Here is a 72,089-nt window from a genome sequence, read left to right on the forward strand (position 1 = left end):
ACATTAACATGCTAATTTTTTACCTTACATTAACATGCTAATTTTTTACCTTACATTAACATGCTAATTTTTTACCTTACATTAACATGCTATTTTTTTACCTTACATTTACATGCTAATTTTTTACCTTACATTTACATGCAATTTTTTTTTACCTTACACGCAATTTTTTTTTTACCTTACATTAACATGCTAATTTTTTTTACCTGGCAACCTTTAATTGGTGGAAACCTACCAAGAGCGCCGCCGTGGGCCGTCACTTAAATTAACATAAGCTGCCCCGCCCATGCTGCTGACGCACTTGGGCTACGCCCCATTTTAAACCTTCATCAACAGTTTTCCTTTAGAGGCTAACCCCCTTTTCCTGATGACGACCGCTTTGTGTTGCGATCGAAACTTCGTGGTTCTTTGTTATTTTTTGTTATTTTCTATTTGAACCTATCAACGTGACTTTACCGAAAGACCAAAAGAATATGAATTCGTGCAGTCACGAAAGCATTAATTCAAGATTTGGTCCTGTCGTGTTAGCGAAGAGAGTATGTGTGTATATGTAAGTACGTTGAACTTCTTTCGCACCGTACGTAGCCAACCATGCCAATCAGAGGTGCGGGGAGCGGGGGGGGGGGGAGAAGGACAACAAACTAAAGACAAACAGCTGTTACCCCCTGCATGCACCACTTCAGATATCACTCGCCACTGATGTTTGCCATGGCCCAAAATCGATATTAACCATAACGTAGGTTTTTTTTTGGGTGGGTAGATCGCGTAAATATAAAATGTGTCGTTAAACCCGCCACCACCCGACACAGCCAATTAGTGAGGTTTGTCACGTCAACAAAACGTGCCAGTTAGTGACCAGTACAGCACTCCGGTGCGCTGCAGAGTAAACCCAAGACGTTCACAAATTCGAGCGCCGCGCGTGGCTGGCGATCACAACAACCAGCCTCGGGCAGCCGATTTGCCAGAATTGGAATAAAAAAAAAATCCACGATGTTATCCGTAATAAACCCCCCACTGGTCGCGAATGCCACCTTGTAGACTCGAACCGCAGTGACCAAGTGGCTCATAGTTTCGCGGTGCGCTCACCACTGCCCTACTGCCACCACGACTCCACCCCAGTGACGTAATCGGAACGTCGTAAATCGTCCCTTGACCTTCACTATACAGTCTTCTTTTTATTCAGCCGACCAAGATAAGAGGGACGGGCGTTCATTTGCGTTTTATTGCATCTTCCTGTAAGGCCCCATTTCCGTTGACCAAACCTGGGTTTATACGGCTCCTGGCTCGTGGTGACAAGTCCACTCGGAATGCGCTCCCACGTCGTCACATCTCGCAAGCTAAGCAAGCCTGAGCCTGGACAATCCCTGGATGGGCCGCCACCACCACCACCACCATGACCACCACTACCACCACGACCACCACGCATGCCATAGGCTGCCAGAGGGCGGCCACTGAGCCACATTAGCTCAGAGGGCTTTACCCGCTAAGATGGGAAAAAAACTAAAATCGTTCAGAATTACTTTTTTGTGTAAGTCGCTGACCTTTCCAATACTTCGCACTCCTATTGTCTATTTTTTTTTTCGTCTGTTGTTGTCACGTTCTGTCCCGCCCCCCTTCTACTGGACACCTGTGAAAAGGAGCCTCCTAGCTTACGGGATTCCTCCGGCACAAATACACATCCTGAGCAATCCACCGCTCGTAAAGAGCAACACGCGGTGTGGCGCGCGCGCGCGCGTTGCCTCATGGGATTCGTAGCACGGCCTGCGAGTGGCGTGACGCCGCAGGAGACGGAGCGACACGTGGCGAGAGACGCCGCTGCCGAGCGCCCCCATTGACGTGCCGTTATTACGCCTCGGTTGCTTACAAACACAGCGCGACTGAATTGGTTCCGAACTGACACGAGCCCGCGTTGTGTCAAGGTCGGTGGCGAATAGTCTGAAAGGATTGTAATAATAATAATTATAATAGTAGGGGTTTTTTCCCCCTCTTTTTTTCTGACAACAAAACTGAATATTTTTTACGAGGATTCGCGTCTGTATTAACCACAATACCTGCACACCTGAAGACGACCGTTTGTGTTATGGTCGAAACGTCGTGATAATTTTTATTGTTTTATATATATCTTCTTTGGTTCTTTCGGTAAAGTCACGTAGAATGAGAATAAAATAATAAATTGATAAAATAAAATAACACAATAATATTCTCACGACGTTTCGGCCACAACACAAGCGGCCTTCTCCAGCGCTGTCCTACCAGACAGTCTCGCCCCTTCACCTGATGAAGGCCGCTTGTGTTGTGGCCGAAACGTCGTGAGAATATTATTGTGTTATTTTATTTTATCAATTTATTATTTTATTCTCATTCTACGTGACTTTACCGAAAGAACCAAAGAAGATGAATCATTGCAGTCACGAAAGCTTTAAATCGAAATTTATATATATATTTTATTATTTTGTTGTTTCCCTTCAACGTGACTTTACCGAAAGAACTAAGAATATAAATAAAAAAACACACTATGATAATAATATATGCATTGTCCTTGAAACTGATTCACGTCTGCCTTAACCACAATACCTGCAGTCAAAATGCAAACAAAAAAACACACTATGGTGATAATATATGTGGCATTGTCCTTGAAACTGATTGGTCCACACCCGAGGGACGGCTTTCTTTTGAGCCTCGACCCAATTGGTGCTCGACCACATGACGCCAGAAGGCCTTCAGTTTCAAGGACAATGCATATATTATAATCATAGTATGTTTTTTTAATTGCATTTTGACTGCAGGTATTGTGGTTAATGCAGACATGAATCCTTGTAAAAAGGTTTCAGTTTTGTTGCCAGAAAAAAGGGGGAAAACCCTATTATTACATTTTGGTACTGGCAAAAGAGGTCTAATGATGTAGATGCTCACCCCGAGCCCTCATTACATTGATAGTGGCATTGTCTTTGAGCTGTGTGACGCCTTCTGGCGTCATCTGGTCGAGCACCAATTGGGTCGAGGCTCAAAAGAAAGCCGTCCCTTGGTGTGGACCAATCAGTTTCAAGGACAGTGCATAAATTATCAAGTACGTTTTTTGATTGCATTTTGACTGCAGGTAATGTGGTTAATGCAGACATGAATCCTTGTAAAAGGTTTCAGTTTTGTTGCCAGAAAAAAGGGGGAAAACCATATTATTACATTTTGGTACTGGCAAAGGAGGTCTAATGATGAAAGGATCGTGTTTACATACCCTGTGTGTGTGTGTGATAATCCCTATGATGTCTTTACATACCCTGTGTGTGTGATAATCATTATGATGTGGAGAGCGCTCGTACAACGGTTAAGAACCCGGCGAACCGAGTTCGATTCCCGCTCACGGCCAACACCCAGTGACGATTATCTGAAACCCGTCGTGGGCATCCCCTAGGTTGACTCGGCCTCAAATTAGTACATTGTGCAGTGTGTAGTAAACATCGCCACTGGGGAGACAAAGGCGGCCGGGCGTGGTGCTGGCCACCCACCCCCTCGTATGCCGATCCGGCCTTCATAGGTATTATTCGGTAATATTCATGCATGATGCATGAATTTTGTTTTTAAATTAATTTAGGACTTTTTAAAGGAAGGTCCATCATCTGTGATTTGTCTCGATTCATTCGGGGTTCTTGAGTTTTTAATTTTTGAATGGCACCTTAAGAGGAAGAAAATTCGATATTAAAACGATGATTATAGTTACACTATTGACTTAAGGAATAAACACTTCAAATGTTTGATGCCAGTGTTAAAATAATTGAAATAACTCTATGTGTCCTGACTTGTGGGCCACCCTGTACAAAACATGTGCAGCGAGTGTGATGATGATGACTGCTACTACCGATGATGTTAGTTTGCTGCTGCTGATGGTGCTATTGACGGTGAAGATGCTTCTGATGATGATGCAACTGATGATTATGTTATTGATGATGATGCTACTGATGATTATGATGTTATTGATGATGCTACTGATGATGTTTCTGATGATGATGCTACTGATGATAATACTGCTGATGATGATGCTACTGATGATGCTCCTGATGATGATGCTACTAATCGATGATGTTATTGATGATGAAGTTGCTCCTAATGATGATGTTATTGATGATGATGATGATGAAGATGCTCCTGATGATGCTACTGATGATGGTGCCTCTGATGATGATGCTACTGATGATGATACCTCTGATGATGATGCGACTGATGATGCTGCTGCTACTGATGATACTAATTATGATGATGCTACTGATGATGATGCCTCTGATGATAATGCTAATGATGATGATGCTAATGATGATGATGCTATTGATGATGATGCCTCTGATGATGATGCCTCTGATGATGATGCTACTGATGATGCGAATGATGATAATACTCCTGATGATGATGATGCTTCTGATGATGATGCTACTGATGATGATGCTGCTGATGATGCTACTGATGATGACGCTACCCATGATGATGTTAATGATGATTAAGATGCTCATGATGATAATGCTACTGATGATAATGCTCCTGATGATGATGCTTCTGATGATGATTCCACTGATGATACTAATTATGATGATGCTACTGATGATGATGCCTCTGATGATAATGCTAATGATGATGATGCTAATGATGATGATGCTATTGATGATGATGCCTCTGATGATGATGCCTCTGATGATGATGCTACTGATGATGCGAATGATGATAATACTCCTGATGATGATGATGCTTCTGATGATGATGCTACTGATGATGATGCTGCTGATGATGCTACTGATGATGACGCTACTCATGATGATGTTAATGATGATTAAGATGCTCATGATGATAATGCTACTGATGATGCTCCTGATGATGATGCTACTAATCGATGATGTTATTGATGATGAAGTTGCTCCTAATGATGATGTTATTGATGATGATGATGATGATGAAGATGCTCCTGATGATGCTACTGATGATGGTGCCTCTGATGATGATGCTACTGATGATGATACCTCTGATGATGATGCGACTGATGATGCTGCTGCTACTGATGATACTAATTATGATGATGCTACTGATGATGATGCCTCTGATGATAATGCTAATGATGATGATGCTAATGATGATGATGCTATTGATGATGATGCCTCTGATGATGATGCCTCTGATGATGATGCTACTGATGATGCGAATGATGATAATACTCCTGATGATGATGATGCTTCTGATGATGATGCTACTGATGATGATGCTGCTGATGATGCTACTGATGATGACGCTACTCATGATGATGTTAATGATGATTAAGATGCTCATGATGATAATGCTACTGATGATAATGCTCCTGATGATGATGCTTCTGATGATGATTCCACTGATGATGCTATTGATGATGATGATGCTCCTGATTATGCTAATGATGATGGTGCCTCTGATAATGATGCTACTGATGATGCTGCTGCTACTGATGATGATGCCTCTGATGATAATGCTAATGATGATGATGCTAATGATGATGATGCTATTGATGATGATGCCTCTGATGATGATGCCTCTGATGATGATGCTACTGATGATGCGAATGATGATAATACTCCTGATGATGATGATGCTTCTGATGATGATGCTACTGATGATGATGCTACTGATTATGCTGCTGCTACTGATGATGATGCCTCTGATGATGATGCTACTGATGATGACGCAGTTGCTGCTGCTACTGATAACGATTCAACCCTTTTTGATATTCACACTCCCGACATCGCTCCCGTCTCCAACGCGTCACACGACACCGACTGTGCAAAAAAGCACCCCCACACACACACAGCCAGTTGGCGACAATTGCTATGCATTCATAAATAACTACATCACCACGAATACATAGCGTGCCTGGACTCAGAGATCTTTTTTTTACGAGCTCTTGGCTTCGGCATCAGCACCAGCCACAGACAAAGGCTCCTGGATAACCAAACGGAGACTGTCGTGTTAAGTGCTGTCAGCTTGATGTCCTTCCCCCAGCGCCTCGGACGAGCGCGGTTGGCTATGTACGGCGCGAAAGAAGTTCAAGAGACACACACACATACCGAGGCCCAGAACAGAGGAGATTTTCTTCATGAGGTGGTGTGGACAACACCACGCCCGGCCGCCTTTGTCTTCCAAGTACTGGTGTTTGGACATCATCACGCCAGGTAGTCATTTGAGGCTGCGTCGATCTAGGGGAGGGGGGCCGGCATTTGTTGGCCGTGGCCAGAAATGTAACTGAGGTCGCCGGGCCGGTAGAGCAATGTGCTAACGGCTACGTAGCTGAGAAACAAAGACAAAGATCCCCCGTATAGCCATTGCCGACTTTTGGGATAAGTGCTGTTAGCGAGCACCTATGAATGTCGGCATGGCACACGAGGGGTGTGGGTGGCCGCCTTTGTATCCCACAGTAGCGACGTTTTACACATCCGACCAGGTACCCATTTTAGGCTGAGTCGACCTAGCGGAGGCCCGGGACCGGTGCAGATAATCCGTCATAAACTGGTGAATGGAACTCGGGTCGCCGGGTTCGCATTGCGCAGCGCAATAACCACCCCACACACACACACACCGACATACACACACACACACCGACACACCGACACACCAACACACCGACACACACACACATCAACCCTCTGATCACCCGAGAATTCGTGGCTATTGCCAAGAGGAGCAAGGTGACACGTGGGTGTCTGTGTGTGATGTGCGACGGAGGCTCGTGAAGGACGCTGACGCTGGGCAGTCGGAGGCAGTCGCCCTCCAGCAACTACGGAGGGCGGGGAAGCGACCGCTCACAACAACGAGCCGAGCGCCGGGCAGGATAAAAGTTGGCACAGTGGGGAGTGCAGTTGGGACATCTGCCATGCCAGTCATCTGAGTCAGTCAAACTCGTGGCACCTGGGTCTGTACCGTGACCTCCTGCCAGCATCGGGCCGTCCACACCTATCGTGGCCTCAAAGTGCACCTAGCTTGGCACAAGCGCCGCGGTGACGTTATCGTGGTACGGGGTGGACGCGGTGGGCAACATTTCACGGCGTTGCCTCGCCCACGGCTTTTGACTCACCGTCAGCGTCACACTCTTCACGAGTGTTGTTGAGTGTTTGAGAGGGGGGTTTTATTTTTTTCCGATGCGATGTTAATCTTTGGATTCGGCAAGCATTAAAAAAAAAACACGATGAGACGATATTTTATTGACACAGCTTCAGCAACGGAAAGGCTTCTAGCAGAGTTTGGCTCTGGCTTTCTGCGGGAGGGGGGAGGCCATGAATTTGAAAATGTTTAGGTTTTCGGATTTAAAAAAATATATATTATTATAATAATAATAATAAGACGTCAAGTTTCAATTCAACACCATTGGAAATCTCCAGATGTAAACATTTCGTAGCATTGGGATAAAAAAAAAGAAAAATCTATAATGGAGGTGTTTAGGGTTGGATCGCGTCAATGTGTAAATGTGTCGTTAAAACCCGCCACCACCCGACACAGCCAACGAGTCAGGGATGTCACGTGAACAGAACGTGGCCAATTCGTCACTACATGAATAAAAACATCTTTGGCGGCACACAGATGACATTAAAGTTGGGGTCTTTTTTTATTAATTTAAAATCTGATGTCCCATTCCGAGCGAAACACATTTTATGTTTTTTTGCGGGGCTTCAAGTTACTCACAACGTAAGGTTGTATTCCACCCTCCACACGCTTCGTAGCTGCTCCATCTAAGTTCAATCTTGATTTGAAGCTTTCGTGACTGCAGGAATCCATGCTCTTTGGTTCTGTCGGTAAAGTCACGTGGGTAGAACAATAGAACAAAATAAAAAATAACAGATCACGACGCTTCGATCGCAACACAAGCGGTCGCCCTCAGGCGGAAAAAAAAATCCAGCTGTTCCAATCTCTCGCTGGTTTAGCAGTTCCACTCTCTCGCTGGTTCACAGTTCCACTCTCTCGCTCGTTCAGCAGTTCCACTCTCTCGCTGATTCACAGTTCCACTCTCTCGCTGGTTCACAGTTCCACTCTCTCGCTGGTTCACAGTTCCACTCTCTCGCTGGTTCACAGTTCCACTCTCTCGCTGGTTTAGCAGTTCCACTCTCTCGCTGGTTCACAGTTCCACTGTCTCGCTGGTTCACAGTTCCACTCTCTCGCTGGTTAACAGTTCCACTCTCTCGCTGGTACAACAGTTCCACTCTCTCGCTGGTTCACAGTTCCACTCTCTCGCCGGTTCACAGTTCCACTCTCTCGCTGGTTCACAGTTCCACTCTCTCGCTGGTTTATCAGTTCCACTCTCTCGCTGGTTCACAGTTCCACTGTCTCGCTGGTTCAGCAGTTCCACTCTCTCGCTGGTACAGCAGTTCCACTCTCTCGCTGGTTCACAGTTCCACTCTCTCGCTGGTTCACAGTTCCACTCTCTCGCTGGTTCACAGTTCCACTGTGTCGCTGGTTTAGTAGTTCCACTGTCTCGCTGGTTCACAGTTCCACTGTCTCGCTGGTTCACAGTTCCACTCTCTCGCTGGTTCACAGTTCCACTCTCTCGCTGGTTTAGCAGTTCCACTCTCTCGCTGGTTCACAGTTCCACTCTCTCGCTGGTTCACAGTTCCACTCTCTCGCTGGTACAACAGTTCCACTCTCTCGCTGGTTCACAGTTCCACTCTCTCGCTGGTTCACAGTTCCACTCTCTCGCTGGTTCACAGTTCCACTCTCTCGCTGGTTCACAGTTCCACTTTCTCGCTGGTACAACAGTTCCACTCTCTCGCTGGTTCACAGTTCCACTCTCTCGCTGGTTCAGCAGTTCCACTCTCTCGCTGGTTCACAGTTCCACTCTCTCGCTGGTTCACAGTTCCACTCTCTCGCTGGTTCACAGTTCCACTCTCTCGCTGGTTCACAGTTCCACTCTCTCGCTGGTTCACAGTTCCACTCTCTCGCTGGTTCACAGTTCCACTCTCTCGCTGGTTCACAGTTCCACTCTCTCGCTGGTTTATCAGTTCCACTCTCTCGCTGGTTCACAGTTCCACTGTCTCGCTGGTTCAGCAGTTCCACTCTCTCGCTGGTACAGCAGTTCCACTCTCTCGCTGGTTCACAGTTCCACTGTCTCGCTGGTTCAGCAGTTCCACTCTCTCGCTGGTACAGCAGTTCCAATCTCTCGCTGGTTCGCAGTTCCACTCTCTCGCTGGTTCACAGTTCCACTCTCTCGCTGGTTCAGAGTTCCACTCTCTCGCTGGTTTAGCAGTTCCACTGTCTCGCTGGTTTAGCAGTTCCACTCTCTCGCTGGTTCACAGTTCCACTCTCTCGCTGGTTTAGCAGATCCACTCTCTCGCTGGTTCAGCAGTTCCACTCTTTCGCTGGTTCACAGTTCCACTCTCTCGCTGGTTCACAGTTCTACTCTCTCGCCGGTTCACAGTTCCACTCTCTCGCTGGTTCACAGTTCCACTCTCTCGCTGGTTTATCAGTTCCACTCTCTCGCTGATTCACAGTTCCACTGTCTCGCTGGTTCAGCAGTTCCACTCTCTCGCTGGTACAGCAGTTCCACTCTCTCGCTGGTTCACAGTTCCACTGTCTCGCTGGTTCAGCAGTTCCACTCTCTCGCTGGTACAGCAGTTCCAATCTCTCGCTGGTTCACAGTTCCACTCTCTCGCTGGTTCACAGTTCCACTCTCTCGCTGGTTCACAGTTCCACTCTCTCGCTGGTTCACAGTTCCACTCTCTCGCTGGTTCACAGTTCCACTCTCTCGCTGGTTCACAGTTCCACTCTCTCGCTGGTTCACAGTTCCACTCTCTTGCTGGTTCACAGTTCCACTCTCTCGCTGGTTCACAGTTCCAATCTCTCGCTGGTTCACAGTTCCACTCTCTCGCTGGTTCACAGTTCCACTCTCTCGCTGGTTCACAATTCCACTCTCTCGCTGGTTCACAGTTCCACTCTCTCGCTGGTTCACAGTTCCACTCTGTCGCTGGTTCACAGTTCCACTCTCTCGCTGGTTCACAGTTCCACTCTCTCGCTGGTTCACAGTTCCACTCTGTCGCTGGTTCACAGTTCCACTCTCTCGCTGGTTCACAGTTCCACTCTCTCGCTGGTTCACAGTTCCACTCTGTCGCTGGTTCACAGTTCCACTCTCTCGCTGGTTCACAGTTCCACTCTGTCGCTGGTTCACAGTTCCACTCTGTCGCTGGTTCACAGTTCCACTCTCTCGCTGGTTCACAGTTCCACTCTCTCGCTGATTCAACAGTTCCACAGCTGTATGATTTTTTCCCGCCTGAGGACGACCGCTCGTGTTGCGATTGAAACGTCGTGATGTATATTCTTTTTTAGTTTTATTTTATTTTTCCACCCACGTGACTTCACAGAAAGAACCAAACAGTATAATCCATCTTAGCTGTTACCCCACGTGCCAGCGAGCGCTCCCAGGCCCGTCCGGCCGCGAGCCCTCGACCGTCCTGTTTTGAACGTTCGTATAACGTTGGCGACGCGACGTTGGGCAACGGCTCACGGGCACACACCCTCGATAGCACGCACGAGACAATTGAACACACGAGGCTTTCGCGCCATGAGGCTATCCGCGCGAGGCTCACGAATGACATTCGCGATGTTTATATATGTTGTTGTTTTACGTGTAAGTAAATCTGTCGTGTGAAACCCTCCTCCACCCGACGCGGCCAATTGGTAAGGATTGCCACGTCGTTAACTCGAAGTGTAAATGTCGTTGTGGTCTTCCTCTCCCCGACACACCGGTGGTGCTGAAGTACCTCGGCCTGGCACAACGGGAGGGGGTCGTGGGATCGATGCTGACCCCTGCTGCAATCGTTTGAGGGCTGAGTCGACCTAGGTGATGCCCGACACCGGTTCAAACAATCGCCACGGGTGTTGGTGGTTAGCCGTGGGCGGGAATCGAACTCATGGAGTCGCAGCCACCGCTCCCCATTGCCAAGGCCCTCACGTGGCACACTGCCGGGAACACTCCACTCTCGCCTCCGTAACCCCCACGGAGGCGCTGCTAGGGGAACGGAGTCAGCTCTGCTGCTTTGTTTGCACTCTTTGTGTGTGTGCTGTGTGTGTGTGCTGTGTGTGTGTGCTGTGTGTGTTTGTGCTGTGTGTGTGTGCTGTGTGTGTGTGTCTGCTGTGTGTGTGTGCTGTGTGTGTGTGCAGTGTGTGTGTGTGCTGTGTGTGTGCTGTGTGTGTGTGTGCTGTGTGTGTGTCTGCTGTGTGTGTCTGCTGTGTGTGTGTCTGCTGTGTGTGTGTTTGCTGTGTGTGTGTCTGCTGTGTGTGTGTGTGTGTCTGCTGTGTGTGTGTCTGCTGTGTGTGTTTCTGCTGTGTGTGTGTGCTGTGTGTGTGTGGTGTGTGTGTGCTGTGCTGTGTGTGTGTGGTGTGTGTGTGCTGTGTGTGTGTGGTGTGTGTGTGCTGTGTGTGTGTGGTGTGTGTGCTGTGTGTGTGGTGTGTGTGTGCTGTGTGTGTGTGGTGTGTGTCTGCTGTGTGTGTCTGCTGTGTGTGTGTCTGCTGTGTGTGTGTCTGCTGTGTGTGTGTGTGCTGTGTGTGTGTGCTGTGTGTGTGTGGTGTGTGGTGTGTGTGTGGTGTGTGTGGTGTGTGTGTGGTGTGTGTGTGTGGTGTGTGTGTGTGCTGTGTGCTGTGTGTGTGTGTGCTGTGTGTGTGTGCTGTGTGTGTCTGCTGTGTGTGTGTGTGTTGTGTGTGTGTGTGGTGTGTATGTGGTGTGTGTGTTTGGTGTGTGTGTGTGGTGTGTGTGGTGTGTGTGTGCTGTGTGATGTGTGTGTGTGTGTGCTGTGTGTGTGTGCTGTGTGTGTCTGCTGTGTGTGTGTGCTGTGTGTGTGTGGGTGTGTGGTGTGTGTGTGTGTGGTGTGTGTGTTTGCTGTGTGCTGTGTGTGTGTGTGTGCTGTGTGTGTGTGCTGTGTGTGTGCTGTGTGTGTGTGTGTGGTGTGTGTGGTGTGTGTGTGTGTGGTGTGTGTGTTTGCTGTGTGCTGTGTGTGTGTGTGCTGTGTGTGTGTGCTGTGTGTGTCTGCTGTGTGTGTGTGCTGTGTGTCTGCTGTGTGTGTGTGTGCTGTGTGTGTGCTGTGTGTGTGTGCTGTGTGTGTCTGCTGTGTGTGTGTGCTGTGTGTGTGTGTCTGCTGTGTGTGTGTCTGCTGTGTGTGTGTGCTGTGTGTGTGTGTGTGCTGTGTGTGTGTGCTGTGTGTGTCTGCTGTGTGTGTGTTTGCTGTGTGTGTGTCTGCTGTGTGTGTGTGTCTGCTGTGTGTGTGTGTCTGCTGTGTGTGTGTGTCTGCTGTGTGTGTGTGGTGTGTGTGTGTGCTGTGTGTGTGTTGTGTGTGTGTGTGCTGTGTGTGTCTGCTGTGTGTGTGTGCTGTGTGTGTGTCTGCTGTGTGTGTGGTGTGTGTGTGCTGTGTGTGTGTGCTGTGTGTGTGTGTGTGTCTTCTGTGTGTGTGTTTGCTGTGTGTGTGTGTCTGCTGTGTGTGTGTGTCTGCTGTGTGTGGTGTGTGTGTGCTGTGTGTGTGTGTGCTGTGTGTGTGCCTGCTGTGTGTGTGTGTGTCTGCTGTGTGTGTGTCTGTTTGCTATGTGTGTGTCTGCTGTGTGTCTGTTTGCTGTGTTGGTGTCTGCTGTGTGTGTCTGCTATGTGTGTGTGTTTCTGCTGTGTGTGTGTGTGTGCTGTGTGTGTGTGTGCTGTGTGTGTGTGCTGTGTGTGTGTGTGCTGTGTGTCTGCTGTGTGTGTGCTGCTGTATGTGTGTCTGCTGTGTGCGTGTTTGCTGTGTGTGTGTGTGTCTGCTGTGTGTGTCTGCTGTGTGTGTCTGTCTGCTGTGTGTGTCTGCTGTGTGTGTGTTTGCTGTGTGTGTGTCTGTTTGCTGTGTGTGTGTCTGGGGAGCGGTAGTGTAGCGGTTAGCGCGCTTCGCTACAAACCTATCGACCCGAGTTTGATTCCTGCTCACGGCCAGCACCCAGTGACAATTACCTGAAGCGGTACTGGGCCTCCCCTAGGTCGGCTCAGCCTCAAATGAGTACCCGTTTCGGTGTATAATAAACATCGTCACTGGGGAGACAAAGGCGGTCGGGCGTGGTGCTGGCCACCCACCCCCTCGTGTACCGTTCCGGCCTTCATAGGTGCTCGCTAACAGCACTTGCCCCTACAGTCTGTTAAGGCTACACGGGGGATCTTTGTCTTTGATCTTTTTGATGTGTGTCTGGTATGTGTGTCTCTGTGTTAGACAAGGCAAATATTATACTGGTAGGAACGAAGTTGTAAACTGAGTGTACCAGCCTGCAATAGATTAATGTGTCCGTCCGTCCGTCCGCTTTCAATACTTTAACGAAGTGAAATCTCTTGCTGTTGGGTGTATAATTTGTACGAAGAACCCTCAACGATTTTGAGGGCAAAAAGGTGGGAAGACGCTCTCAATTTGCACAATTTTATGTAACAATGTCATAAAATTGCGCAAAATTCCAATGTTCCTACCAGCCCACCCTGCAGGGACCTGTTTGACACAAGTGTTGAGTTTTAGTTAATTATGACGTGTGATTCTGCACCAAATAATGAGTTGGATTCGGGGCTGACTTAACCGATCGTTTGTTTTTGTTGTTGTTACATTGCGGTGAATGTAGCGGCCTCTAGCGGCTGCAATGATTCACACGAGCCCATTGCATACAAAGCACGCGAATCCAAACTATCCATCGATTCGTATTCGTTGTTTTAAAAAAAAAAAGTATTTAAAGCGCACTACCCACGAACGCAACCGGTTATCCCACCGCATACTGAGAGATCCGTGGCGTCGCTGCTAGGGCAAGTGCTGTTAGCGAGCACCTATTAAGGCAATGCGTCCCCCCAATACACGTGCCTCGCCAGCTGCGGTGGTGGTGGAGGTGCTGCGTGTGTGCGGTGCTTTGGTAGCCGTTCACTGGGTGAGTGTCCACCCTGCGGAGTTAAACCTTGGCTTCCAATTGAGGGCACCACGGTGGCTAGGAGATGTTCACTCTTTCGCCTGGTATGCGGGAGGTTCGTGGGTTCGATCCCGACCCTCGATGCCTGCTGTGAATTTGGAGTTTGCGGTCTCTCTCATCTCTCTCTCTCTCTCTCCCCGTGGTGGCGTCGATTTTTCTCCGGGTCCTCCGGGTTTTCCCCTTCCACATTTAGAACCGACATCAGCGCATTTTAGAGTATTTGGTTGCTGTTAATGTCCACGTGATGAGCCGCCTCGTTGAGTTATCGTCTGTGTGTGGCGAGGTCGCTTCTGAAGAGGAGCTCTATAGCTCAGTGGGCCCTTTTTCTCGGTAAAATAACAAAAACATTTTTTTTTTGAAAAATAGTTCATAGCTCTTTGGTGCACGATTTAAATCGCTGTGCTTCATTCGCAAAAGCACTCGGCAACTGCCTCGATACTTGACCGATCAATTGTGCATCTTTCATCATCGCCATCCATGGGCTACATCGTCCGTGGTAGGTGTCCACTGCACGTTGCGTTGTTTCTCTCCGTCTTGTGCCAATATGGCTCAAGTAGTGCCGCATCATAGTAGTGTATAGTGTAGTGTATAGTGTAGTGTATAGTGTAGTGTATAGTAGTGTATAGTAGTGTAGTGTATAGTAGTGTAGCGTATAGTGTAGTGTATAGTGTAGTGTATAGTGTAGTGTGTAGTGTATAGTAGTGTAGTGTATAGTGTAGTGTATAGTGTAGTGTATAGTGTAGTGTATAGTAGTGTAGTGTATAGTGTAGTGTATAGTGTAGTATATACTAGTGTAGTGTATAGTGTAGTATATACTAGTGTAGTGTATAGTGGTGTATAGTGTAGTGTATAGTGTAGTGTACTGTATAGTGTATAGTGTAGTGTATAGTAGTGTATATTGTAGTATATACTAGTGTAGTGTATAGTGTAGTATATACTAGTGTAGTGTATAGTGTAGTGTATAGTGTAGTATATGCTAGTGTAGTGTATAGTGTAGTGCAACATCTTCCTGGCACCAATCTCTTCTGATGTCGTCGTCAAGCCCATTCTCTGTGAGGTCTTCCTCTCTTTCCGGCTTCCTTACATTTTTCCGAGCAACACAATTTAAATGTTCCTGTTGGTGTCCATCCCACACATGTCTCAATATAAACTAAACAATTTAACAATTTTTATGTTACCAGGTAAGGCCCACTGAGCTATCTAGCTCTTTTGCAGAAGCGACCTGACCACAAGTGATAGCTCAACGAAGTTCAATCTTGATTTGAACGAAGTTGCTGATCATCATCACGTGGGAATTTACAGCAGCCAAAGACTCTAAACGCACGTTTCTAAACGTGGAGGGAAAAACCGGAGGACCCGGAGAAAAATCCACGCGACCACGGAGAGAGAGACACGCACAGTTCTCTATACCAGGCGAGGTAGTTAACATCACCTAGTCACCGTGATGATGATGAGAGAGAGAGACACCGCAAACTCTAAATATACAGCAGCAGGCGTTAGGGTCAGGGTCGAACCCACGACCTCCTGGATACCAGGCGAGGTAGTTAACATCTCCTAGCCACCGTGATGATGATGATGAGAGAGAGACGTGCAAACTCCAAATACACAGCAGCAGCAGCAGGCGTCAGGGTCGGGCTCGAACCCCCGACCTCCGTGCATACCAGGCGAGGTAGTTAACATCTCATAGGCACCGTGGTGCCCAATGGTGCCAGTTTCCTTCTCATCAGGTCTTCTCCCACGTGCAAACTTTTTCTCACTTTTGTGCAGCTTTAAAATCCTCCATCTGGGAGTTTGAGGTCCTCACGCGCCGTGAGTGCGCCCCTCCGTGAGCCACGCTTTCGACCACAAAAAGAAACCTTTCAGAGTTCGGGCCTTTTCAGAATCTTTTTTTTTCTTTCTTGGAGAAATCCGATGAGCTATGAGACTCTCCTTCTTCCACAGATGTCCAGGAGATTTGGAACGTTCTGCCCACAAGGAATGCGCCTGACCACTGAGATTCACCAATTTAGAAAGAAGCTAAAAGCGTAATTATTTTCGATGATATGTTCGGGAAGCTTACGTAATTATGCAATGTGCACTTAAATTTCGACTTAAAACTTTCGTGACTGCGGGAATTCACATTCTTTGGTTCTTTCAAATCAAGATTGAATAAAAAGAAATAGTAAAAACGAAAAAAAAACGAATGTGGACTGGAGCCTGGTTCTTAATCGGAGTGAGTGTACTGGCAGTCTATAATGTAGACTGTAGCAATGGCTTTTAAGCTGAGTGAGTGTACTGGCAGTCTATAATGCAGACTATAGTCTGGTTCTTAACCTCGGTGAGTGTACTGGCAGTCTATAATGTAGACTGTAGCCTGTTTTTTAAGCTGGTTAGTGTACTGGCAATCTATAATGTAGACTGTAGCAATGATTATTAAACTGAGTGAGCGTACTGGCAGTCTATAATGCAGACTGTAGCCTGAAAAAAACAGAATAAGTCTACATCATAGACTTCCAGTACACTCACCCAGCTGAATGACCATTGCTACAGTCTACATCATAGACTGCCAGTACACTCACCAAACTTAATAGCCATTGCTACAGTCTACATTATAGACTGCCAGTACACTCACCAAACTTAATAACCATGCTACAGTCCACATTGGAGATTTCCAGTACACTCACTCCAATTAAGAACCAAGCTACAGTCCACATTCGTGTGTTTTTTATCTGAATTATTTTCTTAATTTTTTCTATCTACGTGACTTTACCGAAAGAGCCAAAGAATAACAATGTGCACTTATATACTTAATTTTATTCATTTATTCTTAGTGACTTGCGTAACTTTCCTCTATTTGGAACTCCTATTGTGTTTAAAAAAAAACATATATACTGCCTGTTTGTTGTTACTTGCTGACCGGCCCGTACTGGACATCTGTGTATAGCTCATATGATTCCTCCTTGCAGCAGTCTAAAGCAATATCCTGATTCTGAAACTCGAGATGTGTTCCGAAGTTTGTGTTGTATACATTTTAAAGCACACGGTCTGCTCTGAGACACCTTTTGCTGCGTCTGCTGCGCATTTTGAATATACAGCGTGCTTCAAAAAAATCTAAACACTTGGGAGAATTTGCGACAATTACGACGGGAAATGTGCTTTATTTTTTTTTTAACCTACGTGACTTTACCGAACAGAACCAAAGAGTTGGGAAATGTGCTGTTGCCTCCTCCGGGCTCTGGAGTTGCACCTGGACAAGATTCAGGGTCACGCGTTGACAACGGTGGCGAACACGTGGGAGACTCTGACTTTTTGAAGCTACTAACATGACATTTGTTATCAAGTTACAGCGCGTTTAATTCTCCTTCAATTCTCCCATTAAAAACGACAGTCCCATATAAGTGTGAACTGTATATATATGTGTGTGTGCGTGTGTGTGTTTATAAGAGCCCGCAAATAATTATCAATACTCGTGACACACCGTCGGGATGTTTTACTCTGGATACGCGGCACTGTAACATCCACCAACGTACAGACACCTCCATTGTTCGCACGGAACAACAGAAACTCACAACGCACGCACGCACGCTGAACTTCTTTCGCACCGTACGTAGCCGTGCCGCGCTTAATCGGCGGCGCGTGCGCTCCAGGCCGCCTCCCATCGCTTGCAATAAATTCAGGCGGACACGCGCAAACACGACAGTTTATTATTCGGCGAAGACAACTCGAACGACGTCAACGACAACGTCGTCAAATTATAGATCGATGCTCTGCATAAAAAAAAAAACAGGCTTGAAATCGTTCGCACGTGGCAGCGCGGGTTTTAATGACGGGTTGACTGCGGCTGATGATCAGCGATGGTGAATCCGGATTCCACGATCTTTGTGGGCTCGCCGGCTTACATGTGCGCACGGACTCCCAGACACGTGGTCGCGCGCGCTGCGCTCCAATTGCGTGCGTAACATCGACGTTGAATCCGATCGAACGCTGAACGACGAGGATCGATTGCTGGCAACTCGCGCACATTGATTGTTGCGTGAACAGATAACCGCTTTGCGCAAAGGTGAGAGCGAGCGGTGGCGCAGCGGTTAGCGCACTATCCCCGCGAACCCGCTGAACGCGAGTTCGGTGTCCGAACACGGCCGCGTACATCGGTGTCGACCGATGATTCTGGACCGGTTCTGGCGCGGTGAAGTATGGTCAAACAGACCAACAGCGGATCGGCGAACGTTTGTCAATGACTTATGTTCGTGTGAGTGTCACCACTGCATTGTCTATGCTGTACAGGGTAGATTATATGGACAGCGATGCATGTGACCTACAGCGTTGGTGTGTATGTTGAGTGAGCGTGTGGGTTTGTGTGTGAGTGTGTTGTTGTGACCTGCGGTGGGGCGAGTGAGTGGTCGTGTGAGTGTGTAGGTGAGCGTGTGGGTGAGTGTGTGAGTGTGTGGTGAGTTTGTGGGTGAGTGTGTGGGTGTGTGAGTTTGTGGGTGAGTGTGTGAGTGTGTGGGTGAGTGTGTGGGTGCGTGGGTGAGCGTGTGGGTGCGTGAGTGTGTTGTTGTGACCTGCAGTGTGGCGATTGAGTGATTGTGTGAGTGTGTGAGCGAGTTGGTGAGTGGTTGTGTGAGTGTGTGGGTGAGTGTGTGAATGAGTGTCAAAGTGTGTGGGTGAGTCTTTGAGTGAGTGTGTGTGCGAGTGGGTGGATGAGTGTGTGAGTGTCTAAGTGTGTGGGTGAGTGTGTGAGTGAGTGTGTGAGTGTGTGGGTGGGTGAGTGTGAGTGATTGTCTAAGTGTGTGGGTGAGTGTGTATGTGAATGAGTGAGTGTGTGAGTGATTGTGTGAGTGAGTGAGTGTGTGAGTGTGTGGGTGAGTGAGTGATTGTCTAAGTGTGTGGGTGAGAAAGTCTGTGAGTGAGTGAGTCTGTGAGTCAGTGAGTGTGTGAGTGATTGTGTGAGTGTGTGGGTGGGTGAGTGTGAGTGATTGTCTAAGTGTGTGGGTGAGTGAGTCTGTGGGTGAGTGTGTGAGTGAGTGTGTGAGTGAGTGTGTGGATGGGTGAGTGTGTGGGTGGGTGAGTGTAAGTGCTTGTCTAAATGTGTGGGTGAGTGAGTCTGTGAGTGAGCGAGTGTGTGAGTGAGTATGTGAGTGAGTGTGTGAGTGTGTGTGTGGTTGTGTGAGTTTGTGGGTGAGTGAGTGAGTGATTGTCTAAGTGCGTGGGTGAGTGATTCTGTGAGTGTGTGAGTGAGTGTGTGAGTGAGCGAGTGTGTGAGTGTGTGTGTGAGTGGTTATGTGAGTTTGTGGGTGAGTGAGTGAGTGATTGTCTAAGTTTGTGGGTGAGTGATTCTGTGAGTGAGTGTGTGAGTGATTGTGTGAGTGAGCGAGTGAGTGAGCGATTGTGTGAGTGATTGTCTAAGTGTGTGGGTGAGTGAGTGAGTGTGCGAGTGAGTGTGTGAGTGAGCGAGTGTGTGAGTGTGAGTGATTGTCTAAGTGTGTGGGTAAGTGAGTGAGTGTGTGAGTGAGCGAGTGTGTGAGTGAGCGAGTGTGTGAGTGTGAGTGATTTTCTAAGTGTGTGGGTGGGTGAGTGAGTGTGTGAGTGAGTGTGTGGGTGGGTGAGTGTGAGTGATTGTCTAAGTGTGTGGGTGAGTGAGTGAGTGTGTGAGTGAGCGAGTGTGAGTGATTGCCTAAGTGTGTGGGTGAGTGAGTGTGTGAGTGAGTGTGTGTGTGAGTGAGCGAGTGTGTGAGTGTGAGTGATTGTCTAAGTGTGTGGGTGAGTGAGTGTGTGAGTGAGCGAGTGTGTGAGTGAGCGAGTGTGTGAGTGTGAGTGATTTTCTAAGTGTGTGGGTGGGTGACTGGTCAAATAAAAAATATGTTTTTATTTTAGCGAGCGCACACACACACACGCGCGCTCTGAAATTGGTGTTTGAATTGTACAAGGATATCATGACATTATTTAAAAGGCAAAACTGAAAATTGTCGATGTTTTAAAAAACAAAGTGTAGAATTGAACTCGTGATTATACTACATGCGTGCCACAACACAAAAAACACGTTTCATGAAAATCACGTTCATTCAAAGTGTCAACGACTGTACGGAATGTCCCTACAGTGTCTGCACACACACGCGCGTGCATACATACACCCCCAAGCGCTTGCTGCTTGTATATAAGCGCATATACATACACAAGTTTACATGAACGCTTATGTATACACACGTATGTACATGAACGCTTACATATACACACGTATGTACATGAACGCTTACGTATACACACGTATGTACATGGACGCTTATGTATACACACGTATGTACATGGACGCTTATGTATACACACGTATGTACATGGACGCTTATGTATACACACGTATGTACATGAACGCTTACGTATATACACGTATGTACATGAACGCTTACGTATATACACGTATGTACATGAACGCTTACGTATACACACGTATGTACATGAACGCTTATGTATACACACGTATGTACATGAACGCTTATGTATACACACGTATGTACATGGACGCTTATGTATACACACGTATGTACATGCACGCTTACGTATACACACGTATGTACATGGACGCTTATGTATACACACGTATGTACATGAACGCTTACGTATACACACGTATGTACATGAACGCTTATGTATACACACGTATGTACATGGACGCTTATGTATACACACGTATGTACTTGAACGCTTACGTATACACACGTATGTACATGGACGCTTATGTATACACACGTATGTACATTAACGCTTATGTATACACACGTATGTACATGGACGCTCATGTATACACACGTATGTACATGGACGCTTATGTATACACACGTATGTACATGGACGCCTTTGTAAATTCAGACTCGACATCCGAGTGAGACTCGACATCCGACTCAGACTTTAGGACAAGTGGCGAGGCCGACATTGGCATGCTTCTCTCGAGCAACAGGGTCCCGGTGTCTGCGTGTTGATGTCAGATGTCCGGTGGAGTGTGAGCGTGGTGGTGGGGGGGTGTGTGAAGACGTGGGTGGGTGTGTGTGTGTGTCGTGGTGGTGGGGAGGAGAGAGGTGGGGGGGTGAGCATCAGGTGAGGTGGATGCTGGTGTCAGGTTCGTGAACATTAACAGCCCAATCTCTCTCCCTCCCTCTCTCAAATCTCTCTCCCTGGGTCTCGCAGTGTCCGGTGCCCGGCAAGGTTAGCAGAACAAACATTCTCCTCTGACAGGTGTGTGCCCAGCTCCACTTTGATCTGCTCAGAGCACACGGAGGGGGCGAGGGGAGGGCGTGGGTCTAATCGCGAAGAACAAAGCTGCCGTGTATCTCTGTGTGTGTGTATATCTCGGTGTGTGCGTACGTGTGTGTCTCTGTGTGTGTGTGTATCTCTGTGTGTGTGTATCTCTGTGTGTGTGTGTATATCTCGATGTGTGCGTACGTGTGTATCTCTGTGTGTGTGTGTATCTCTGTGTGTGTGCATCTCTGTGTGTGTGTGTATATCTCGATGTGTGCGTACGTGTGTATCTCTGTGTGTGTGTATCTCTGTGTGTGTGTATCTCTGTGTGTGTGTGTACGTGTGTATCTCTGTGTGTGTGTGTATCTCTGTGTGTGTGTGTACGTGTGTATCTCTGTGCGTGTGTGTATCTCTGTGTGTGTGTGTACGTGTGTATCTCTGTGTGTGTGTGTGCGTGTGTGTATCTCTGTGTGTGTGCGTGTGTGTATCTCTGTGTGTGTGTGTATCTCTGTGTGTGTGTACGTGTGTGTATCTCTGTGTGTGTGTATCTGTGTGTGTGTGTGCGCGTGTGTATCTCTGTGTGTGTGTATCTCTGTGTGTGTGTGTGTATCTCTGTGTGTGTGTATCTGTGTGTGTGTGCGTGTGTGTGTGTGCGTGTGTGTGTCTCTGTGTGTGTGCGTGTGTGTATCTCTGTGTGTGTGAGCGTGTGTATATCTCTGTGCGTGTCTGCGTGTGCGTATCTGTGTGTGTGTGCGCGTGTATATCTCTGTGTGTGTGCGTGTGTGTATCTCTGTGTGTGTGTGCGTGTGTGTATATCTGTGTGTGTATATCTGTGTGTGCGCGTGTATATCTCTGTGTGCGTGTGTGTATCTCTGTGTGTGTGTGCGTGTGTGCATATCTGTGTGCGTGGGTGTCTCTGTGTGTGTATATCTCTCTGTGTGTGTGTGCGCGTGTGTATCTGTGTGCGTGTGTGTATCTCTGTGTGTGTGTGCGTGGGTGTATATCTCTGTTTGTGTGTGCGCGTGTGTGTATCTCTGTGTGTGTGCGTGTGTGTATATCTGTGTGCGTGTGCGTGGGTGTATATCTCTGTGTGTGCGCTTTGTCTGTGTGCGTGTCTGCGTCTCTCTCTCTCCCCACGTGGATTTTTTTCTGCAGCTCCTCCGTTTTTTTCCCCCCTACACATTTAGAATCAACATCACGCGTTTAGAATATTTGGCTCCTATAAATGCACACGTGATAAACCATTTGGTTGAGCTTTAGAATCTCGACTTAAAGCTTTCGTGACTGCAGGAATTCATATTCTTTGGGTCTTTCGCTAAAGTCACCACGTGGATAAGTTTCAAATAGAAGAACAAAAAAATGAGGAAAAACCCACGACGTTTCGATCGCAACACAATCGTTCGTCATCGCTTGTGTTGCGATCGAAACGTCGTAATTTTTTTGCTATTTTTCTTGTTATTTTATTTGAACATATCTACGTGACTATACCGAAAGGCCCAAAACATAGTTACGCTATCATTTGTGACCAGGTGGTTTCTGAAAGAAATGGCTATTTAGCTCAGTGGGGCTTTACCTGGCCAAGTAAGAGTTAAAAGAGATTCGTTCCGAAATGAAAACCTTCGCACAAAGCGAAACCGCCAAAGGAGACAACTGCCTGCTAAGTAGCGCACAGTAAACACAGTACACACAGTACACACAGAGTACACACACAGTACACACACATTACACACACAGTACACACAGTACACACACAGTACACACAGAGTATACACACAGTACACACAGTACACACACAGTACACACACAGTACACACAGAGTACACACACACACAGTACACACACAGTACACACACAGCACACACAGTACTCACACAGTACACACAATACACACACACACAGTACACACACAGTACACACACAGTACACACAGTAAACACACAGTACACACAGTACACACACAGTAAAACACAGTACACACACAGTACACACACAGTACACACACACAGTACACACATTACACACACAGTACACACACAGTACACACAGAGTAAACACAGTACACACAGTACACACACAGTACACACAGAGTAAACACAGTACACACAGTACACACACAGTACACACACAGTACACACAGAGTAAACACAGTACACACATTACACACACAGTACACACACAGTACACACAGAGTAAACACAGTACACACAGTACACACACAGTACACACAGAGTAGGCCGACACCCCCGTTGCGTATGCTGCATACACAACGCGAAATCGCATAAAGCGAGGGAAGGCTGCAGGTGTGACGGACAGATACTAGCATGGGACCTTTTGGTTGTTCCAGTATCAAAGTATAAAAAACCACGCTTTTATGAAACGTACTAGTCATGGAAGAACTCCACGACTCCAAGAAGTGGCCCCGAAGCTTGCCACAACGTAAGGGGGCCATGGCCAATTACAACCAACGTCAGCTGACCGTGGACAATTAGACCCAAGCCGAAACATAACGTATAAAAAATAATGTTAAAAAAAATATATATAAAATTTTTTTATGATAGAATATAGTGTTGTCATCTGTATGACATAAATATACCAAGTTTGCAGTCGATAGCAAATTGGGAGGTGAGTTAAAATTGAGTTACAAGATTTGAGGATACAACAACAACAATGACAACAACGACAACAACAACGACAACAACAATGACAACAACAACAGCCAGAGTGAGTGAAATGAAATCGTGTAATAAGAACAGGCGTTTAACCTTTTCCGGCATTAAAACAAACAAGGCTCTGATAATGTGACGCGCTGCCTTTGAAATTCATTGGCCTACAGCCGGAGACTGCCTTCAGTATGGGCCAGTCTCACCAGTGCCGGGCCAGAGACGAACGCCAAAAGGCGAACGATACAAAGGCAATGCCACGCGAATCCAGAGCACGTCTAGAAGCTCGGGGTGGGGGCAGCTACACCATGGGAGAGGTGGAGTTTGACCTTGCACACAGCACCCGCCGCCAGGTCCGTTGTAACTCGATGCCTTGGACATGGGAATTCGCTGCATTGAAACTTCTCCCTGCCGTTTGGAATTGACCACCCACTGCGCAATAGCCCAAAGGGGGGGGGGGCAGGGCTCAATATTTACCGACGTAAATCGCCCCCCCCCACCCCTCCCCCCCCAGTATTGTAAATCTGTCGCGACAATGTCCCCGTGGCGAGTTCTGTTCGAGGCGCGGTGCGCTAACCGCTGCGCCTCCGCTCGCCATTGACCAACTACGCAACCTACACAACAACAACAACCCCGACCTGCTAGGCACGTTGGCAGCGGTCGCACAATGCAATCGCTGTCCAGGCTCACGAGCCCGACTTAAGCTTTCCAGACCGCGGCGCCGTGATTTTGTAACCGAGATCTGTGCCGTGTGACATCTACACTAAACTTAAAAAAAAAGAACTTTTTTTAAAAAAAAGTTGTTTTTTTTTAAAACCGGGTCAGGCCTCACTGAGCGATAAAATATTTTTTTTCAGAAGCGACCTGGCCATAAATGGTAGCTCAACGAAGTGGTTTATCATCGCGTGGAATTGTATAGCAGCAAAATGATCGAGACGCGTGTTTCTTAATGTGGAGGGGGGGGGGGGGAACCAGAGGACCTGGAGACAAATCCACGCGACCACGGGGAGAAAGAGGCACGCCGACTCCAAATATACAGCAGCAGCAGGCGTAAGGGTTGGGATCGAACCCACGACCTCCTGCATACCAGGCGAGGTAGTTAACATCTCCTAGCCACCGTGATGATTATGATGATGATGAGAGAGATATAGGCCAACAGCAGCTCACTGGGTAACTTCCTGCTGACAAAAAAATAAAAAAAACTATCTAAATCCGGATGATTTTGTCACAGGCTGAAATTATTCATCCGCTTATCAGACCCGCTGGGGCTTGTGGCTGTATGGATGGGTTGAGAGAGTATACACCCTTTGACATCTCAATCCCGTAACACTTCTTTCAGTCGTATATTGAATAGCTCTATAAAGCAATTACCATCGACATATAAACATCTTGTTTAACGTTCGTATGGTCGCACTAAAAAATAAAACAAAGGCAATGACCCCCCCACCCCCCGTGTAGCCTGTAACAGACTGTAGGGGCAAGTGCTGTTAGCGAGTAGCACCAGTGAAGGCCGGCACGGCACACAACGGGGTGGGTGACCAGCACCACGCCCGGCCGCCTTTGTCTTCCCAGCGGCGATGTTTACTACACACCGCACCAGGTACTCATTTGAGGCCGAGTCGACCTAGGGGAGGCTCAGGACCGGTTCAAATAATCGTCACTGGTGTTTGCCGTGAGCGGGAATCGAACCCGGGTCGCTGGGTTCATAACGCAGCGTAGCGCTAACCGCTACACGACCGCTACCCACATACACACACATACACACATACACATATACACACATACACACACATACATATACACACATACAAACATATACACACACTGACATACATACAGGCACACTCATGCATGAGCCACATTCCCTTTCGCACACGAGCACAGCGATAGTGTCCTCTGAGCGTGTGTTTAACAAGCGACGTTTCGGGCAATGAGCCTTGTTGTTTCCTTCTCGGGCAGTGTTTGTTGACAAAAGTTTTGAGCTCGTGTGTTATTTGTGCCCGCAATGTCTCGTTAAAACAACAGCAGCAACCACAATCATTGTTAACAATCGTTTGGGTCAAACTACAGCCCACGTTTGTCTCAAATCCACCGCTGGATGATTACCTCCCAATGCCCGTAGTAGTGAGGCATGGTGGCGGTCTTTTGACCATACTTCACCACGCTGGTCAGCTCGCACTGTTGACGAAAAGTTGACGTCCCGACACACGCGTTCAGCTATCACCCGCCGAAGATATCAGCCGTGAGTCGGAATCGAACCCAGGTGGCCAGGGTTCAGAGTGCAGGAAGCTTGGCACAGCATCACCGCTCCACCCCTTGCACGCCGCTACAGCACTGTACTGTACTGACTCATCCGTCTTAGCCATCACCACCTGTGGGCGCCACGGTGGCTATGAGATGTTAACTACCTCGCCTGGTATACAGGAGGTCATGAGTGAGATCCCGACCCTGACGCCTGCTGCTGTATATTTGGAGTGTGCGTCTCTCTCTTTCTCTCTCTGATTATCATCACGGTGGCTATGAGATGTTAACTACCTCGCCTGGTACGCAGGAGGTTGTGGGTTCGATTCCGACCCTGACGCCTGCTGCTGTATATTTGGAGTCTGCGTCTCTCTTTCTCTCTCCCCGTGGTCGCGTGGATTTTTCTCCGGGTCCTCCGGTTTTCCCCTCCACGTTTAGAAATCGACATCGCCACGCGTTCAGAGCATTTGGCAGCTGTAAACTTTCCACGTGGTATGCCGCTCCGTTAAGCTGTCATTTGGGATGGCCTGGTCGCATCTGAAAAATCGCTCTGTAGTTCAGTGGGCCTTAGCTGGTAAAATAAAAACAAATAATATAGTTTAGTTCAAAGGATTCAAACTGAAACCGATTTCATTCGTGAGCGTTCCATCCGTGATGGTGACTGCGGTTTGGCGAGAGTGATCGACTCACAATCACGCGGGCGCCAACGGGCTCAGCTCAAGGTCGATAAAATAGCGGGGCACGCGGGTGGGGTATGGGGGGGGGGGGAGAGAAACACTTGGCGACGTGTTAAACTCGGCCCCGCCGCGGCAATGTGGAATTTCCACTGCTGGTTCGGATTCCGCCGACGAGGGATGAGCACTGTTTGTAATTTCAGGGGATGCCTGGATGGTGTGGACCATCCTCGCACTCCTTGAGACGTACGCCACTTACACGATCATTGTGGAAATTACTGCCCATCAAATGCGATGTTTACACGTTCATTGCGTGTCGCTTACACCCAATATCGCCCTCTCCCCTGCCTCTCTGTCGCACCCCCCCCCCTACCTCCCCGTGAATATTGATGGGTGGTGGTGGTGGTGGTTGTTGTTGTCCACAGAATGGAAATCGTTGTTTTAGTTGGCAGAAATATTTCACGACTTGTTTCACTTCCTTTGCAAGAAACATCGACACCTCCCGCCCCCCTTCTCGCTCTGCTATCTCTCCCCCTCTGTCTATCTCCTAACCATGTATTTAAAACTAAACACATCTCGTTATTTATTTATTTGCCAGGTAAAGCCCCACCGAACTGTGCAGTTATTTTTCAGAAGCTACCGGGCCACGGATGATGGCTCAACGAAAGTGGCTCATCGTCACGTTGAAATGTATCGCAGACAGAATCTCTAAACGCGTGATGTCCATTCTCAAACGTGGAGGTAAAAAAATCGGAGGACCCGGATAAAAAAATATATCCACGCGACCACGAGGAGAGAGGGAGAGAGATGCAAACTCCAAATATAGAGCGGGCGTCATGGTCAGGATCGAACCCACGACCTCCGGTATACCAGGCGAGGTCGTTAACATCTCTCCACCGAGGCGCCTTCCATCCCTATCTCTACCCAGCTCCCTCCTTCTCGTATATAATGTTAACACATGGCTTAGTGTTTCCTGGTGGAGTCGAAATGTTGTCCACTAAACATCATTCCCTTCCCCTCCACCCTCCCTTACCACAAGTTTACCTCGCCCCATCTCCCCCTTTCTCTCCCCTCTCTCCACCCCCCCCCTCTCTCTCTACCCCCCCCCCCCCCCCAGTGTCCCTCTCCTCCCCCCCCTCTCTCTCCTCCCCCGTGAACTTTGGTACCGTGGAATTGCCGTGCTGTGCCAGATAAGAGAGCTATCGGCTGCAGGGCACTTTACACTTTGCATTTGGCTCACGCCTCATGTCGATTACTCATAAACTGCAGAATCAACACGGGGAACGCGACCCGGGGGACTGATTACGGATTCCGGCTTTCCCCCCAACCCACACGAGCCCCCCCCCCACAATCCCTCCCCCCCCTCGCCCCCCCCCCCCACCCGCCATACACTTTGAGCCTTTGTCCGACACAACAAGACAGAAACGTACAACAACACTCTTAACCCTGGCATTCTTAGCAAAGTGATAGACAGCAGTACGGCCCGTGGGCTAACGGTGGCTATGAGATGTTAACTACCTCGCCTGGTATACGGGGGATCGTGGGTTCCATCCCAACTCCGAAGCCTGTTGTTTATTTGTAGTTTTCGTGTCTCTCTGTCTCATCATCATCACGGTGGCTATGAGATGTTAACTACCTCGCCTGGTATACGGGAGGCCGTGGGTTCAATCCCAACTCCGACGCCTGTTATTTATTTGTCGTTTGCGACTCTCTGTCTCATCATCATCACGGTGGCTAGGATATGCAAACTCCCTCGCCTGGTATACAGGAGGTACTGATTTCGATCCTTGACCCTGACGCCTGCTGTATATTTGGAGTTTGCGTGTGTCTCTCTCTCTCTCTCCCCCCGTGGTCACGTCGATTTTTTTTTTGTATCCGGGTCCTGCGGTTTTCCCCTCCACATTTAGAATCAACATCACGCGTTCAGAGTCTTTGGCTGCCGCTAGACATTCCCAACGTGACAATAGGGCACGTCGTTGAGCTATCGCTTGTGATGGGCCAGGTCGCAAGTTGAAGTGACGGAGGGCAGCACGGCCATGGCTGTTCAGGGGGTGACGGTGCAGGTGCGAGGCCCTGCCTGCCCTCTGAGTGGGTGGACGGGCTGACGGCAAAAACCCCCGTGGCTGCTCTACCCCTGCTGTACCCCTGCTGTACCCCTGCTCTACCCCTGCTGTACCCCTGCTGTACCCCTGCTCTACCCCTGCTGTACCCCTGCTGTACACAGGGCCGGATTAAGGCACGGGGCATTAGGGGCTCCAAGCCCAGGGTGCCTCCGCCAGCTTGAGGGCCTCCAGAGATGAAGTGAAAAGTTGATTTCGTTTGTGAATGCTGAATTAAATTTGTTGTTAGCCTTGTGTAAAAAAAAAAAAACATTTTATTTTTCTTTCACTTTGTTTTCCTTTTGAAAATAACTCTGGGGGGGAGGGGGGTGGGGGGCTCACAGTACCTATAGCTCAGGGACCTACAAAATCTGAATCCTGCCCTGGCTGTACCCCTGCTGTATCCTCTCACACGCGAAGTTGAAGCTTCGACAATGAGAAAGGGGGGGCCTCCTCGCGCGCTTTCAGATGCGCTTGTTCTCGTGCGGGCGCCCGTCTGGAACGTTCTTCCCTTCCGCTGTTAGGAAGCCAATGGGGAGCTGTGCACTTTAAAATCGGCCAGATTGAAAGCTCGTTTCTTTAGAATTGTTTTTTGTGTGTGTCTGTGTCTATGTGTGCGCGTTTAGTTTGGCGTCCTTACCGCCCGCACCTCCGATTATCGCGATTGGCTACGCACGTACGGTGCGAAAGAAGTTCAACATGCAGTACGTACGTAAAGGCGCGCTTGACTTGGAATTCTTTTTTTTGGGGGGCATTAACGACTTTAACTTTAACTCTCGTTCGACAGCGCTACAGCTGTTGCTGCTGGTGGTTGTGGTGGTGCTGGTGGTTGTGGTGGTGCTGGTGGTTGTGGAGGTGCTGGTGGTTGTGGAGGTGCTGGTGGTTGTGGTGGTGCTGGTGGTTGTGGTGGTGCTGGTGGTTGTTGCGTGCCGCGGTTGTTGCGGTTGTAGTGCCGGCTGGGGAGCGGTGGTGCAGCGGTTAGCGCTACGCTGCTGTGCTACGAACCCTGGAGACCCGAGGTCAATTCCCACTCACGGCCAACGCCCAGTGACGATTATCCGAACCCGTCTTGGGCCTCCCCTAGGTCGACTCAGCCTCAAGATGAGTACCTGGTGCTGTGTGGTAAACGTCGCCACTGGGGGAGACAAAGGCGGTCGGGAATGGTGCTGACCACTCAATCTTTTGTGTGCTGTTTCGGCCTTGATAGGTGCTACGCGCTAAAACACTTGCCCCTACAGTCTGTTAAGGTTACACGGGGGATATTTGTCTTTGATGTAACGCGTTTAGTGCTTGTGGTGTGTAGTGCGGGTGGTTGTGTGTAGCGGTAGTGGTTGTGGTGTGTAGTGGTTGTAGTGCTGTGTGTAGTGGCTGTAGTGGTGTGTAGTGGTAGTGGTTGTAGTGGTGTGTAGTGGTTGTAGTGACGTGTGTAGTGGTTGTGGCTGTAGTGGTGTGTAGTGGTGTGTAGTGGTTGTAGTGACGTGTGTAGTGGTTGTGGCTGTAGTGGTGTGTAGTGGTGTGTAGTGGTTGTGGTGACGTGTGTAGTGGTTGTGGTGGTGGTTGTAGTGGTGTGTGTAGTGGTTGTAGTAGTGTGTAGTGGTTGTAGTGACGTGTGTAGTGGTGTGTAGTGGTTGTGGCTGTAGTGGTGTGTAGTGGTTGTACTGACGTGTGTAGTGGTTGTGGCTGTAGTGGTATGTGTAGTGGTGTGTAGTGGTTGTGGTGACGTGTGTAGTGGTTGTGGTGACGTGTGTAGTGGTTGTGGCTGTAGTGGTGTGTGTAGTAGTGTGTAGTGGTTGTGGTGACGTGTGTAGTGGTTGTGGTGACGTGTGTAGTGGTTGTGGTGGTGGTTGTAGTGGTGTGTGTAGTGGTAGTGGCTGTAGTGGTGTGTAGTGGTTGTAGTGGTGTGTAGTGGTTGTAATGGTGTGTAGTGGTTGTGGCTGTAGTGGTGTGTAGTGGTGTGTAGTGGTTGTAGTGACGTGTGTAGTGGTTGTGGTGGTGGTTGTAGTGGTGTGTGTAGTGGTTGTAGTAGTGTGTAGTGGTTGTAGTGACGTGTGTAGTGGTGTGTAGTGGTTGTGGCTATAGTGGTGTGTAGTGGTTGTACTGACGTGTGTAGTGGTTGTGGCTGTAGTGGTGTGTGTAGTAGTGTGTAGTGGTTGTGGTGGCGTGTGTAGTGGTTGTGGTGACGTGTGTAGTGGTTGTGGTGGTGGTTGTAGTGGTGTGTGTAGTGGTAGTGGCTGTAGTGGTGTGTAGTGGTTGTAGTGGTGTGTAGTGGTTGTGGCTGTAGTGGTGTGTGTGGTGGTGTGTAGTGGTGTGTAGTGGTAGTGGTTGTGGTGACGTGTGTAGTGGTTGTGATGGTGTGTAGTGGTTGTGGCTGTAGTGGTGTGTGTAGTGGTGTGTTCGCTAACAGCGAGGTGCTCGCTAACAGCACTTGCCCCTACAGTCTGTTAAGGCTATATGGGGGATCTTTGTCTTTATTTTGTAGTGGTGTGTAGTGGTTGTAGTGACGTGTGTAGTGGTTGTGGTGGTGGTTGTAGTGGTGTGTGTAGTGGTAGTGGCTGTAGTGGTGTGTAGTGGTGTGTGTAGTGGTAGTGGCTGTAGTGGTGCGTGTAGTGGTAGCAGCTGTAGTGGTGTGTAGTGGTTGTAGTGGTGTGTAGTGGTGTGTGTAGTGGTGTGTAGTGGCTGTAGTGGTGTGTAGTGGCTGTAGTGGTGTGTAGTGGCTGTAGTGGTGTGTAGTGGTTGCGTGGTGTGTAGTGGTGTGTAGTGGTTGTAGTGGTGTGTAGTGGTTGTGGCTGTAGTGGTGTGTGTAGTGGTGTGTAGTGGTGTGTGTAGTGGTAGTGGTTGTGGTGACGTGTGTAGTGGTTGTAATGGTGTGTAGTGGCTGTAGTGGTGTGTGTAGTGGTGTGTAGTGGTTGTGGTGACGTGTGTAGTGGTTGTGGCTGTAGTGGTGTGTAGTGGTAGTGGTTGTGGTGACTTGTGTAGTGGTTGTGGTGGTGGTTGTAGTGGTGTGTGTAGTGGTAGTGGCTGTAGTGGTGTGTAGTGGTTGTAATGGTGTGTAGTGGTTGTAGTGGTGTGTGTAGTGTTAGTTGCTGTAGTGGTGTGTAGTGGTTGTAGTGGTGTGTAGTGGTTGTGGTGACGTGTGTAGTGGTTGTGGTGGTGGTTGTAGTGGTGTGTGTAGTGGTAGTGGCTGTAGTGGTGTGTAGTGGTTGTAATGGTGTGTAGTGGTTGTAGTGGTGTGTGTAGTGTTAGTTGCTGTAGTGGTGTGTAGTGGTTGTAGTGGTGTGTAGTGGTTGTGGTGACGTGTGTAGTGGTTGTGGTGGTGGTTGTAGTGGTGTGTGTAGTGGTTGTAGTCGTGTGTAGTGGTTGTAGTGACGTGTGTAGTGGTGTGTAGTGGTTGTGGCTGTAGTGGTGTGTAGTAGTTGTGGTGAAGTGTGTAGTGGTTGTGGTGGTGGTTGTAGTGGTGTGTGTAGTGGTTGTAGTAGTGTGTAGTGGTTGTAGTAGTGTGTAGTGGTTGTAATGGTGTGTAGTGGTTGTGGTGGTGTGCTCGCTGTAGTTCGTCTGTAGTTGTTGTTCCACTTCAGCCGAGGCAGGTGGCAGTGGTGAGTCACACCGAGGGGCGGGGGTGGAGGGGGCTGGAGGGGGGCGGGGGAGGAGGGGGGCGGGGGTGGCGGGGGGGTGGAGGGGGGTGGAAGGGGGGTGGAGGGGGGCGGGGTGGAGGGGGATGGAGGGGGGGGTGGTGAGCGGAGTAGCAGCACCGTCCTCAGGCATCCCTTGCCGACATCTCTCCGAGCCGTGAGCCCGGGAGTCCGACCCCGGCCGCTGGCTCTCACGAGCACCCCGTGCGCTCACCAACACCGCGCCACGGCTCCTCGGGCTAGTTCGCGTTCACTTCACCCCCAGCGCCTGCGTCTGCATCGGTCTCTGCCCCGCTTGTTCAAGGCGACGCCTCCTCTGGCCGATCACGGCGTTCTGTTTACCGAGGTCCTTGCAGCCGCAGCGCTGGAGGAGGATTCACGTCGCGGGCGGGCGGGCGAGACTCTCGACAATTTGAATAATAAAAATAATAATTATAATATCCACGGGACCCTCCTTTTGCCAGTACCAAAATATGATAATAGGTTTTTTTGGTCCCCCTTTTTTTCTGGCAACAAAACAGCTGTGTTGAGATGTTAAAACACCAAACTGAGACCTTTCACGAAGAATGATGTCTGCATTAACCACGCTATTTGTGGTCAGAATGCAAACAAAAAACATATTCTGATAATTTATGCATTGTCCTTGAAACTGATTGGTCCACACCAGAGACAGCTTCCTTTTGAGTCTCGTCTTATTATTATAAACTTATTTTGATGATAATAATAATAATAAGGCGATGATACAGGCGCAGCCCTGCAATTGCCTGCCGACGCCACTGCTAGCGGAAGCACCCCCCCCTCCCCCTTCCCATCCGCTAGAGAGCTCTAGAACCCCAAACCGCCCCTCGATATAATAACTTGGCCTACTCTTCCACCACTGGCCAAACGTGTTACGGTTTGGAGTACCCACCGCCCTTGACCCCACCACACGAGACCTGCCTGCCGATCGACGCGCTTTGCTGCAACCCACGTATTTATACTGCTGCTGGGCGGACAGAGGCGTCGATGGCGGGGAGATCGAGGCGTGGGTGACCTGGGCGGGACAACCACCGCTAAGCCACGGTGGCAGCCCGCACCCACGTGTGCTACAACTGCTAAGAATGCACACAGACACACGCACACGGTGCGCTCTTTGCAACGCGATACAATATTCTCGAGCGAGTTTACATATCTCCCAGAGTCAAAGGAACAAAAAAGAAAGCACTGTTAACACTATTTTTTTTATTTTATCCAAGTAAGGGCCCCCTAGAGCTGTAGAGCCCTGACAATAAATGCCATGAATGCAGTCCCGTGTTGATGCCACTGGTAGATTGGCATTAGATTGGCATTCGTTCATTAGTGGTCAGGACATTGTGGATGAGTTCAACGTACAGATGTAGCACTCACGGTTACAACCATAAACATATTTTTTGTTTTATTTCATCGGCTAAGGCCCAACTGAGCTATACGGCTCTTGATGATAAGCCACCTGGCCATCACAAATGATAGCTCAACGAAGCGGCTTATCGCGTGTAAATGTATAGCAGCCAGATAATCTAAACGCGTGATGTTGATTCTAAATGTGGAGGGAAAAACCGGAGGACCCGGAGAAAAATCAGGGTCGGGATCGAACCCACGACCTCCTGCGTACCTGGCGAGAGAGTTCACATCTCGGGTTGAGCCTGGACAGTGCGTGGATGGACGAGCAGCGCGCATAACAGGTGCTATAGGCTGCCTGTGAGATGCCCATCTCCCGTTTACAGCCCTGACGCGGGAATTCCACATTCCTATGGCCGGGAGGGGGCGGTACAGGCGGCGAGGTGACCTCTGTGTTGCAAGTCCAGTGCGCTAACCACGCACACAGCCGGCGGTCAATCAACAACAATACCTTTCGCGTGGCCCCACGTAACGCATCGGCGTGGCGTGTCGGGGGCCGCGCCACGCGCCGCCTCAGCCGAAGCTGCTGGAAGAGGATTCCTCCTTCTTCCACTTCATTCGCCTGTTCTGGAACCAGATCTTGACGTGGCGCTCCGTGAGGCCCAGCGCGCACGCCAGCTCCACGCGGCGCGCGCGCGGGATGTACCTGTCCGGGGGGTGGGGTGGGGGGTGGGGGGTGGGGTGGGGGGTGGAGATGTCAGCTCTTCCACAACATGCCAGGGGTTATATTCTTAGTTTTTTCGGTAAAGTCACGTTGAAGAGAAACAACAAAATAACAAAATATATATAAAACAATAAAAAAAAAATTCTCACGACGTAAAGTCAACGTGACTTTACCGAAAAAAACTAAGAATATGAATTACTGCAGTCACGAAAGCTTTAAATCAAAATTTAAAAATGCCAGGGTTTGTCTGAGTCTGTGGACATTTTTGACATTGCGCTAATTTATACGCTCCCGCTTATGAATTTTTGTTGTTAATTTTTTTTTTAGTAAATATGTTTTTTTTTCTAAAATGTATTCATGGTGTTATTTTGTACGCCGTGCGTCTGCAGCAGCTGCTGCAGCTGCTGTGTCATGTACAGCGTTTTTGAGATCCTTGATGAAAATCGCTACATGATTGTAATTATTATTATTATTGATCAGTCCGTCCTAGGTGGCGAGGTGAATTTTTATCATTCTGCAGCCAGCTCATTGATCAAACCGTCCGAAGTGGTGAGAGGAATTTTCCTTTTATAATGCCAGCCAAATGATCAGCCCATCCTAGGAAGTGAAGTGAATTTAAACGTTATAGTGCCAGCCCCTTGATCAGTTCATCTTAGAGAAGCGACATTTGGATTCACTTTCTAATGCCAGCTCATTGATCAGCCCGTTCGAGGAAGTGAAGTGAATTTACATTTTTAGTGCCAGCCCATTAATCAGTCCCTCCTTAGAGGGTTAGTCGATTTTTTTTTAAATACCAGCTCATTTATCAGTCTGTCCAATGGGGTGAATTGAATGTAAATTTTCTAATGCCAGCCCAATGATCAACCCGTTCTAGGGAGCAAGGCGAATTTTCACTTTGTAGTGCCAGCCTATTGATCAGACCGTATTAGGGGGCGATGTGAATTTGTACTTTCTCATGCCCAGCTCGATGATCAGTCCATCTTAGGGAACGACATGATTTTCTATTTTATAATGCCAGCTCATTGGTCAGCCCGTCCTAGGATGTGAAGTTAATTTTAATTTTATAGTTCCAGCCAATTAATCAGTCCCTCTTTAGAGGGTGAGCAGAATTTTGATTTCCTAATGCCCAGCTCATTGATCAGTCCGTGCAAGGGGGCGATGTGAATTCATATATATATTTTTTATTTTTGTCTCTTTAAAAAAAAAAAATCGTCATTAATGAAGCTGCAACATTTGGATATTGGAGCAATGCTTCATTCCAGCCGGAGGAGTCGGGAACAGCATTCCTGCAGAGTCATCAACCACGCCACTTTCATCATCTTTGCCTCACTCGAGAACCCGCGCTGGCGATACAACAATGTCAACTTGCTCATAAGCGGAGACGTGTGGATGATCTCTGTTGCGCAGTATTCATTAGTTCAAAGTTCAACGTCGTGCGTGCGGTCATGGAAAGCCACTTGGGTACCAACACAAACACACACACACGGCAGCCTGGGGTTGAACTCGTCGCATTTCCGTGATGATTGAAAGGTGAGATCCACGTATTACCGTTAACACCAATTACTCGCTCGCCCATGAGAAAAGACCCACGGTTGTGCGAGGACTCGTGTTGTTGTTGTTGTTGTTTCTTTCGGGAGGGGCTCCTGTGCAACATTGTGACGTTTGGCCAACGCCAACGTCACCGACATTGCGAGAGTTTTCGCCATGGAAGGGAATCGGCGAACGGGGAGAGATACCCGTGCAGACCAAGGGGATATATATACAGAGAGAGAGAGAGAGAGAACATACAAACTCCACGCAGGAATGGTGTAGCTACAAGACGCAAAGAACTTCTGGGCATCCGCCCCGGGCCCCGCGCTTTGGGGGGGGGCGTGGGGCGTGGGGGATATTCCCGCGCCTTCGACGGGGCCCGCACCTAAACCGTCCCTTTAAAAACCACGGCCGTGCTGCTCCATGTCACTTAAACTAGAAACGAAACTAGTTCATGTTTTTTTTTGTTGTAACCAGTGTCAAGGCCCCACTGAGCTGCCGTGGAGACCTTTAGCAGAAGTGACCTGGCCCTCACGAATGGGAGCCCAACGAGGTGGCTTATCGACACGTGGCAATGGTGCAGCAGCCAAAGACTCTGAACGCGTTACGTCGATTCTAAACGTGGAGAGAAAAAACCCGCAGGACTCGGATTAAAAAAGAATCAAACGCGACCACGGGGAGAGAGACACGCAAACTACCAATATACAGCAGCAGGCGTAGGGGTTGGGATGGAACCCACGATCTCCCGTATACCAGGCGAGGTAGTTAACATCTCATAGCCACCGTGATGATGATGATGAGAGAGAGACACGCAAACTCCACCCCCCCCCCCCCCCTTCGGGATGGACGGCCCAGGGAGTCGAACCCAGCCGCTTCTTGCTGTGAGCCTCGAGCGTTGTCGACCGCTGGCGCCAAGCGAACCGACGCAGCTTTACGTGGCACCGCTCCTCCCAACTCTCACGAATTAACAAACAGCAACAACAACAACAACAACCATCACAGCAAATGCCGCTTTCTGCAAACCTCGCGACGTCAAATTAACTACAGTGGGCAGCGGTCGTGATGATGACGCACGGTCCCCTCCGTCAATCCACCGCTGGATGAAGGCCTCACCCCACGCCGCGCGACCCCGGCTGCGATGTTTGACCATACTTCACCGGCTCGGTGAATGCCGAGGAGCACGGCATTGTTGTGTCGCTCCACTGCCCTTTGTGCTGCCCCACAACGTAGCCACGGCCAGTGCTGGATTATCCTCGTCGCAAAAGTAGCTACTACATGTAGCTACTACATGTAGCAGCTACTACACGTATGTAGTAGCTACTACTAGTAGCTAGTACTACTAGTAGCTACTACATATGTGTAGTAGCTACTACATATGTACATACATACTACTCGTAGCTACTACACATGTAGCTAGTAGCTACTACACACATATGTAGTAGCTACTACACATGTAGCTACTACATATGTAGTAGCTGCTACAAGTGTAGTAGCTACTACATGTGTAGTAGCTGCTACACATGTAGTAGCTGCTACATATGTAGTAGCTGCTACATGTGTAGTAGCTGCTACATGTGTAGTAGCTACTACATATGTTGCTACATGTGTAGTAGCTACTACATATGTAGCAGCTACTACATGTGTCGTAGCAACCACATGTGTAGTAGCTACTACATTTATAGTAGCTACTACACATGTAAAGCTGCACATGTAGTAGCTACGGGCCCCGCACTTCCAAGGGCACCACGCTAAATGCTTTCAAGCTGTCAATTCCGTTTCAGTGATTCTGCACTTGCTCTATTACTATAGTACTATACCGCCTTCGACTTTTACGAACGACTGGGTGTTTCAGGTGAGCGATTTGTCGTATTATCTGGCTGTGTAGCAAATACAAAATAAACAATTACTTTACTACGCAAGTTACACATTTGTGTTTTAATATTTATGTGTGTTTTTTAATTATTCAGGGCCACTTTATAACATATGCTAGAGGCCCCCACACTAACTTCATCCGGCACTGGGTACACCTCGCAGCCTATAACACCTGGTGTACATCGTGCTCGTCCGTGCATCTCTACATTATTCGGGCTGAAACTCTGCTAAAGCTTGCGGGATCTGACGACACTGATTCCAGATGATTTGGTCAATCGTAAACACAAAGATCCCCCGTGTAGCCTTAACAGGCTGTGGGGGCAAGTGCTGTTAGCGAGCAGCACCTATGAAGGCCGGCACTGTGGCACACACGAGGGTGGCCCGCTCCACACCCGACCGCCTTTGTCTCCCGAGCGTACGATCTTTACACATCCTAATCATTGGAAGCTGAGTCGACCTGGGTGAGGGACCAGGACCGGTTCAGATGTTCGTCACTGGAGTTTGGTGGCCGTGGGCGGGAATCGAACCCGGGTCGCCATGTTCGTAGCGCAGTGCGCTAACCGCTGCACCACCGCTCCAAGAAAACAAAGATCCCCCGCATTGCCTTAACAGACTGTAGGGGCAAGTGCTGTTAGCGAGTAGCACCTATGAAGGCCGGCACGGCACACGGCGTGGTGGGTCGCCAGCACCACGCCCGACCGCCTTCGTATCCCCAGTGGCGATGTTTGCGCACCGCACCAGCTACTTATTTAAGGCTGAGTCGACCTAGAGGAGGCCCAGGACCGCTTCGGGTAATCCTCACTGGCGTTGACCGTGAGCGGGAATCCAACTCGGGATCTCCGCTGACCGCTACAGCGCCGCTCCCCACACAAAGACGCACTTACACACGCGCACACACGCACACACACACCCATCTCGCGACTCGAAGCAATGCGTCCTCATTCTAGTTGCACATGAGCGGATGCTGCTGCTGCTGATGATGATGTTGATGATGTTGATGATGCATCTGCCTTGATGCTGCTTGTGATGATGTCGACGCCGATGCTGCTGCTGCTGCAGCCGATGATGATGTATGTTTAGCATGCTGTTGATGATTGTCTCGGTATCGATGATGATTAATTAGCACGTAGGCTTTCGCGACCAATATCATCCATAATGCAGATTTTTTTCTTTGGGTTAGATCGCGTAAATATAAAAATGTGTCGTTAAACCCGCCGCCACCCGACACAGCCAACTAGCAAGGTTTGTCACGTAAGCAAAACGTGCCAATTCGTTATTAGTACAGCGCACCGGTGTGTTGGAGAGTAAATCCACAACATTTACAATCTTGTGGATTTGCTCTTCAACACATTTACAATCTGAGTCCTCAGATTGTACTCAGATTGTAAATGTTGTGGCTTGGCTCTCCAACACACCGGCGTGCTGCACTAGTAACGAATTGGCCACGTTCTGTTTACGTGACAACCCTTGCTAGTTGGCTGTGTCGGGTGGTGGCGGGTTTAACGACACAACATTTATATATTTACGCGATCTAACCCAAAAAAACTCGTATTATGTAATGATTATGATGACAATGATGCTGCTTCTGATGATAAAGCCGCATCTGCTGCTGCTGATGATGTCTACACTGCTGATGATATCTATGCTGCTGATGATGATGATGTCTATGATGCTGATGATGTCTATGCTGTTGCTGCTGATGATGATGTTTGTGCTGCTGCTGATGATGTTTGTGCTGCTGCTGCTGCTGCTGCTGATGATGATGTTTGTGCTGTTGCTGCTGATGATGTTTGTGCTGCTGCTGATGATGATGTTTGTGCTGTTGCTGCTGATGATGTTGATGTCTGGTACCGGCTGAAGCGGAACTCCTTCTCCAGCTCGAGCAGCTGTGCCCGAGTGTAGGCGGTGCGCGTGCGCTTATTCTCGTCCACGTCCAGCATGCGCACAGAGAAGCCTGCACACGTGGCGGGGGGGGGGCAATGGGGGGGCACAGGGGTGGGGGGCACAGCAGGGGAAAAGGAGAGGAGGGTGGCGAGACGGAGGGAGACTCGGGGAGGAGTGGGGGCATCAGGGTGGGGGTGTGGGGGCACGGGGGAGGGAGAGGGCATGGGGATGAGGAGCGGAAGAGAGAGTGGGAGGTCAAGAAGAGGTGGCGAGAGGAGGGGAGAGGGACACGGAGAGACGGAGTGAACCACTGCGACGAGGGAGGCGGAATCTCGTCGAAGAGCCAAATGTCGCAGCAGCAGCAGCAGCGAATCTCCCCGGTGAGGTCGCGCTCGTTACGCACAGAGCGAGCGGCGCAAAGTGAACCACGGCACCTCGCCGGCGTCGTCAAAGGAGCATCAACCATCACGCCGACTCCGCTCATCATCATCATCATCGCAGCAGCAGCAGCAGCAGCGGAAGCAGCAGCAGCAGCGGCGGATTTTGTCTGCGAGTCGTCGGACAAAGGCGGCAGCCGCCGCACCACACGGCGCTTTCACGCGCGCTTCTGGGGCCGTCTGGAACGCTCTTCCTTCCGATAGTAGGAAGCCACCGGGAGCCGTGCACATTTAAATAATCTAAATTGACAAAATCACTTCTTTAGATATGCCGCTTGTGCGTAGTTCGCTGTTGTCCCTCCCGCGCACCTCCTATTAGCGCGGTTGGCTACGTACGGTGCGAAAGAAGTTCAACATACATCCTGCCCATAGACTAACACTGCCCATAGACTAACACTGCCCATAAACTCACATTACCCATAGACTAACACTGCCCATAGACTCAACACTGCCCATAGACTAACATTACCCATAGACTCAACACTACCCATAGACTCAACACTGCCCATAGACTCAACACTGCCCATAGACTCAACACTGCCCATAGACTCAACACTGCCCATAGACTCAACACTGCCCATAGACTCAACACTGCCCATAGACTCAACACTGCCCATAGACTCAACACTGCCCATAGACTCAACACTGCCCAGAGACTAACACTGCCCATAGACTCAACACTACCTATAGACTCAACACTGCCCATAGACCTAACACTGCCCATAGACTAACATTACCCATAGACTAACATTACCCATAGACTAACACTATCCATAGATTCAACACTGCCCATAGACTCAACACTGCCCATAGACTCAACACTGCCCATAGACTCAACACTGCCCATAGACTCAACACTGCCCATAGACTCAACACTGTCCATAGACTCAACACTGTCCATTTACTCAACACTGCCCATAGACTCAACACTGCACCTCCGATTAGCACAGTTGGCTACGTACGGTGGGAAAGAAGTTCAAAGTACAAGCATTCTGCGCTCCGAGCGTATTGATTGGCGCCAGTTTTTAATGTCCGTGAGATTTGTGAGTTTTCATTTTCGTGAGTCGCATACCTTTTTTTTGGGGGGGGGGGGGGGATAAGGACGTGAAATTTTTTTTGTTCAATCTGCAATATCAATATTCCCAGGAACTTCCATTCGACTGAGCGGCACTCCCTCGAACACACGCGCACAAGTATTGGAATCCGGACGGCTCTTGGCACAAAGACAAGGATGCCCCGTATAGCCTTAACAGACTGTCGGGGCAAGTACTGTTAGCGAGTAGCACCTATGAAGGCCGCCAAGGCGCATGAGGGAGTGGGTGGCCAGCAACACGCCCGGCCGCCTTTGTCTCCCCAGTGGCGAACTACCCACGTGATGTACAACCACCCACGTGATGTACAACCACCCACGTGATGTACAACCACCCACGTGATGTACATCCACCCACGTGATGTACAACCACCCACGTGATGTACAACTACCCACGTGATGTACAACTACCCACGCGATGTACATCTACCCACGCGATGTACAACCACCCACGTGATGTACAACTACCCACGTGATGTACATCTACCCACGCGATGTACATCTACACTAAAGCACAGCAGGTTGGCACAGTAGGGGGCACATTTGGTGCATCAGCCGGTCATCTCGGTCATCTCAGTCAGTCGACCCGAGGCACCTGGGTCTGCCCCGTGACCTCCTGCCAGCGAGCGTTCGACACTTCACGTGGCCTCAAGGTGCACATGGCCTGGCACAAGCGTTCTGGTGACGTCACTGCCACTTAGTGGCGAACGGCGGTTGTTGTTGTATGTGTGTATGTATGTCCGGCAAAACAACCCCCTACCTCCTTGTGGTGCCAGATGGCAATGCTGTGGTGAGCAGTGCAGTGGGGAGAGGGCCAATTTAAATTGGCCCTTCCCTTCATGGCGTTTGTAACCACCACAGCGGCCAAATGGGGGATCTGGATGGGTGCGAGTGGCTGGCAACCCCTGCACCTTCAAATAACTACCACTAAACTACGAGTTAAAAAAGTGTAAAATCTTGACCTAAAGCTTTCGTGACTGCAGAAATTAATATTCTTTGGGTCTTTCGGTAAAGTCACGTAGATAGGTTTAAAGAAAATAACTTGTTATTTTTGCAATTTTCTTTGAACCTATCTACGTGACTTCACCGAAAATCCAAAGAATAAAAAGGTGTATTAAGCTTGTGATGGAGGCCCTGGGGGGACAAGCATATATGACGTCTCCTAGCCAAACTCCATTTGGCGGAGCCAGGCGACTGAATCCTTACCCTCGGGGCTCCTCCAGAAACAACAAAAAGCCACTACGGATGGCCACGTGGAATGTTCGAATGCTCACTGCGGAAGAGAGGCTGCCACTCCTCTGTCGGGAGCTGGACCGGTACCGCCTGGATCTCTGTGGTATTTAGGAGGTCTGGTGGACTGGCTCTGGCTCCTGCCACCATGAGGGGTGGAGAGTCCTCTACTTGGGGCAGGAGACTGTCAAACAACAGGGAGTGGTTCTTCTTCTGAACAAAAGAATGAAGGGGGCACGGGAGCGTGGCGGTGAGGTGTGGGAAGCTGTAAGCCCCAGGCTACTTTGGGCTCACCTTCCCATCAACCAGAGGTGAGGAGTGGTGGTCGTGGTTACTTATGCCCCCACTGAAGACGAACATCCGTGGAGGGATGCAGGCAAGGCCGATGAGTCAGATGCCTTCTATGACCTCCTGTAACAGGTGCTGACTAAAGTGGCCCCTCGGGAAAGAATCATCATGTTGGGGTGACGTTAATGCCCGAGTTGGCCATGATTCTGGCACCTGGTCTGGAGTGATGGAGGGCATGGGCCAGATCAGCTCAATAACAACGGTAGGAGGCTGATAGATTTTTATGCAGCCCATGGACTTGTAATTACCAACACGCTGTTCCGGCATCGGCGCATCCACACAACATCATGGATGCATGCCGGGTCCAAGCAAGAACATTTGCTGGACTACATAGTGACGGAAGAGCATATGCAGGTCCATGTCCTTGATACCAGAACCTACCGTGGAGCTGATCTGCCCACTGACCATCAACTTGTCATCTGTAAGATGCGCCTGCCATTCTTCCACTCCGGTAGTGGGTGTACACGCAGGGCCCCATTAAAACCCATAGTGGCATGGTCTCAGCTAGCTGATGAAAGTTGCAAGCGAGAATTTCATCATTGCTTGCGGCTGGGGTTGGCATCGTCGCCCACTCCTCCTGATGTCGAGGGTAAATGGGCGAGGTTTAGGACTGTGACTCATGCAGCTGCAATGACTGCTTTGGGTACACGGTCCAGACTTCCCCAGAGACCCTGGCTGACAGAGAAGGTGTTCAGGCTGGCTGAGGAAAAGCGACAGGCTCACTCTCATCGTCTACAGCATCCCACGTCAGAGAATGAGGAGGCTTACCACAGCATTCGCTTGGAGGTTCGGAGAGTCGTGAGGCACTGCAAGGATGGTTGGTGGTCGCGGGTTGCTGAGGAGATGGAGTCTGCCTCAATGGCCCGCGATCACAAATCGCTCTTTAACTCCACCAAAAAAGTAACCTGCAGCACCACACCTATTACCATCATTAGGCGAAAGAACGGTGATTCAATCTCCGACCCCCAGGAACAGTTTTGCAGATTTGCTGAGCATTTCTGCGAGGTCCTGGGTGAGGGGAAATCCCTCAGCCTAGAAACATCGTGGGATAAAGTGGGGATGACCCTGCCGAGGTTATTGGAAGAAGTCACCCCCTGTGAGTGGCTGGCTGAGTTAGTATCTGTTGAGGAAGTGCTGAAGGCAATCCAGAGCCTGAGACCAGGAAAGGCACCAGGCAGAGATGATCTCCAAAGCAAAATGCTGAGGGAGGGTGGCGTTTGTGCACAGACTGCCCGACATGACATCATAACAACAGTCTCGACCACTGGACGGGTTCCGCAGGATTGGAAGGATGCCCTGGTGGTCCCTCTTTTTAAGAAAGGGGACAGACTGTCACAACTGCAGGGGCATCTCACTCCTCAGTGTGCTGGAAGAGGTCCTGGCAAGGATTATTCAATGTCGCCTTGCCAGGCATAGTCCTTGGGCCCAGATAAAAAAAAAAAAATCACTTATTGGTACCACCTGAGGTGGCAAAGTCTATTCATGATTTTTGTAATCCTCCAGTGTGTGTGGGACATATTCTGATATGATAACCTTTGCGGAGTGTCAGCTTAGTTGTAGTTACCATGACTTTTATACCCATACCCTATGACAGGCGTCCGTAACGATGAACTGGGCATTATTACTGAAAAACTACCTTGACCAAAGCCAGTTAGGTCACAAACTGGTCTTTATTGGTTTAAATACACATTGAAAACACAGGATCATAAGGAATACCATAGTGAGGTAAGAAACTACTTGAATATTATAAACATTGACATTCGCATATACTTAGTCAATGATACATATAATCCCATATATATAGTTAGTGATGGGTATATATGAAGAAGGTTACATTATTGTTATCAAGCTCTGTGTGTACTTAGATGGTGTTAACAAGGGTAACCAAGTCCAGAATCACCACACTGTGCATCAATGTATACTACTACCACTACCACAGAAATACTATCAGAATCACCACCCTGTGTCACTCATCAAACTGCTCATCTATCTCGTCATCAGACTCCCCGAGTTCATAGTCAGGTTCTGGATCATCCAGCAGTTTTTGGTTGCTGCAGGTCTGTAGCCTGCACGTGTCTGTGCATGTCAGTCCATTTGACAGGCACGCGCAGTTTGGCATTTTGCATGAACGCACACACTTGCATGCTAGCAGTTCTAAGACCACATCTGGTGTGGGTGGGGAGCCCATCCGGTAAATGGCCAGCGTGCCATCATCGTCTGTCCATCCATACTCAGTAGGGCTTGGCACCACGGGGTTAGCCTGCAGACAGCACTTCCAGATCGCTGCCTGATAGTTGGCTCGTTGAACATGCGTGAAGAGAGACAGTTCTCTACATGGTGGCAGCTGGCTGGACTCGACTTCTCCCCTTTTGGTGTAGCGCAGTTCGTTCACCTCACCAGTGCTGCTGTTAGCAGCGTACATGCGACAGGTGAACTGCTCAATTTTCTGGAACAGCTCATCACTCACATTCCATGACTGCCCCAGTCGACTAAAAGTCTCTTGGCAGGAAGTGTCCTCTCTCACCATCTTCAGGGCATTCAGCTTCCCTCGACCGGCGAATGCACCGACAGTGTCGCAGCCTGTGAAGAAGGCGTGCCAGCCAATTAGGCTGTCACAGATGCTGTCTCCAAGTGACCTTGCCGATTTGCTGGTAGATGGGACAGGTGATGTCCTTCTGGAAGCCAAGACAAAGCACCATGACATCAGTGTCCTCAGCTGTGATGATAACTGCCTTTGAGGCCACATTCGTTGCATGCAATGCATGCAGGAGCAGACGGGTGTCAGCTTCTTCATGCGTGGAGTGCAGCTCTGCTACTTCCTCACACTCATCTTCTGTCAACTTGCAGCAGGTTTCCTCACAGGTTATGTACAACACATTGCCACGCAGCATCTCTCTGTGTCGTGGGAGTTTCCACTCTTACACCATAAACTTGATGAGACTGGTCTTGTTGGAGGGACCGCACATGAATTTTCTCCACTGCTGGACGTGGTGTCCCCCTGCAAGGTTCTTGTACTGGAGAGTGGTGTCTGCACCCCGGTTCAGTCGTCCAGCATCTTTGATCGAAGTCTGTCGGTAGACATCAAAGACAACATCAATCCTCTCACTTTATGCCCCCTCGTGGAGGACCTGGGTCAAGGCTGAATCTGCCACCTGTGGTAAAGGTTTTGTTGTTGCCATTCCTTGTTTGGACCAGGCTCATCCCATGAATGATGGACGTAGATGGGGTTGGTATGTCTTCTGCAGGAGACACATTATTTTCAAGCTTTCTGGCAAGTGCAGCCTTGGTTTTTTTTAGTAGGGACCCGTCAGCATTTGGCAGTGCCCATGGCAGTAGGCCCAGTGGGTGGGCAAGGACATCCTTCATATTCACCTTCCTGCCTTCAGCCATCAGGATCATGTGACTGAACAGGTTTCTATCTGCCTTCAGTACCACATCCTGTGCTTTCTTTTTCCATGTGCTGTTTTTGTGCTGATATTGGAGAATGTCTTCAGACTTTCATTGGTCATCTTGTTATGGAATTTCACAGTTGGTGGGTCCTCAGCTAACCTTGTTTGCTTGAATACCTGGTAGGCCTCTTCTCCTATCTCAAGAGCTGTCAAAAGTTCCCTGGTCACATCAGGTGGAGCCATGGTGCCAGTGGAGAGGCTAACCAGATCTGTCTCATCAAGGGACATAGGATTGATCCAGTTACTCTCCATAAGGTCATTGCGAGACTGGACATCTGCTTCATCTCTCTTGATCCTTGGACCCTGTAGATCTGGATGGGACAGTTTGGACCAGCCTTGACATTTCAGGTCTCTCGGCTGTCTGAGGTTAATGCTTCTGTACTCAGCTGTTAGGTAATTTTTGGTCACGGCTCCTGGCTTCAAGCTGAATTCCTTTGTCCCTCCAGCTGTCTGGGTGTCTTTGTTCACCCTTTCTTCTATAGCTTGGTCAACAGGGATTCGGCCAAAGGAATTGGTGGAGCCCAGTTGAACTGAGAATCCTCCTTCCATGAATTCCGTGTACACATCTGGGTGTGTGATGGGCAGCTGAGACATCTGGGCGCAGGAGTAGGGGAGGTAGCGTGCATAATTAATCCTATCATAAGCGAAGCACCATGGGATCATTGCTCGAATACTTGCCAAGTGTAGCATCCAGTCTCCCTCTCTGGATGCTCGGATGAGCCCCAACAAGATTTCAACCATGTCCAAATAGGACATCTAGAAGATCGAGAGGCTGCCGTTTCCACGTCTGAGGAACATGCGGTAGACTTCAAGCAGTTCCATGATGCGTGTACATGAGCTGTTCTCGAGGACAGCCTTCAAAGCAACTTGTGAGACTTCTTTCCCAAGGTTGTCAATGGTCCTCAGTGTCTCATCCAGGTGAACCATGTCGTTCATGTGAGTTGCTTCCAACCAGGACAGGAAACCATTCCATGTCAGTTGCATGAGAGCCTCATACAGGAGTTTGTGTAGTCGCACTTCTCTGTTGTACTTGCGACCATCCATAACACCAACAATGGAGCCTTCTGCGATCATGCCAGACTTAATTCAGAGATCTCGGAGTCCAGCATTTTGGAAACGCTTTCCTATTATTGCCAGCAGTGTGCTGATGGTGTGCAATACCCCAAGCCTGACGATGATATTATGGAACTTGTCACAGTGTTTCCATGTGATCTCGACAACCTTTGCATACAGGGCTTGGTCAAAGACGCCGACAATCTTTGTCAGGCTTAAGTACTGCATCACGCTCAGTGACTGGTTAAGCACCTCGTTGACAGTAGACATTTCTGTGTCGCTGGAGCATTGATGGTGGGCGGATAGCCTACGTTGTCGGGGATGGCCGTCATCTCACCTCGAGTCAGGATGTAGAAGCCTGTCCAGCTGCTGATTGATGTGTCTTCTTTATGTGACATAGTAAATAGTTAGTTTTTATTATTTTAATAATCAATTATTACCAATTAAAAAGTGCTTTGTTACTTTGTTATTGGTACTAACAAAGTTATTGGTAATAACTGTGTGCATGTTATGAAATATTACAATTTATGGAAGCAACATTTTAAAAAAATATACAAATTTACAAACTGAACAAAAAAATCATTATGTTTTGCCTGTAGTACCTGGCCTTAACTAATAATCTTAACAGGTACATTAACAATACACTGAGGGTAAAGTTAGCACTTTAGATATCTTTACTGAACAGAAATAATACAGAACCACCAGTACTTGCCTCACCGGCCAGTAAATGATCATGAGCAAACAAGCTGCTTGAAACAGAAGGAAAACAGATAGCGCCAATCTAGTCCAGACTTAACTAAGTCAATGAAATTGAAGAACCAGCGTGAATGAATGCAAGAATATGTATGAAATACATGCCTTGGGGACGAACATCCAGTTTGTGAATGATTTATTGTCTTAATTAACAGCAGAAGTGTTGGAATGTTTTATTTGTAACATCCGGGCAAATTGTCATGATTGCGATAGGTGCAAAAACAGGTTTCCTGCGAGAAAAATTAAACAGCTGCTCATTTGGAAAGGTTATCGTGTATTATTTTACTTCTGTTGGTGTAACAAACAAAATGGCACCATTGAAGTTTTGCTACCTTGGGTCGTACCGATATCTGGTCTGGCCCAAGAGCTAGCACGCTGAGGAGAGGCTTGCAGAGCCCCAATGCGGTTTCAGGAAAGGGCGGTCCTGCACAGATGCCATATTTAATGTCCGTCTGCTAGAGCAGAGGTGAAGAGAATTCCAACGAGACCTACATCTCTGCTTTATTGACCTGAGCAAGGCCTATTATACCATTAAGAGGTCTGGGCTCTGGGTTATTCTTCGTGCTTTCGGAGTCCCTGACCCTCTGCTCAAGCTCATTAAGGACCTTTATGACGGTGAGCGGGCCCAGGTAAAACTACGTAGCCGGGAGTCTGAGCCAATCCCTGTTCACCTTGGGGTGCAACAGGGATATCCTCTGGCTCCCACATTATTTAACATATTTTTCGACCACGTAGTTCGCGAAGCCTTCCATCTGGTAGAGAGACAATGGGGGGTTGATCGATGCCCGGGTGCAGTCAAGGGATTGCTCCCTATTGGTCAACCACGTTATGTATGCCGATGATCTGGTAATAGCTGCTCATTCAGAGGAGGAGTTGTAGATGCTGCTGCTGAACCTGGAGCGTGCCACGAAGAGGTGGGGCCTTACCATCAGCTCTACCAAAACTAAGCACCTGCCTGGGTATTTTGTACCATCGGGCACTCCAACCCCACAACTCCCAATTGGTGATGGGGCAGTTGTGGAGAAAGTGGAGAGTTTCCAATACCTGGGCAGTGTGCTCAAGACCGGCACTAGTTTGACAGCAGAGGTATCACTCCGAATTAGTGAAGTGGCATTATATTTTCGTCGGTTGCGTAACGCTGTGTGGAAGCTACCTGGCCTGTCGCTCCGCACGAAGCCTCAGGTCTTTTCGGCCACAGTCATTCCCTCCCTTCTCTACGCTTGCGAAACGTGGACCCCCCTAATGGAACATCTTCGCCAGTTAAAAACATTCAGGCTGGCCTGCCTACGATCCATCCTGGGTTTTAACCAGGCTGGATTGTGTGAGGAGCTCACAAATCCTTGAAAGATATGGATAAAGTCCCATCAGTGAGCTCCTCCGGCAGGCAAGGCTGCGATGGCTGGGTCATGTAGCCCGCATTCCCAGCCACCACATGCCTAAACAGCTTTTGTTCGGCAGGATAGAGGAGGCTAAATGGGCGCGGCACGGGCTAGAGAAGAGATGGAGTTATGTGGTACAGGAGGACGTGGAGCTGAGTGGACTTGCCGATGACTGGTACCACCGGTGTCAAGATCGGCCTCTGTGGAGGAGGCTCGTGAAGGACGCTACTGGGCAGTTGGAGGCAGTCGCCCTCCAACAACAACGGAGGGCGGAGGAGCGACGCTCACAACAATGATCAGAGCGCCGGTTGGCTAAAGCACAGCAGGTTGGCACAGTAGGGGGTACAGGTGGTGCATCAGCCAGTCATCTCAGTCCTTTCACTCAGTCGGCCCGTGTTATCTGGGTCTGCCCCGTGACCTCCTGCCAGTGAGCGTTCGACACTTCACGTGGCCTCAACGTGCACATAGCCTGGCACAAGCGTCGTGGTGGCGTCACCGCCAGTTAGTGGCGAATGGCGGTTGTTGTTGTTTGTGTATGTGTGCTAGGGATGAACGAAACACTTGTTCGATGGCCAACCAAACAACCCCCATCGCTCTTCACGGTGCGTGGAGGGCCTTCGTCCACCAGTGGACTGCCGAAAGCTCCCTGGACGAGATGTTAACTACCTCGCCTGGTATATAGAGGGCATGGGTTCTTACTCGACTATACATTTGGAGTCTGCGCGTCTCTCTCTCCATGGTCGCGTGCGTTTTTCTCCGGGTCCTCCGGTTTTTCCCCTCCACAATTAAAGTCGACACCACGCGTTCAGACTATTTGTCTGCTGCTGCTGCTGCTGCACGTTTCCATACGACGATAAGCCACTTCGTCGGGCTATCATTTGTGATAGCCAGGTCGCTTCTAACAACAACAAAAACGAGCTATATAGCTCAGCGGGGCCTTACACCTGGTACAAAAATGAACACTAAATTAATAAAGAATTAAAAGCTTTCTTGACTGCATAAATTACTCATTGGTTTTTTCGGTAAAGTCACCGAAAAAAACAATGAACAATAAATGAAATTTCGATTTAAAGCTTTCGTGACTGCAAGGATTCATCTTCTTTGGTTCTATCGGTAAAGTCACGTAGAATGAGAATAAAATAATAAATTGATAAAATAAAATAACACAATAAAATTCTCACGACGTTTCGGCCACAACACAAGCGGCCTTCATCAGGTAAAGGGACGAGACTGTCTGGAGGACAGCGCTGACTTTACCGAAAGAACCAAAGAAGAGCAATAAATTAGTTGAGAATAGAAATATAAGATCGTGAGAACGGAAAGCATAAGACAAACATCATGAAGATGGGAGTCCACGTGCTCCTCCGTCTCTCGATGCCCTCCACACCCCACGTTACCTCCGTCGGCTAGCTGGCCGATGGATGAACTCACCAGTTAACTACTTCATGGATTTATCGATGAGTTAATCGGTGGCTCAATTGAAGCTATGACCGCGCCTGTATTGCGGGTAAAGTAAAACAAAAAAAACCGCCAATAATATCTGCGTGATGATTTCGTTGACGATGCTGCTGCTGCTTTGGTAGCGACGTGCACCAAACGTCAGTCGACACACTGCTCAACAACCTACCGTGGCATTTAACAAAAAATTTACAATATTTTCACGGTCCCCTTTTTGTAGGCAATGGTCCTTCCCCCACAGAACGTAGAGGGCCCACATAGACACGTGACAGTGCGAACGTTCCATTGGCCAAAACGTCGAACATCATGTACGTTTCCTTTTACGGCCACTGTCTTATGCACAAAGATCCCCCGTATAGCCTGTAACAGACTGTAGGGGCAAGTGCTGTTCGCGAGCACCTATGAAGGCCGGAACGGTACACGAGGGAGTGGGTGGCCAGCACCACGCCCGACCGCCTTAGTCTCCCCAGTGGCGATGTTTTTATCCACCGCACCAGGTACTCATTTGAGGCTGAGTCGACCTAGGGGAGGCCCAGGACCGGTTCAGATAATCGTCACTGGTGTTGGCCGTGAGCGGGAATCGAACTCGGGTCGCCAGGTTCATAGCGCAGCGCGCTAACCGCTACACTACCGCCTATTCACGTCTCCCCCCCACCCCCCTTTTGCGTCGTTTCACAAATACGTCGTCACTTTGTTATTAACACCGCCACCTGATTTGCATCGCCCCGACCCCTTTCGCTTACATCGCCGACAGCATCATCATCATCGTCATCATCGTCATTGTCGTCCCGTCCTGTCTCGTTACCCGTCGCCTCTCAGCCTTTGCCTCCACCCGCCCACTGCTCTCTTGTAAAGTCGCTTCGATTTTACGTCGTTTCGATATTCGTCGTGGCACCTCACAGGAACGCATCCCCGTCGTGAACCGGGGAGTGTTCCAGTATTTGTTTTAAAACCCCCACATTACATTTCGAAACATCCTTTTAGGGCGTTTGGCTGCTACTAAACATTTCCACGTGATGATCCACTTCATATTCTTAGCTCTTTCGGTAAAGTCACGTTGAAGGGAAGCAATAAAATAATAAAATATATAATCAGTGTGATGATGACCGTTTGTGTTATGGTCGAAACGTCGTGAGAATTTTTATCATTATTTTATATATATTTTATTATTTTATTGTTTCCCTTCAACGTGACTTTACCGAAAGAGCTAAGAATATGAATTACTGCAGTCACGAAAGCTTTAAATCAAAATTTATGATCCACTTCGTTGAGCTATCATTTGTGGCCAGGTCGCTTCTGAAAAAAAACCCAGCTATACAGCTCAGGGGGGCTTAACCTGGTAACATTAAAACGTAGAGTTAGTTTAGTTACAAAAAATATTTTTCAAGAGGGTCCATGCATTTGAATGCTAGGCAGGCTGGAGTGTTTGTCGGACTCACAGATGAACACACGCACACTAGACAAATCCTAAGCAGGATTTGTCTAGTGTGCGTGTGTTCTGAACGTGGCTCTCTCACTCCAGCGCTGTCCTACCAGACAGTCTCGCCCCCTTCACCTGATGAAGGCCGCTTGTGTTGTGGCCGAAACGTCGTGAGAATATTATTGTGTTATTTTATTTTATCAATTTATTATTTTATTCTCATTCTACGTGACTTTACCGAAAGAACCAAAGAAGATAAATCCTAAGCAGGTTTACAAAACGTCCGATGCGTTTACTTAACAACCGCCTCTGCAATTGCTTCCTGTATACGAAACGTAATCTTCCTTTATTTACCCAGACGTAAAACTCATCGAGATTAATTGCATATTTTACTTGGGTCACGCTCGTTTATACCGGGGCTGTTAAACCGGTAACCGTTTTCAGAATCGATTACCGGTTCAGTTCTTTCGGAAACCGTTGATGGTTACAGGCCGAATGGGAAAGAGGCTGAGTGCTTTGGATCGCGTGGCTTTTTACTTTGCTCCGACGACCTACCCTGGTCCTCCTGTCGTGGTGATCTTGCGTCGGTCTGGTCGCTCGCGGATTTAAGTCGATGCCGGTGCTTTCTGCCGATGCTAATCGGGGGTGCACCTCCGATTTGCACGGATGGTTGCGTGCGGTGCGAAAGAAGTTCAACGCACATGCACACGCGCTGCTGCTGATGGTGCTGATGGTGCTGCTGATGCCGATGATACTGATGATGCTGATGATGATGTATAACTTCAACTAATGTTGATGCTGATGATGATTCTAATGATGATGATATTGATCATGTATAACTTCACTTAATGGTGATGCTGATGATACTGATGATGCTACTGATGCTGCCGATGATGTACAACTTGACTTAATGATGCTGCTGCTGCTGATGGTGCTGCTGATACTGATGATGCTGATGATGATGTATAACTTCAACTAATGATGATACTGATGATGTATAACTTCATTTAATGATGGTACTGATTATGTTACTGATGATACTGATGATGATGATGATACTGATGATGATTCTAATGATGATGATACTGATCATGTATAACTTCACTTAATGATGATGCTGATGATACTGATGATGCTACTGATGCTGCCGATGATGTACAACTTCACTTAATAATGATGCTGCTGCTGCTGATGATGATGATGTAAGGACCACTCACCTGGCCACCCCGCCTTCCACAGGTGAGCTCGCGACTTGGTGCTTCTCATCCACGCAAAGGCCGCGGTGTCCACCCCTCCTCTCAGCTCGTCCACAGCTCTCATCGTGCCCACTCCTCCTCTCAGCTCGCCCACCCCTCCTCTCGACGCGTCGACCCCTTCGAGCGCGAACCCCTCGCCCAGGGCGGCTCCGTTCGACTCCTCAATGGGGCCTCGACGTCGCCGTGTCTCGCCGTACGGCGCCGGGTCGAGGCTCCCGCGATGAGTCCCCGCGGCGAACAGGCACGCGGACTCCCCCGGAAGGTAGCCGGGGGCGCGCTCGACCTGACCCCGACTCGAACTCAGCGCCGCGAGCTCCGCGGACGCCTCCAAGCGGCGTTGGGTTGCATCCTGAGCCGAGCCCGGAGGAAATCTCCACGCGGCGGCGGCGGCGGCGGCGGCAACGAGATGGTGGAGGTGCTGGTGGCTGTGGTTGTCGTGGTGGTGGTCGTGGTGGTGGTCGTGGTGGTGGTGGTTGCTGTTGTGGTGGTGCTGGTGCTGGTGGTGACGCTGGTCATCGACCGAGCAAGAGATTGCGTGCGGCGGCTGCTGCTGACTGAGAGAGACAAAGGCGGTCGCGTTGGAGTCCGTGAAGGTCGCGGTTGGTATCGAGGTCGATGATGGCAGTGGTGGTGGTGGTAGTGGTGGATTTTGTTCCAATGTCGAGAACACGCTGAGCGGGTTGAAATCCTCAGCGTTGGTGTCCACCACGGCGTACAGGCAGTCCGGCTTAACCGCAAACGCACAGCGTTCTCCATCCATCGCGGCTCTATCCATATCGACAGTCAACTAAACGCGCATTTAAAAAAAAAAACAATTTCGAAGTCAACTGATTAAAAAAATAAAAATAAACGTTTAAGTAAATTACAAAAGAGTTCAAAACGCGTAGCTGCTGTCTCTCTACGTTGTTTCTTAACTCGCGCGATTATTATTCTTATTAATAGTTTGATGATGACTTTTATTTATAAATACAAGATACTCATTTGATATTAGTCCGCGCAGATTGCGGTAATGTGATGGCTGACTCTGCATGCGCGCGTGATTCCGTGGGCTGCCGTGTAAGCGCTGTGACTAAAAGTGTGCAACGGAAAGTTAAACGCCGTGTGTGTGCGCGCGTGTGTGTGTGTGCCACCAATGGCAATGCGTCATCGAGTCGACTGATATATATATGGCTCATTTGTTGATTCAGTGATTGCCCTAAAGGGTGACTTATTCCAATTCATCTTTGCCGAACCTGTCAGCGGTGGCGACTGGAGGTGAAGATCTTTGATGTCAAATAAATTTATAACGGGCAACATGTGGTTGGATGTTTTTGTGTGTGTGTGTGCGTACGCGTCCCTCGACAGATGCGTACTCTCACGGTGACATATGCACGTACTTTACAATTGTGAAAAAAATATATACATCGTTTTACATGTGTGTGTGTGTGTTTTTTTTAACAAATTGTGAAAATGTACCGTCGCTTTTTTGTTTGTCGACGAGTCACGGCTGACCACGGTTCTCTGTGTGGGTTGAGGGCGTCAGCGGAACAGCCCGGGACCGGTTCCGATCGTGTTGCATCACTGACCCCAACTGATGTCGACCGCGGCTAGGAGTCTCACTCGGGCGTCCCGGGTTCAGAGTGCAGAGCGCAAAAGCCGGGAGAGCCACAAGCGCTCGAACGGTGCATAGAATACGCGTGACAATAATGTCGTGTTGAATTTACAAGTGTCTGTGTACACATCTGGGGTTATGTGTTTCCCCTCTCTCGTAAATTTAGCCCTTCTGTACCTGATGATGGCTGCTTGTGTTGCAACCGAAACGTCGCACGCTATTGTGTTATTTCATTATTTTTTTATTCATACGTGACTTTACCGAAAAAAAACAAAGATTAATTCCTGCAGTCACAAAAGCTTCGAACCAAGTTTAAAGTTAAATCACGTTCAGCCACCTTGGTAAATCCACTGCTGGATGAATGTTTTTGGGCCTGTTTTGACATACTTCACCACGATTATCAAACGCGGGTCGGCGAAGAGAGGTTTCGGGTGGCTGCCGAGGCGACGGTTCAGATGTCACTCGGTCTGGAATCGAACTCGCGTTGCCGGGGTTAATTTCGCGGCAGGCTAAAATTAAATTATTTTTTTTTTTTACCAGGCAAGGCCCCACTGAGCTGCGTAGCTATTTTTTTTTAGAAGCGGCCCGACCACCACAAATGATCGCTCAACGAAGTGGCTCATCACCTGGAAATGTACAGCAGCCAAATCCTCCAAAGCGCGTGATGTCCATTCTAAGTGTGGAGGGAAAAACCGGAGGACCCGGAGAAAAATCCACGTGACCAAGGGAGAAAGAGAGAGAGAGAGAGAGAGACATAAATTCCAAATATACAGCAGGCGTCAGGGTCTGGATTGAATCCACGATCTTCTTCATACCAGGCGAGGTAGTTAACATCTCCTAGCCACCGTGATGATGATGATGAGAGAGAGAGACACGCAAACTCCAAATATACAGCAGCAGGCGTCAGGGTCGGGATGGAACCCACGACCTCTTGCGTACCAGGCGAGGTAGTTAACATCTCGTAGCCACCGTGATGATAATGAGAGAGAGAGAGACACGCAAACTCCAAATACACAGCAGCAGGCGTCAGGGTCGGGATCGAACCCACGACCTCCTGCGTACCAGGCGAGGGAGTTAACATCTCCTAGCCACCCTGATGATGATGATGAGAGAGAGAGACACGCAAACTCCAAATATACAGCAGCAGGCGTCAGGGTCGGGATCGAACCCACGACCCCCTGCGTACCAGGCGAGGTAGTTAACATCTCCTAGCCACCGTGATGATGATGATGATGATGAGAGAGAGACACGCAAACTCCAAATATACAGCAGCAGACATCACTGTCCAGGGATCGAACCCACGACCTCCTGTGTACCAGGCGAGGTAGTTAACCTCTGGCCACCACTCACCGCTGCGCCACCGCTCCATCCCTAAAGTTTCGGGCAGTGTCACTGAGGTGTCGGGACAGCGCCTGGAATGTTCAGGCAGTCGTGTAACGAGCGTGGCGGGGCACGCGGGTGCCTTGGCTCTGTCCTCCCGGGTGGCCAAAGCTACGAGTTGCCCCCCCCCCCACCACCCCCCTCCCACCTCCTTGACAACCACCATGAGATTTGTTTTCAACAACAACTTATTTAAAACGCGGTTGACATTCATATATTTTCATGAGAATGCTTTCACTTACGTTTCACGTTTTATTTTATTTTTCTATTCGAGCGGGAACGTGATGTTGAAAAGAGGTCACTGCGAAGCTTTAGTGGCTGCACTTTGCGAAGACGGGGGCGCTCCCTACAGCGTTAAATGTTCGAGACCGTGAGCGTAACGACGACGATGTGATGAGGCAAGAGGAGCCCGCGATATCACAATAGCCTCTAGGTGGGACCGCGCGAGACAAATCAAATATTGGGGGGGACCCCACCTGACCGATTGGCGCACCCCCCAAAGCTGATAATGCGGTTAATACAAATCTGCACTTTTCTGAGATGGCATCAAGAGGCTGCAAGCATCCGGCAGACGCATTTTGTTACGTGTGCGGCCAATTTATGAAGACACGAGCGAAAAAGCGCTCTGTGGAAGCATCTGCTAAGATGTGCGAGGCCTACAACGCATATTTCGGCATGCCTGTCGGGGAACAAGACTAACCCTGGGCACCTCATTTCACCTGCGAGCAATGCAAAAAAAAACTCTGGAAGGTAAGATGGACAATTGTTGCTCGGAATTTAACGTTTTGAAATGAGATAAAATTGATCAAATTTAAAAAAAGTTTTTAATTTTAAAATGTATTACAATTTTAAATGCTATTGAAAACATATTTAACATATGAAAAATGTTGCGAGAATCTCATACATATTAGTAATGTTTGAAATAAATGTGTTTTTGTTGGATGGTACAGCGGGGAAAAGAGAGCCATGAAGTTCGCTATCCCGAGAATTTAGCGATAACCCACTGACCACTCAAGCAACTGCTACTTCTGCATGGTGGACCCTTCCAAACGTCGGACTGGCAAGAATGCACCTGCTATCACGTATCCGGACCTTCCTTCATCCATCGCCCCGGTGCCACACTGCCATGAGCTCCCCGTACCCATTCCTCCGGAGAGAGAGCATCCGTCTTTAGAAGAGAGCAGCAAGTCAGAGAGCGAGGAAGACGTTGTAGATCCAGGTGACAATTTCAGAGGTGGAGCTGAGGAGAGAAACCCATACTACCCCAACCAAAAAGACCTCAACGACTTGATCAGAGATCTTGGACTCACCAAGTGCAATGCCGAGCTTTTGACGTCTAGGCTCAAGCAGTGGAACTTGTTGGATGCAAGTGTGAAAGTCGCAGATCAGAGGAAGCGTCACCAACCTTTTTGCAGCTTCATCACCCGTCAAGATGGGCTCTGCTTCTGCCACAATGTGACCAGTCTGTTCGAGGCAATCGGAATCGCCTGTCACCAAAATGAGTGGCGCCTCTTCATTGACAGCTCTTCCAGGAGCCTCAAAGCCGTGCTGCTCCATAATGGTAACAAGTACCCGTCTCTTCTCCTGGCTCACTCGGTGCACCTCAAAGAGGATTACAACAGCATCAAGACCTTGCTGGGCGCCTTGAAGTTTGATGAGTATGGCTGGGAGGTCATCGGAGACTTCAAAATGATGGCATTCCTGATGGGTCTACAAGGCGGTTTTACCAACTTTCCCTTGCTACCTTTGCCTTTGGGACAGCAGGGACACCAAGGCGCACAACCACAGACCCCTCTCCACGATTAGAAACTATATCACGCGTTTAGAGTATTTGGCTGCTGTAAATTTTCGCGTGGATATGCCACTTCGTTGAGCTATTATTGGTGGCCGGGTCGCTTCTGAAAAGAGCAGCATCTTATCTTATTTAGCGCTTTAACCACAGCTCAGTGGGCCATAGCTTGTTAAATGAATGAAATAAAGTCTAGTAGTTTTTTTTTTATTACTGTCTGTCTATTCTACGTAATCTGCCTGGTGCAGTATGTTCGTTAGTAGTCTCATTCGTACCGTCAGAGTGGCTACAGGTGATAACCAGGGATGTGTGTATTAACCAGGGCTGTGTGTATTCAACAGGGCTGGGTGTTTTCACCAGGGCTGTGTGTATTCAACAGGGCTGGGTGTTTTCACCAGGGCTGTGTGTATTCAGCAGGACTGCGTGTATTCACCATGGCTGTGTGTATTCACCAGGGCTGTGTGTATTCACCAGGGTTGGGTGTATTCACCAGGGCTGTGTGTATTCACCAGGGCTGTGTGTATTCACCAGGGCTGTGTGTATTCACCGGGGCTGTGGGTATTCACCGGGGCTGCATGTATTCACCAGGGCTGTGTGTATTCACCAGGGCTGGGTGTATTCACCAGGGCTGGGTGTATTCACCAGGGCTGTGTGTATTTACCAGGGCTATGTGTATTCACCAGGGCTGTGTGTATTCACCAGGGCTGTGTGTATTCACCAGGGCTGTGTGTATTCACCAGGGCTGGGTGTTTTCACCAGGGCAGCGTGTATTCACCAGGGCTGGGTATATTCACCAGGACTGCGTGTATTCCCCATGGCTGTGTGTATTCACCAGGGCTGTGTGTATTCACCAGGGCTGAGTGTATTCACTAGGGCTGTGTGTATTCTCTAGGGCTGTGTGTATTCACCATGGCTGTGTGTATTCACCACGGCTGTGTGTATTCACTAGGGCTGTGTGTATTCACCACGGCTGTGTGTATTCACTAGGGCTGTGTATATTCACCAGGGCTGGATGTATTCACAAGGGCTGTGTGTATTCACCATCGCTGGGTGTTTTCACCATGGCTGAGTATATTCATCATGGCTGTGTGTATTCATAATGGCTGAGTGTATTCACCAGGGCTGGGTGTATTCACCATGGCTGGGTGTCTTCACCATGGCTGTGTGTATTCACCAGGACTGTGTGTATTCACCATGGCTATGTGTATTCACCCTGGCTGTGTGTATTCACCATGGCTGAGTGTATTCACCATGGCTATGTGTATTCACCATGGCTGTATCTATTCTCCAGGGCTACGTGTATTCACCAGGGTTGTGTGTATTCACCATGGCTGTGTGTATTCACCAGGGTTGTGTGTATTCACCACGGCTGTGTGTATTCACCATGGCTGCGTGTATTCACCATGGCTGTGTGTATTCACCATGGCTGTGTGTATTCACCATGCCTGTGTGTATTCACCATGCCTGTGTGTATTCTCCAGGGCTGTGTGTATTCACCAGGGCTGGGTGTATTCACCAGGATTGGGTGTATTCCCCAGGGCTGTGTGTATTCACCAGGGCTGTGTGTATTCACCAGGGCTGTGTGTATTCACCATGGCTGTGTGTATTCACCATGCCTGTGTGTATTCACCATGGCTGTGTCTATTCACCATGCCTGTGTGTATTCACCAGGGCTGTGGGTATTCACCAGGGCTGCGTGTATTCATGAGGGCTGGGTGTATTCAACAGGGCTGTGTGTATTCACCAGGGCTGTGTATATTCCCCATGGCTGTGTATTCACCAGGGATGGGTGTATTCACCATGGCTGTGTGTATTCCCCATGGCTGTGTCTATTCTCCCGGGCTGGGTGTATTCACCAGCGCTGTGTGTATTCACCATGGCTGTGTGTATTCCCCATGGCTGTGTCTATTCTCCCGGGCTGGGTGTATTCACCAGCGCTGTGTGTATTCACCAGGGCTGTGTGTATTCTCCCGGGCTGGGTGTATTCACCAGGGCTGGGTGTATTCACCAGGGCTGTGTGTATTTACCAGGGCTGTGTGTATTCTCCATGGCTGTGTGTATTCACCAGGGCGGTGTGTATTCACCATGGCTGTGTGCATTCACTATGGCTGTGTGTATTCACCATGCCTGTGTGTATTCACCAGGGCAGTTTGTATTCATTATGGCTTGGTGTATTTACAATGGCTGTGTGTATTCACCATGCCTTTGTGTATTCACCATGGCTTGGTGTATTCACCAGGACTGTGTGTATTTACCAGGGCTGGGTGTATTCACCATGGCTGTGTGTATTCACCAGGACTGTGTGTATTCACCAGGACTGTGTGTATTCACCATTGCTTGGTGTATTCACCAGCACTGTTTGTATTCACCAGGGCTGGGTGTATGCACCATGGCTTGGTGTATTCACCAGGGCTGGGTGTATTCACCAGGGCTGGGTGTATTCACCATGGTTTGGTGTATTCACCATGGCTGTGTGTATTCACCAGGACTGTGTGTATTCACCATGGCTTGGTGTATTCACCAGCACTGTTTGTATTCACCATGGCTGTGTGTATTCACAATGGCTGTGTGTATTCATCAGGGCTGGGTGTATTCATCTTATATGGGTGTATTCTCCATGGCTGTGTGTATTTCCCATGCCTGTGTGTATTCACCAGAGCTGTGTCTATTCACCAGAGCTGTGTGTCTTCACCAGGACTGTGTGTATTCACCAGGGCTGTGTATATTCACAATGGCTCTGTGTATTCACCAGTGCTGTGTGTATTCATCATGGCTTGGTGTATTCACCAGGGCTGGGTGTATTCACCGGGGCTGTGTGCATTCAACAGGGCTGGGTGTATTCACCAGGGCTGTGTGTATTCACCACGGCTGTGTGTATTCACCAGGGCTGTTTGTTTTCACCAGGTCTGTGGGTATTCATCATGGATGGGTGTATTCACCATGGCTGTGTGTATTCACCATGCCTGTGTGTATTCACCATGGCTGTGTCTATTCACCAGGGCTGTGTGTATTCACCAGGGCTGGGTGTATTCACCAGGACTGGGTGTATTCATCCGAGCTGGGTGTATTCACTAGGGCTGGGTGTATTCACCAGGGCTGTGTGTATTTGCCAGGGCTGTGTGTATTCACCATTTCCGTGTGTATTCACCAGGGCTGTGTGTATCCACCATGGCTGTGTGTATTCACTATGGCTGTGTGTATTCACCAGGGTTGTGTGTATTCACCATGGCTGCGTGTATTCCCAATGGCTGTGTGTATTCACCATGCCTGTGTGTATTCACCAAGGCTGTGTGTATTCATCATGGCTTGGTGTATTCGCCAGGACTCTGTGTATTCACCAGGGCTGGGTGTATTCACCATGGCTGTGTGCATTCACCAGGGCTGTGTGTATTCACAATGGCTCTGTGTATTCATCAGGGCTGGGTGTATTCATCTTGGATGGGTGTATTCACCATGGCTGTGTGTATTTCCCATGCCTGTATGTATTCACCATGGTTGTGTCTATTCAACAGGGCTGTGTGTATTCACCTTGGATGTGTGTATTCTCTAGGGCTGTGTGTATTCACCATGGCTATGTGTATTCACCACGGCTGTGTGTATTCACCACGGCTGTGTGCATTCACCAGGGCTGTGTGCATTCACCATGGCTGGGTCCCTTCACATTGGCCGTGTGTAATCACCAGGTCTGTGTGTATTCACCAGAGCTGTGTGTATTCATCATGGCTTGGTGTATTCACCAGGACTGTGTGTATTCACCATGGCTGGGTGTATTCACCATGGCTGTGTGTATTCACCAGGGCTGTATGTATTCACAATGGCTCTGTGTATTCATCAGGGCTGGGTGTATTCATCTTGGATGGGTGTATTCACTAGGGCTGTGTGTATTCTCTAGGGCTGTGTGTATTCACCATGGCTGTGTGTATTCACCACGGCTGTGTGTATTCACTAGGGCTGTGTGTATTCACCACGGCTGTGTGTATTCACTAGGGCTGTGTATATTCACCAGGGCTGGATGTATTCACAAGGGCTGTGTGTATTCACCATCGCTGGGTGTTTTCACCATGGCTGAGTATATTCATCATGGCTGTGTGTATTCATAATGGCTGAGTGTATTCACCAGGGCTGGGTGTATTCACCATGGCTGGGTGTCTTCACCATGGCTGTGTGTATTCACCAGGACTGTGTGTATTCACCATGGCTATGTGTATTCACCCTGGCTGTGTGTATTCACCATGGCTGAGTGTATTCACCATGGCTATGTGTATTCACCATGGCTGTATCTATTCTCCAGGGCTACGTGTATTCACCAGGGTTGTGTGTATTCACCATGGCTGTGTGTATTCACCAGGGTTGTGTGTATTCACCACGGCTGTGTGTATTCACCATGGCTGCGTGTATTCACCATGGCTGTGTGTATTCACCATGGCTGTGTGTATTCACCATGGCTGTGTGTATTCACCAGGGCTACGTGTATTCACCACGGCTGTGTGTATTCACCATGGCTGCGTGTATTCACCATGGCTGTGTGTATTCACCATGGCTGTGTGTATTCACCATGCCTGTGTGTATTCACCATGCCTGTGTGTATTCTCCAGGGCTGTGTGTATTCACCAGGGCTGGGTGTATTCACCAGGATTGGGTGTATTCCCCAGGGCTGTGTGTATTCACCAGGGCTGTGTGTATTCACCAGGGCTGTGTGTATTCACCATGGCTGTGTGTATTCACCATGCCTGTGTGTATTCACCATGGCTGTGTCTATTCACCATGCCTGTGTGTATTCACCAGGGCTGTGGGTATTCACCAGGGCTGCGTGTATTCATGAGGGCTGGGTGTATTCAACAGGGCTGTGTGTATTCACCAGGGCTGTGTATATTCCCCATGGCTGTGTATTCACCAGGGATGGGTGTATTCACCATGGCTGTGTGTATTCCCCATGGCTGTGTCTATTCTCCCGGGCTGGGTGTATTCACCAGCGCTGTGTGTATTCACCATGGCTGTGTGTATTCCCCATGGCTGTGTCTATTCTCCCGGGCTGGGTGTATTCACCAGCGCTGTGTGTATTCACCAGGGCTGTGTGTATTCTCCCGGGCTGGGTGTATTCACCAGGGCTGGGTGTATTCACCAGGGCTGTGTGTATTTACCAGGGCTGTGTGTATTCTCCATGGCTGTGTGTATTCACCAGGGCGGTGTGTATTCACCATGGCTGTGTGCATTCACTATGGCTGTGTGTATTCACCATGCCTGTGTGTATTCACCAGGGCAGTTTGTATTCATTATGGCTTGGTGTATTTACAATGGCTGTGTGTATTCACCATGCCTTTGTGTATTCACCATGGCTTGGTGTATTCACCAGGACTGTGTGTATTTACCAGAGCTGGGTGTATTCACCATGGCTGTGTGTATTCACCAGGACTGTGTGTATTCACCAGGACTGTGTGTATTCACCATTGCTTGGTGTATTCACCAGCACTGTTTGTATTCACCAGGGCTGGGTGTATTCACCATGGCTTGGTGTATTCACCAGGGCTGGGTGTATTCACCAGGGCTGGGTGTATTCACCATGGTTTGGTGTATTCACCATGGCTGTGTGTATTCACCAGGACTGTGTGTATTCACCATGGCTTGGTGTATTCACCAGCACTGTTTGTATTCACCAGGGCTGTGTGTATTCACAATGGCTGTGTGTATTCATCAGGGCTGGGTGTATTCATCTTATATGGGTGTATTCTCCATGGCTGTGTGTATTTCCCATGCCTGTGTGTATTCACCAGAGCTGTTTCTATTCACCAGAGCTGTGTGTCTTCACCAGGACTGTGTGTATTCACCAGGGCTGTGTATATTCACAATGGCTCTGTGTATTCACCAGTGCTGTGTGTATTCATCATGGCTTGGTGTATTCACCAGGGCTGGGTGTATTCACCGGGGCTGTGTGCATTCAACAGGGCTGGGTGTATTCACCAGGGCTGTGTGTATTCACCACGGCTGTGTGTATTCACCAGGGCTGTTTGTTTTCACCAGGTCTGTGGGTATTCATCATGGATGGGTGTATTCACCATGGCTGTGTGTATTCACCATGCCTGTGTGTATTCACCATGGCTGTGTCTATTCACCAGGGCTGTGTGTATTCACCAGGGCTGGGTGTATTCACCAGGACTGGGTGTATTCATCCGAGCTGGGTGTATTCACTAGGGCTGGGTGTATTCACCAGAGCTGTGTGTATTTGCCAGGGCTGTGTGTATTCACCATTTCCGTGTGTATTCACCAGGGCTGTGTGTATCCACCATGGCTGTGTGTATTCACTATGGCTGTGTGTATTCACCAGGGTTGTGTGTATTCACCATGGCTGCGTGTATTCCCAATGGCTGTGTGTATTCACCATGCCTGTGTGTATTCACCAAGGCTGTGTGTATTCATCATGGTTTGGTGTATTCGCCAGGACTCTGTGTATTCACCAGGGCTGGGTGTATTCACCATGGCTGTGTGCATTCACCAGGGCTGTGTGTATTCACAATGGCTCTGTGTATTCATCAGGGCTGGGTGTATTCATCTTGGATGGGTGTATTCACCATGGCTGTGTGTATTTCCCATGCCTGTATGTATTCACCATGGTTGTGTCTATTCAACAGGGCTGTGTGTATTCACCTTGGATGTGTGTATTCTCTAGGGCTGTGTGTATTCACCATGGCTATGTGTATTCACCACGGCTGTGTGTATTCACCACGGCTGTGTGCATTCACCAGGGCTGTGTGCATTCACCATGGCTGGGTCTCTTCACATTGGCCGTGTGTAATCACCAGGTCTGTGTGTATTCACCAGAGCTGTGTGTATTCATCATGGCTTGGTGTATTCACCAGGACTGTGTGTATTCACCATGGCTGGGTGTATTCACCATGGCTGTGTGTATTCCCCATGGCTGTGTCTATTCTCCCGGGCTGGGTGTATTCACCAGCGCTGTGTGTATTCACCAGGGCTGTGTGTATTCTCCCGGGCTGGGTGTATTCACCAGGGCTGGGTGTATTCACCAGGGCTGTGTGTATTTACCAGGGCTGTGTGTATTCTCCATGGCTGTGTGTATTCACCAGGGCGGTGTGTATTCACCATGGCTGTGTGCATTCACTATGGCTGTGTGTATTCACCATGCCTGTGTGTATTCACCAGGGCAGTTTGTATTCATTATGGCTTGGTGTATTTACAATGGCTGTGTGTATTCACCATGCCTTTGTGTATTCACCATGGCTTGGTGTATTCACCAGGACTGTGTGTATTTACCAGAGCTGGGTGTATTCACCATGGCTGTGTGTATTCACCAGGACTGTGTGTATTCACCAGGACTGTGTGTATTCACCATTGCTTGGTGTATTCACCAGCACTGTTTGTATTCACCAGGGCTGGGTGTATTCACCATGGCTTGGTGTATTCACCAGGGCTGGGTGTATTCACCAGGGCTGGGTGTATTCACCATGGTTTGGTGTATTCACCATGGCTGTGTGTATTCACCAGGACTGTGTGTATTCACCATGGCTTGGTGTATTCACCAGCACTGTTTGTATTCACCAGGGCTGTGTGTATTCACAATGGCTGTGTGTATTCATCAGGGCTGGGTGTATTCATCTTATATGGGTGTATTCTCCATGGCTGTGTGTATTTCCCATGCCTGTGTGTATTCACCAGAGCTGTGTCTATTCACCAGAGCTGTGTGTCTTCACCAGGACTGTGTGTATTCACCAGGGCTGTGTATATTCACAATGGCTCTGTGTATTCACCAGTGCTGTGTGTATTCATCATGGCTTGGTGTATTCACCAGGGCTGGGTGTATTCACCGGGGCTGTGTGCATTCAACAGGGCTGGGTGTATTCACCAGGGCTGTGTGTATTCACCACGGCTGTGTGTATTCACCAGGGCTGTTTGTTTTCACCAGGTCTGTGGGTATTCATCATGGATGGGTGTATTCACCATGGCTGTGTGTATTCACCATGCCTGTGTGTATTCACCATGGCTGTGTCTATTCACCAGGGCTGTGTGTATTCACCAGGGCTGGGTGTATTCACCAGGACTGGGTGTATTCATCCGAGCTGGGTGTATTCACTAGGGCTGGGTGTATTCACCAGAGCTGTGTGTATTTGCCAGGGCTGTGTGTATTCACCATTTCCGTGTGTATTCACCAGGGCTGTGTGTATCCACCATGGCTGTGTGTATTCACTATGGCTGTGTGTATTCACCAGGGTTGTGTGTATTCACCATGGCTGCGTGTATTCCCAATGGCTGTGTGTATTCACCATGCCTGTGTGTATTCACCAAGGCTGTGTGTATTCATCATGGTTTGGTGTATTCGCCAGGACTCTGTGTATTCACCAGGGCTGGGTGTATTCACCATGGCTGTGTGCATTCACCAGGGCTGTGTGTATTCACAATGGCTCTGTGTATTCATCAGGGCTGGGTGTATTCATCTTGGATGGGTGTATTCACCATGGCTGTGTGTATTTCCCATGCCTGTATGTATTCACCATGGTTGTGTCTATTCAACAGGGCTGTGTGTATTCACCTTGGATGTGTGTATTCTCTAGGGCTGTGTGTATTCACCATGGCTATGTGTATTCACCACGGCTGTGTGTATTCACCACGGCTGTGTGCATTCACCAGGGCTGTGTGCATTCACCATGGCTGGGTCTCTTCACATTGGCCGTGTGTAATCACCAGGTCTGTGTGTATTCACCAGAGCTGTGTGTATTCATCATGGCTTGGTGTATTCACCAGGACTGTGTGTATTCACCATGGCTGGGTGTATTCACCATGGCTGTGTGTATTCACCAGGGCTGTATGTATTCACAATGGCTCTGTGTATTCATCAGGGCTGGGTGTATTCATCTTGGATGGGTGTATTCACCATGGCTGTGTGTATTTCCCATGCCTGTGTGTATTCACCATGGCTGTGTCTATTCACCATGGCTGTGTCTATTCACAAGGGCTGTGTGAATTCACCATGGCTGTGTCTATTCACCAGGGCTGTGTGTATTCACCTTGGCTGTGTGTATTCTCTAGGGCTGTGTATATTCACCATGGCAGTGTGTATTCACCATGGCTGTGTGTATTCACCATGCCTGTGTGTATTCACTAGGGCTGTGTGTCTTCACCTTGGCTGTGTGTATTCACCATGGCTGTGTGTATTCACCACGGCTGTGTGTATTCACCATGGCTGTGTGTATTCACCAGGGCTGTGTGTATTCACCAGGGCTGTGTGTATTCACCAGGGTTGTGTGTATTCACAATGGCTGTGTGTATTCATCAGGGCTGTGTGTATTCACCAGGGCTGTGTGTATTCACCAGGGCTGTGTGTATTTACAATGGCATTGTGTATTCACCAGGGCTGTGTGTATTCACCAGGGCTGGGTCTATTCACAATGGCTGTATGTATTCACCAGGGCTGGGTGTATTCTCCAGGGCTGTGTGTATTTATCCTGGCTGTGTGTATTTACCATGGCTGTGTGTATTCACCATAGCTGCGTGTACTCACCATGGCTGTGTGTATCCACCAGGGCTGTGTGTATTCACCATGACTGTGTGTATTCATCATGGCTTGCTGTATTCACCATGGCTGTGTGTATCCAGCAGGGCTGTGTGTATTCACCATGGCTGTGTGTATCCACCAGGCCTTTGTGTATTCACCAGTGCTGTGTGTATTCACCAGGGCTGTGTGTATTCACCAGGGTTGTATGTATTCACAATGGCTGTGTGTATTCATCAGGGCTGTGTGTATTCACCATGGCCGTGTGTATCCACCAGGGCTGTGTGTATTCACCATGGCTGTGTGTATTCACCATGGCTGTGTGTATTTACCATGGCTGTGTGTATTCACCAGGGCTGTGTGTATTCACCAGGGCTTTGTGTATTCACCAGGGCTGGGTGTATTCACCATGGCTGTGTGTATTCATCATGGCTGTGTGTATTCACTGTCCCTCCTCTTACTTCCACTGCATGAGTTCAGCGCAGGGTAGAAACGCCGCACCGAATATTTTTGTGAATGAAGTCGCGGTGGCTAGGAGAATTAAAATGCCTCGCCCGGTACGCAGTATGCGTGGGTTCGATCCCGACCCTGACGCCTGCTGCATATTTGGTGTTTGCGTCTCTCCATTTCTCTAATCATCATCATCATCACGGTGGCTAGGAGATGTTAACTACCTCGCCTGGTACGCAGGAGGTCGTGTGTTCGATCCCGACCCTGAATCCTGCTTTGTATTTGCAGTTTGCGTGTCTCTTTCTCCCCGTGGTCGCGTGGATTTTTCTCCGGGTCCTCTGCTTTTCCCTTTCCACATTTAGAATCATCATCACGCGTTTAGAGTATATGTCCGCTATAAATGCCCACGTGATGATAAAACCACGTTCGTTGAGCGATCATTTTGTGGCCAGGTCGCTTCTACAAAACAAAAAAAACCAGAGAGCTGTATAACTCAGTGGGGCCTTCGCTGGTAGAATAAAATCTCTTCAAGTTTCATGTGGCAATTGGGCTAGTGCCGGGAACGCGTCACGGTGCCTTTAAAGGGACGATGGTGATGGGTGAAGAGGGTGGCTCAGTCAATCTGTGGCGGCAGCCCAAGGACGGAACACCTTCGTCCAGCGGCGGATCGAGCATGGTTACCGCCGTGCATTTTCTTTTCATTCATCAACTTTTTTTAAATTGTATTCCTCCTAGCGCGGTTTTTGCTGAGCGCAGATCCAGAGGCACCGACTACGTCGAGTGGATGGTAGCAACAAGCTGTTGCAATCGGTCAGAGTTGCTGATGACGAATACCGCGGATATTGAGTACGTACTGTGTACAGGGTGGCCCAAAAGTCAGGACACATACTGTAGGCCTATTGTCGTTTATTCTAGCACTGGCATGAAAACAGTTTAATCGTTTATTCTTTTAGTTCATTGCATCTATTATTAATACATTTTTATTTTTTTTTGGGGGGGGGGGGGGAAGGGGGGAGGGGGTCACCTCAAATCTGTTGTTTGCAAAACTCGACCAAGAATCCGGAGTGAATTGAGACGGTGAAGCATCACATTGGTGAACGTTCGACACAGCAGCACGCTTAATACAAACAAACAAAAACCTCTTGAATTAAAAATAAAATCATTCGAACGTAATGTGTTCGTGGAAAACAGTTTTGAACATTTGTAAAGAAAAAAACTCAATAAAGTACTAAAAAAATTGTAAACGTTGTGGATTCACTCTGCAACACACCGGTGGGCTAAAAGCGGTGAACTATTTGTCTTTTGTCAACGTGACACATTGTTGTTACTGATTGGCCGTGTCGGGTGGTGGAGGGTTTGCGACACATTTATAAATAACGCGATATAACCCCCCCCCCCCCCAAAAAAAAAACTTTATTGTGAAAAAAAAAACAATCAACTTCCCCTGTACATGAAGCAGTCCGCCTCTTTAACCTCCTTCCGTTCCCCTCTTCAAGCCTCAACCTCTTCTCCATCGGCCACTCCCTTCCTCTTCCATGCGCGCGACCCTCCGCTCCTTCCCGTCCCTCCACCTGGAGCCCTTCCCAGATCCCCTGGCTGACCTCCCTCCATCGCTGTCGCGCGTTCCTCAAAACACTCGCAGCACGCGCCCTGCGCATCGAAATCATTCCCCCTGCGCCACCGTTTGGTGTTGAAATACATAAATATATAATACGCAAAAAATATATAATACGTAAATATGTAAATACATACATATATATATAACACACAGCAATACCCCGGTCGGGGATGCATTCCTGAAAGGTGCGACGACGAATATCGAAACGACGTAAAGTCGAAGCGACTTTACAGGGCAGCAGTCGTAGCAGTGGGCAGGTGGGTGGAGGCGAGGGGCCGAGAGGCGACGTATAACGAGACGGGCCGGGACGGACGACGCAGTACCGGGGTCGAGGCGACGCAAATCGAAGCCCAAAAAAAAAAAACCCCGACGTAAATCGAATGGATTCGCCGATGGCTCCTCGCAGCTCCGTCCGCTCCGCCTGGTGCTTGTTTTTGGTCTCGTCCTGCCGGGATTGACCCAAATTGGCCGCGGCTAGAAGGGCTCTTGGCCGCGGTTCTCGACGATGGGGCGGGCGGCTCCACGGGATGAGTGTTTGCGAGCGCGCGTGCAAAGGAGTGAGTGCCTGCGTGCGAGCGTGTACGAGAGCGAGACAGAGCGTGAGTGTCGAGTGAGTACATTGTGTGAGTGTTTCGCTTTATACGGGGGATGAGTGTTCGCAAGTGCGCGTGTGAAAGGAATGAGAGAGAGAGAGAGAGAGGGAGAGATTGTGTGTGTGTGTGTGTGTCTGAGTGTGAGTGTGGGGAGCGGTGGCGCAGTGATTAGCGCGCTGCGCACTTGAAACCCGGCGACCCGAGTTCGATTCCCGCTCATGACCAACCATGAGCACCCGGTGCGTTGCGTAAACATCGCCACTTCTTTCATACGGTGGGAGACAAAGGCGGCCGGGCGTGGTGCTGGCCACCCACCATCTCGTGTACCGTGCCGGCCTTTTCATCGGTGTCACTCGCCGCGAACAGCACTTGCCCCAACAATCTGTTAAGTTTAACACGTCGGCTTTCGCGACTAATATCATCCATAATATAGGGGGGCTTTTTGTGTTGGGTTATAGCGCGTTAATATAAAATGCGTCCTTAAACCCGCCGACATAGCCGACTAGTAAAGGTCTTGTCACATAAACCGAACGTGGCCATCGCTGTGTTGGAGAGCAAATCCACAACAGTCTGTTAAGGCCGCGCGGGTGATCTTTGTATATATCATCCACACGCGTGCGTGTGTGTGTATGGGGGGGGGGGTCTCTATGTGGGTGAGTGCGTGTGTGTGTGTGGGGGTCTCTACGTGTGTGTGTGTGTGTCTCTACGTGTGTGTGTGTGGGGGTCTCTACGTGTGTGTGGGGTCTCTACGTGTGTGTGTGTGGGGGGGTCTCTACGTGTGTGTGGGGGTCTCTACGTGTGTGTGTGTGTGGGGGTCTCTATGTGTGTGGGGGGGGGGTCTCTACGTGTGTGTGTGTGTGGGGGTCTCTATGTGTGTGTGTGTGTGGGGGTCTCTATGTGTGTGTGTGTGTGAAAGTTTTTTACAGCCCTCGTCTCCTCGCGTCGAGCGGATCAGTGGGACAGACAGCCCGGGCACGCACTATCAGCTCGGCCCCGCGCTCCAGAATCTGCAGCTCGCTTTGCTGCGACAAATATTTAACTTGTGATTCTCCTACGGAGTAGGGGGGGGGGGGGATGTGTGCCGCGAAACAAAGCCTCTGTGTTTCCCTGCGTTTGCCTATCCCACCCCCTTCCACCCCGCCGACCACCCCCCCCCCCCCCCCCCCGCTTGAACAATGCAGTTACGAATGGCGGCTCCGCAATGTCACGCCCGGCGTGTGCAAGTGACGACGCCGGGCACGGCACGTGTTGACTCGCTGGCCACCTTTGCCTCCAGGTGACCCCATCACTTCGTCGTCGTCTCACGGGGCTTCATCTGCATCGTCGTCGTCGTCATCATCATCAGCTGCAGCAGCAGCAGCAGCGGTCGTGAGCTATCCACTGCCGGATGAAGGCCTCTTCCCCGTGATCTCGACGCGATGGGGGTCTTCTCAGGCGTGTTTCGTTCACGCCTTAGGCTGCTATTCCGTCTCCACTCTCGATA

At 49.1% G+C, this 72,089-nt stretch overlaps 1 protein-coding gene across 1 annotated transcript; it reads right to left on the reverse strand.

Annotated features, from left to right (window-relative positions):
* Positions 1-7,514: 7,514 nt before the first annotated feature.
* Positions 7,515-54,443, reverse strand: PDX1 (pancreatic and duodenal homeobox 1). The gene is made up of 5 exons (XM_032955194.2): positions 54,352-54,443; positions 53,645-54,108; positions 39,778-39,880; positions 34,312-34,506; positions 7,515-7,784 (listed from the first exon to the last, which is right to left on the reverse strand). The coding sequence occupies exons 1-4, from the start codon at positions 54,441-54,443 to the stop codon at positions 34,374-34,376; spliced, it is 792 nt and encodes a 263-aa protein (XP_032811085.2). The 3' UTR covers positions 7,515-7,784; positions 34,312-34,373.
* Positions 54,444-72,089: the final 17,646 nt, after the last annotated feature.

This window comes from Petromyzon marinus, chromosome 16 (genome assembly GCF_048934315.1).
Source record: "Petromyzon marinus isolate PM22_M1 ecotype Great Lakes invasive population chromosome 16, UKy_Petmar_22M1.pri1.0, whole genome shotgun sequence".
In the NCBI taxonomy this organism is placed as follows: Eukaryota; Metazoa; Chordata; class Hyperoartia; order Petromyzontiformes; family Petromyzontidae; genus Petromyzon; species Petromyzon marinus.

Excerpts from the sequence above, each read along its gene's own strand:
- PDX1 (XM_032955194.2), bottom strand. The coding sequence starts at position 54,443 with ATGGATGGAGAACGCTGTGCGTTTGCGGTTAAGCCGGACTGCCTGTAC. Across the intron at positions 54,109-54,351 it reads GATTTCAACCCGCTCAGCGT|CCACCAGCACCTCCACCATC; the intron begins GTTCTCGACATT and ends CGACAACCACAG. Across the intron at positions 39,881-53,644 it reads GTGGAAGGCGGGGTGGCCAG|GCTTCTCTGTGCGCATGCTG; the intron begins GTGAGTGGTCCT and ends CCACGTGTGCAG.